Raw genomic sequence first — 72,089 nt, forward strand, 5'->3', positions numbered from 1 at the left:
CACTCCTCAAGAATTGATATCTCACATCAATATGCTTATTCCTCTCATGCTGGACTTGATCCTTGGCTAAGCATATTGCACTCAGACTGTCACAATACACAATTGATTGATCGTGATGTAAACCAAGATCACTAACTAGCCCCTGTAGTCATATCCCCACTTTAGCAGCTGTTGTCAACGCCATGTACTCTGCTTCAGTAGTAGATGAAATAAATGTAGCCTGCAAAGTTGCCTTTCAACTAACGATAGAACCACCAAGAGTAAAAACATAACCAGTCATTGGCCTCCTACTGTCAACATCTCCAGCATAATCAAAATTAGAATAACCAGTGACTAAACACTATTATTCCCTTAAATAAGACCAATGTCAGACGTACCTCTAAGGTAACGAAAAATCCTCTTGACTGCCTGCCAGTTCTCCTTACTAGGGTCACCCATGAACCTACTAATAACACTAACTGCATGTGCAAGATCCGGCCTAGTACAAACCATAACATACATCAAACTCTCTACTGCACTAGCATAAGGAAGCCGACTCATGTACTCCTTCTCCTCGGCAGTCTTGGGTGCAAAAGCAACGGACAAGTCATTATTGGAAGCACTTGGAGTGTCTATAGGCTTAGGTATTGTCATGCCAAACCTTGACAGAATCGTATGATTATAACCTTTCTATGACAAGAAAAGTTTCTTCTGACCTCTTTCCCTATAGATCTCCATCCCCAAAATCTTCTTCGCAGCACCCAAATCCTTCATCTCAAATTCAGCACTGATAAGACCCTTCAACCTCTGAATATCAGACTTAGTCTTTGCAGCTGTGAGCATATCATCTACATGCAGGACCAGATATATAAAAGACCCATCACTCAGCTTGCTGTGGTACACACAACAATCATACAAACTCCTGTTGTAGCCTAACTCAATCATTTAGCTGTTAAACCGCTTATACCACTGCCATGAGACTGCTTTAGTCCATAAAAGGACTTCTTCAATCTGCAAACATAATTTTCTTTTCCATGAACTTGAAACCCATCTGGTTGTGTCATATAAATCTCCTCTTCCAACTCCCCATGTAGGAAAGTTATTTTCACATCAAGTTGCTCAAGTTCAAGATCCTGATGTGCAACTATTGCTAGTAGCACCCTGATGGAAGTATACCTGACTACTGGTGAGAAAATCTCATTATAATCTACTCCTTCCCTTTGTGTGAACCCTCTTACAACAACCCGATCTTTATACTTGACCCCCTCAGAGGGTGAAGATCTTTCCTTCTTCTTGAAAACCCATTTGCATGTTATAATCTTCCACTCCTTAGGATGTTTGACTAGCTCCCAAGTCTGATTCTTATCTAAAGACTCCATCTCCTCTCCCATTGCAGTGAGCCATAGAGTAGACTCACTGCCAGTAACAATTTCTTTATAGGTGGATTACTCATGATTTTTGACCTCCACCTCCTCAGCAACCTATAGTGCATAAGCAACCATGTCTTCAAAATCATACCTCTTTGGAGGCCCCACACCAACTCTTGTAGCTCTATCAAGTGCTATGCTTGGTTGATGTACTTCAGATGTGGTTGACTGATAACTAGAAGACTCTTCAATAGCACCATGTTGATCTTCTCCACCTTGGTGCTGTAATTCACTCTCAGCCTGAGTGACTTGCAGCTCCACCTGTTTATCAACATTACTACTAACAGCCACCACAGTATACTTCACAGGAGAGTTAAGCGTAGAATTTTCATCAAATATTACACTTCTACTAAGGGTGCGTTCTCTTCAACTTATTGGCCCTGAACTTATCTGAATTGAACTTATTGAACCTGAACTGAACTTATTGGAACTTATTAAACCTGATTGGACCTGATTTAACTTATTGGACCTGATTGAAACTTATTGAAACTTATTGGACCTGATTGAAACTTATTGATCTTATTGAAACTTATTAGACCTTATTGGCCCTGATTGAAACTTATTAGACCTTATTGGACCTGATTGAAACTTATTAGACCTTATTGGACCTGATTGAAACTTATTTGACCTTATTAGACAAAAAAAATTGACCATTAATAGCATAAATATTACCCCTAACGTGAATACTACCCCTCAAAATTTATTATGAAGTAATAATTATTAATATTCATCCTTTAAAAAATAATAATTATTAATTATCTCTTATGATAATTAATTAAACAAAAAAATTTACTATTTATATATTTGCCTATACATAACTTTCACCACTAATATATCTAATAGTCTTGTTTTCATTTTATAAAGCACTAGTAGAATATCAAATTTTGATTAACATTTATTGCTAACAAGTTAAAATTGGCACATATGAAAAATTCTCACTCCATTTTCATTTACGTGAAGCTAATAGTAATATGAATAATCAAATAATAGACAATAATACAAGTATAATATTATACATTGTGGTACTTTAATAAAAAATTCTAATAATAACATAATCAGCTAATAGTAATATGAATAATAAAATAATAGACAATAATGTAAATATTTAATAAAATAATAGACATTAATACAAGTATAATACTATATAATCATTGTGGTACTTTAATTAAAATTCTAATAATAACATAATCAGCTAATAGTGATATGAAATTATGAATAATAAAATAATGGACAATAATACAATTATTTATTGAACATTGACTATTTCGACCTTATTGGACCTGATTAGACCTGATTGGAACTTATTGGACCTTATTAGAGCTGATTGGAACTTATTGCACCTGATTGGAACTTATTGGACCATTTAGACCTGATTGGAACTTATTGTTCTGATTGGACCTTATTGCAACTTATCTGAACTTATTGGACCTGAAACTTAATTTTTTAAGTTAAGGAGAACGCACCCTAAGGGTGCGTTCTGTTCAACTTAAAAAATTAAGTTTCAGGTCCAATAAGTTCAGATAAGTTCAGATAAGTTCAGATAAGTTGCAATAAGGTCTAATAAGTGCAATAAGTTCCAATAAGGTCTAATAAGGTCCAATAAGTTCCAATCAGGTGCAATAAGTTCCAATCAGGTGCAATAAGTTCCAATCAGGTCTAATGGTCCAATAAGTTCCAATCAGGTCTAATAAGGTCCAATAAGGTCCAAATAGTCAATGTTTAATAAACATTTGTATTATTGTCCACTATTTTGTTATTCATAATTTCATATCACTATTAGCGGATTATGTTATTATTAGAATTTTAATTAAAGTACCACAATGATTATATAGTATTATACTTGTATTAGTGTATTATTTTATTGTTTATTTGTATTATGTCTATTATTTTATTATTTATTTGTATTATACTCCCTCCGTTTCCTAAAGATCTTCCCACTTTCCGTTTAAGGGTGTTTCCAAAAGATCTTCCCACTTTTGCTTTATTCCTTATTTGGCAAAACAAATTTTCCTATTTACCCTCTCATGTCACTATCATATGGTCCACTATTACATTATTAATTCAATTTTACTCCCTTTCTCTCTCCTACTTTAACCCCTTTTTATTTGTTTATTTATCTTAACCCCTTTCTCTCTCCTACTTTACTCACACCATGCCCCACACAACTTGATTTTCCTTGGTATCTGTAGGAACAGTAAGTGGGAAGATCTTTAGGAAACGGAGGGAGTATCTATTATTTTATTATTTATTTGTATTATGTCTATTATTTTATTATTCATATTACTATTAGCTGATTATGTTATTATTAGAATTTTTTTATTAAAGTACCACAATGTATAGTATTATACTTGTATTATTGTCTATTATTTGATTATTCATATTGCTATTAATAATATTATAATCATGGTCAAATTAATTAAGGTTAACAATAATAATAATAATTAGAATTATAATTATAGTTATGTATAGGCAAATATATAAATAGTAATTTTTTTGTTAAATTAATTATCATAAGAGATAATTAATAATCATTATTTTTTAAAGGACGAATTATAATAAATATTATTCCATAAAAAATTTTGAGGGGTAGTATTTACGTTAGTGGTAATATTTATGTTATTCATGGTCAATGTTTTTGTCTAATAAGGTCAAATAAGTTTCAATCAGGTTCAATAAGGTCTAATAAGTTTCAATCAGGTCCAATAAGGTCTAATAAGTTTCAATCAGGGTCAATAAGTTCCAATAAGGTCCAATAAGGTCAATCAGGTTCAATCAGGTCCAATAAGTTCCAATCAGGTTCAATCAGGTCCAATAAGTTGAATCAGGTCCAATCAGGTTTAATAAGTTCCAATAAGTTCAGTTCAGGTTCAATAAGTTCAGTTCAGATAAGTTCCAATAAGTTCAGGTCCAATAAGTTGAATAGAACGCACCCTAAGTATAACACGATTCTCAGAAGGTGACCAGATCATATAGCCCTTAACTCCACTCCCAAAACCAACAAATACACCCTTGTTACCTCTAGGTTCTAATTTACCCTCATTTACATGATAATAAACAGTGAAACCACTCTAAATATAGAATAATCTGCAGGCTTACCATACCACACCTCATAAGGTGTTTTATAGTCAATACCTGTACGAGGTCCACGGTTGATCAGATAGCAAGCTGTACTCATAGCTTCTGCCCAAAATCTCCTAGCCAACCCAACATTTGAGAGCATATGTACCTCGCTCTCTCCAACAGTGTCTGATTCATGCGTTCTGCAACTCCATTTTATTGTGGCGTATTTCTAACAGTATGATGGCGAGCAATTCCTTCATTCTTGCAGAACTCATCGAACTCAGACCAACAGAACTCCAGACCATTATCAGTACGCAACCTTTTGACCTTCCTTTCAACTTAATTTTTCACTAAAACCTTCCACTGCTTGAAATTCTTGAAAGCCTAACTTTTATGCTTCATCATAATTACCCAAGTCATTCTTGAATAATCATTAATCATCAACGCAAAATACTTGTGACCTCCAATAGATGCAACTCGGGAAGGTCCCCAACAATCAGAATGGATATAATCAAGAGTACCTTTTGTTGTATGAACCGCCTTTGAAAACTTGATGCGATGAAGCTTCTCAAACACACAATGCTCACAAAACTCTAGATCCTGCACCTTGTGCCCACATAGAAGATCCTTTTTGACAGAATTGCATCCCCCTTTCACCCATGTGCCCAAGTCTCATATGCCACAACTTGGTCAACTCCTCCTTGTGAATCTCAGATGATGCAATAGTAGCAGAACCTATCATAGTAGAACCTTGAAGAATATATAAGGTACCAATTTTAATACCTTTCATAACCACCTTTGAACCTTTATAGACACTCATAACTCCACCTTCACCTTGAAAACTGAAACCCTTGCTATCAAGAAAACTCAAAGATATCAGATTCTTTGTCATTAATGGAACATGTCCAACTTCGTTCAAGGTACAGAATGTACCATCATGAGTCCTCACCCTGATAGAGCCTATTCCAACTACTTTGCAGGCAGCATTGTTGGCCATAGAAACATTGCCTCCATCTATCTACTTATAAGTTGAAAACCACTTCCTGCATGGACTAATATGATATGACGCACCAGAATCAAGAACCTACACATCCCTACAATGTGACTGGTTATTAACTACTAGGGCCAAATCTTCCTTGGAATTACCTCCAGTTTCTGCCAAAGCAGCAGAACCTTCATTCTTGTCCTGCTGCTTCTTTTGCTTAGGACATTCATTTTTCCAATGTCCCTTTTCCTTATAGTAATTACAGACATCAGTAGTTTTAGGACCCTTAGAATTCAGATTTTTAAAGTTCGTTTTCTTTTTACCAAATTTCTTTTGTCCCTTACCCCCAGTAGCTACTAATCTAGATGCCTGATTGTCTATACTAGAACCAGATGCCTGATGACGGACTTCTCTAGTATGAAGAGCAGATCTTACTCCTTCTAACGACAGACTATCTTTTAATCCACAAAATTTTCATATGATACAGGCAAAGATACTAACAATATTAAAGCAGCATCTTCGTCATCTACTTTAACATCAATATTTCGCAGATCTAGCAAGATAGTATTCAGTTTATCTAAGTGATCCCTTATAGACGTACCTTCATGCATACGTAGGCTGAGCAAACGTTGCTTCAAAAGCAACTTGTTGGTTAGAGATTTCGTCATGTATAAACTCTCTAACTTCAACCACATACCAGCAGCAGTTTCCTGCTCCGCAACTTCAGTAATTATGTCGTCAGAAAGATCCAACATAGTTGTTGAATGCGCCTTTTCCTCCAGAACTTCCATCTCAGCGGTGACTGAATCCATTGCCTTCTTTGCCAACGGTGCCCACAACTTTTGTTGCTTCAGTAAAGCCCGCATCTTGATTTGCCACAAACTAAAACTATTCCTCCCAATAAATTTATCAATTTTAACAGTCTGATGTATCGTATTTTTATATAGGTTTTAGTTGCATTTAGGTTGCATTCTAGGAGCATTTAGGTGCATTGTAGTTCATAATTGCGTGTTTTAACTTAATATGCAAAATATTACTCCTCTTGTGCGTTTTTGGTATTCTTTGATGAATTTCAGGTATCGAGAACATAATTGGAGTATTATTGGAGAAGCTTGAGCACTTAGGAGCAATTGGAAGCAAGCTATATTGATAAGGTTTATCGTGGATGTATTTGAATGCAAATTGGAGCTAAGTTGGAGTTGGAATTCATTGATAGAACTGTGGAGATAGAGTCATGTTCACTCTTTTATCCATAACTTCTGACTAGTTTCTGATATTGGGCTGATTCCAGTGGAGTTGGAAAGTAGGCTTGAAGAGCTTTCCAACGATAGGTCGCACGGCCCAAGGCGAGTTGTATTTTGAGAGATATGGGCTTCAAAAGTTGGCCCAGTCTGCCAGAAACTTCTTACGCGTACGCGATTTTAATGATTTCGGGCATTTAATGATTTATTTGGCTTCCTTATCTTGTAATTGGATTCCCCACTAGTTTTAGGAGTTAGAACTCTATATTAGAGGTTTTCTAATTAGAATAGGACATCGAATTACTCACTTTTCTTTTTTCTTTTTTTTTTTTTTTTGACAATGGGTAAAAATAAACGAAAAAAGATGGGTTATCTTTTCCTTGCTTGTGTAGCAAGTTCATGTGCTAACTTAACCTCTTCCCTACCTACCTTAATGCAAGAAATAAAATTGAAACTGTTCGCTATTCGTTTGATGTCTTTGATGATGTTATCAATATTCTTATTGTGATATTTGTTGTTCTTCAAAGCCTTAATCACTTCCGCATTATCCGTCTTGATTATAAGACCAGGGCTTCTCCACTCCATGTCTGTTAGAGCCTTTAAAATAGCATACGCTTCTGCTTGTTCAGCTGAGTTTGCAAAGATCTTCAACGCAGCTTCTTCCTTTGGGTCGTTATTCACATTCTTCCATGCTATTGCTGCTTGCCATTGATTATTTTTGGCGTTCTTCTTCCAAGCTCCGTCCACGACCAGAATTTGCACATTGGGAGTAGATTTATTTCCTATTGTCCATTCTTGAATTTTCTGCTCACTGAGGTCTGCGTGAGCCTCTTGCGATGAATTGGCTAGATGCCGATTCTGTCTCTCCTTCATGGCATATAACCTGACGGAGTGATCTATCCGAATCATCATAATTCGTTCAGGATTTGGACTAATCCTTCTGAAAATGACTTCATTTCGATGTACCCAAATCGCCCATATGGTTGCTATGAAATCAACCTCCATGATTAGGCACACCTCCTTCCTTCTTTTCTTGAAAAGATTGAGAAAATTCTTAATCCACTCATGAATTTTTAGATGCTTCCCATTTTCCGCCACAATTCCAAGGGAACCGCTCCAAATCCTTTGGGTGATTTGGCAGTCTCGAAGCATATGAGCTAAAGTTTCATCTTGTAACTTACAAAGACAACAAGTTGGGTTAATACCAGCTATGTTTCTTTTTATGAGATTGTCCGCCGTAGGTAATGAATTTTCCATAAAAAGAGTTTCCACTTTGGAAAATAATCAGCCTTCCAGAAATGTTTCCAGATGGTTTCTTTATTGTGCTGTTGCTGATTATCTCCGCTTAGGAACCAATATCCTGACTTGACTGTGTAATTCCCCGATTTTGTGTGACTCCAACCTATCTCATCGTCCATGTCTGCTTTTGGAATGTGGATGGCAAAAATCTCCTTTGCATCTTCCTTGGAATACTGATTCCAAATGATTGATGGTTTCCACGATTTGTTTTGATCCATTAGGTCTGAAACCCATATAAGACTGGAACCGGAATCATGATTTCGCACTTCTCGCGGTATTAGATTTTTTGACGGGTGCCATTTATCCGTCGCTAATCTAATCGACTTCCTATTTCCTAATTTTTTGTATAGACCATCCTTGAAGCTCCTACAGGCCCCTAGTAGGCTTCTGAAAGCATAGGAGCAGTTCTTCGGTCCCTCGTTATCTATGGCTAGCTGGATGGGATCTTTCTTATATTTAGCAACGTATAACTGGTGAATGAGTGAATCCTTGTTCTTATGAATACGCCAGGCCTGATTGAACAAGAGAGCTTTGTTTGCGTGAGAAATGTTTCTGAAACTGAGCCCCCCTTGTGACTTATGTCTCTCTATCAAAGCTCTCTTTCTCCAATAAATTGGGGTTTTATCCATTGAAGATCCCCACCAGAATTTTAGGAGCATCAAGGTGATTTTCCGGGTGATTTTTTGAGGCAACAAATAGGTGGAAATAATATTGGAGGCTAAGGAAATTAGAATGGTGTTTACTAGGATAAGTCTTCCTGACGGGGACAAGGTAGAGAACTTCCAAGACGAAATTTTTTCCCCTATTTTTGTAATGATACTGTTGAAGACTGACGTAGTTCTCCCATCGACTTCCATAGGGCATCCTAGATAAATACCAATTTTCTCCTTTTCTGCTACCCCCAAAGGTTTTCTCATGATTCTTCTGAATTTCAAGGGAGTATTGGGGCTGAAAATAACATGAGATTTGTCAAAGTTTATCATCTCCCCTGACTTCTCACAGAAGGTTGTTAGAATATTCTTGATGGCCCATCAGTTCTTTGGAACCGCTCTGAAGAAAAACAAGGCGTCGTCCTCAAAGAATAAGTGCGAGACTTGAGGGGCATTCCTTGCTATTTTGAGGCCCTGAAGTTCTTTGGAATCTTGAAGCTTCGTCAGATTTTTGGAGAGAACTTCCATACACAGAATGAAGATGTATAAAGATAAGGGATCTCCTTGTCTGAGACCCACTGTAGGGAGGAATGTTTCAGTGGGCTCTCCATTTACCAAGATAGAGTAGGATACAGTTGAAACGCATTGCATAAGCCAAGTGACCCAGGTATCAGGAACTTTCATTTTTTTCAGCATGGCCTCCACAAAATCCCATCTAATTCTATCGTATGCCTTGCTTAGATCAACCTTAAGAATACCTGCAAAGATATTCCCCTTCTTTCTTTTCCGGACCCAATTGGTAATTTCATGCGAGATGAGACAATTATCAGTCATTTGTCTTCCTTGTACAAAAGCATTAATTTTGATATTTATCAACCAAGTCTCCCATGATCGTTTTCAATCTGTTGGCAAGAAGTTTTGCAATGATCTTATATGAAGAATTGCACAAGCTTATCGGTCTGAAGTCTCTTGAATATTGGGGTCTATCTTTTTTGGGGATAAGGGTAATGAAAGTCTTATTTTGCTCTTTTAAGATAAAACCTGAGTGTAAGAAGGCATTGACACTCCTGATTACGCCGGCCCCGACCAAATCCCAATTATGTTGAAAGAAAATCGGTGGAGTGCCATCTGGGCCTGGGGATTTGAGAGGTTTAGAGCTGAAGCAGGCTTTCCTAATATCTTGGCTTATAAAGGGGGTGTTTAGGAGATCAATGTGGCTTTGGGAAAGAGTTGTAACTGGGAGGAGAAGAGGATCATCCTCTTGAATTCGATGTTCACCTCCTTGACTGCTGATATGTCTATTTTATACAGAGATTTTACCTCCGTCCCTCATTCATTATTGGTCTTAAATGCGCTCTTCTGAGCCATTTTTAGTACTAATGTGCTCCTTGTAGTGTGTTTGTATTTTCAGATTGATCATTGTAGGAATTTGCACGTTTTAGTGCATTTCCTACTCATTTATATCACTACAAGAGATGATGTACTTTCGAGAGCACGAGCATTGAGTTGGAAGAGTTTTGAAGCAAAGCGAATAATAAAGGAAGTAGGAAAATGACTTCAGTCTACTCTTTTTATTATATCTCAAGTTATACAAATCCAAATAGAGTGATTTAAATTCTGTTAGATTCTACATTTCAAGAGCTTTCCAACGAGTGGTCATTTGCCTAATTCCGACGAGTAACGAAGAAGTTATGGCGTTTTAAAGATTGACATTTTGTGCAGTCTGACGACCGCCCGACCGGGCGAAATCCGCCCGGGCGGTCGGGCGAATGCTACTTAGCCAATTTTCAGAAGATTAAAGCAGCCAAAAGAGTATTACCTGCGGGCCCGACCGGGCGAAATCCGCCCGGGCGGTCGGGCGAGACGGAAATTATCACGAGAATGCTGCTGAATGGCGCCCGGTCAGGCGCGACGAAGAAACCAAAATACCTGACAACCGCCCGACCGGGCGAAATCCGCCCGACCGGTCGGGCGGGACTATCTTTTGGCTGTTTTGAGCGCGTGTTGCGCCGGATTTGCAAGAAATATAAATACTATTTTATAAGAGTTAAAAACTACGCCTTTTTACTAGAGAATACATTTTATAACTTTTTAGAGAGCTTTTGAGTTTATTCCTTTGTTGAACATTGATTACTACGCTTTGATTCCTTCAAGTAAAGACTAAGTTTTCTTAATCTCTTCTTTCCTTTCAGTATAATTATGTCTCTTAATTTGTTTATTATTTGCTTTGTTATCTCAATTATGAGTGAGTAGTCTATTAATCTAGGGTTAAGTAAAACCCTAGCAATGATTTAATATGTGAATTCCTCCATTAATCCCAAGTTTATATGATCAATTGTTCTTGTTTGATTGGATTGTTCTTATGCTCATTATCATACTAGGGATAGGTGATTTTGATTTGACTCCGTATATCTTATTTTCAATGGGAATTGAATCTAGATGGTTTTGTTGATCCAATCAATGGCATGAAATGTCTTCTATGGGAATAGTTAGATAGGATTGCTAGGAATTTAATTGTGATGCTATGCTTAATGCCTCTTTCTTGCATGATTCTATGGGAATAGGTTTGATTGCTTGTTTAGAGTAGCCATTGGTACTCGGGAGAGATCTTTGGTAATTATAGGGTGCATTACTCCTCTTGAATTCTTGATTTATCATTTGGGATGGAAATTATTCATGTATTGGTCATGCTAGTGGTGATGCTTAATTCTAGATGTTTTAATTAATTGATTATATCTTGTGTGTTCTTAGTAATTATCGTAGTTTAGTGTTAGTCTTAGTCAACACCTTTTCATCATTGTTTGTCACTCGTTTAGTTAAATTGAGTCAAGATATCTAGTGTTTGATACGTTTGTCCCTGTGGATTCGACCCTGACTTGCTCTGCTACATAGTTAGGAAGTTAGTTAGGTAATTACTTTTGATAGGTGCGCGACACGCCTACCAACTGCTTTGGTAAATCTCCTTGAAACTTTTAAGGAAGAGATTTTTGATTTCTTTTGGATTCGAAGTCCAGTTTCCATCCTCATTTTTCAGAGCTTTGATCTCATTTCTTGAAGATCTCCCCTTGACACTTTTGTAGAAAAAAGCTGTCGTTTTATCACCAAATTCATCCCATCTTGACTTGGCTCGCTATTTCCAATAATCCGTTTTCTCTTCAATGGAATTTAGATAGGTGTTCCTAATGTTTTTGTCTTGGACAGCTTGAAGGGGATTCGAAATGCCTTTTTTGGTGATCTGTGAGATTGATGTTAATGTCCATCCAGTTTATGTTGTGGTGTTTCTTGTAATTCAGTACCCAACCTCGAATCTTTCGAAGACTATTCTGAATCTTCCTTTGAAGGATGAAGGCAGAAGAGCCTGAGTGAGTCTCCTTCCATTCCTCTTTAATTATCTTTTCAATTTCAATGTGCTTTAGACTCCATGCATCGAGTCTGTACGGCCTTTTCTTCTTCCTCGAGTTTTGGTTTTGAAGTTGAAGAACAATTGGGCTATGATCCGATAGGAGGATTGGTAAGTTCCAGGTTTCTGCGTTTGGAAATGAGGACTTCCACTCAGGATTACAAAAAGCTTTATCAATTCTCTCGTATATTGCTTCATGATTTGATCTGTTATGGTCCAGGTGAAATTGACTCCCTGATATGGCAAATCTAACAATTGATTCCTTAATTTCCAATCCAAAAATAAATTTGCCCCTATCAGCCTCTTTGTTCCACCTATTTTCTGCTGACTGTTTTCAACTTGATTAAAGTCCCCCATTAACAACCATTTTCCATTATTATTGTTGTCTAAGATGGCAGTTAAACTCGTCCAAACATCACTCCTATCGCAGAGATAAGGCGATCTACTCACTTTTCAATATCACGTTATTTTTTCTCTCTAGTTGTATAACCTAGTTTATTTTCTACTGCTACTTTGTAGATTCAAGATTCAAGCTTTCATATTCATCTTCAATTCAATCAAGTTTTATTCTCTCATCTCTTATTTTAATTATGCTTCCTATTATGTTTATTGTTATTTTTGCCATGATTAGTGAGTAGTCTTTTTATCTAAGGTTGAGTTGAGCCCTACTATGGATTGATCATGTAAATTCTTCTCTAATTCCCATGTTATTAAATTATATGTTTACGGTTTGATAAGATTGTTGTTGTTGTCAATTGTGCATCTTTATTTAGCCCTGGTTTTATATTATCAACGAAAGTTGGAGTTGGAATTAGGAATATTTGTTCGATGCTAAATTGTTATTTTATTAATTGAGTTTATCAACGAAAGTTGGGTCTTAATTTAGATAATCTTGTTATTGATTTGAATTCTCCCATGAAAATAGGTGAGAACTAGAATTGGGAATTATTTGACATTGGTTCTTAATGCTCCTAATTATGTGTGTAAGCCATGAAAATAGGAGACATGCATGTTAGTTAGGTTTGCTATCACGAAAGTGAGCTCTCGATATTGAGGAATGACCGAGTATTTAGTTTCAGTTCGCAGCTGTGCTTTATTATTGAGTCATAAGGGAATGTCAATCTCGCCTAAGCTATAATTGAATAACTGGGATGTGAGTTATGGTTTGATCAATTCATATTAGTGGTGATGCTTAATCTTAGTGCTTTAATTATCATATTCATATAGTTTGTCATATTTTGTCATTAGTTTAGCCTTTAGTTTATAGATTATTCCTGATCATTTTTGGATTGCGTAACTATTTTGTAATCTAAAATCAAGTAGTGACTAACCTTGCGCCTCCCTGAGTTCGACCTGTATGTGCTACGACATCGTACACTTGCGGTATTAAAATAAAACACTAACACATTCATCCCAGGCATCTTTCTCACACAGATCGAACACCAAAGCTCTTGATACCAATTTGTTATAACAGACGTGAGAAAGAAACAAATAACGAATGCAGAACAATGAAAATCAGACAACAGATTTACGTGGTTCACCAATTTGGCTACGTCCATGGCAGAGAGAGAGAATAATTTATTATGTGAGGAAAACATATTACAGAGAGAACTACACTAAAATTCGTAGTCTAAACAATTAGGTAAAATAACCTATTTATACTCCCGTAAAAAAAATGCGTTTCCGCGTTTACCGGGCACCCGCCCGATCGGGCCAGGCGACATCCGCCCGATCGGGCGGTAATTACTAACTCCCAAGTTTGTTGCGGGCCCGGTCGGGGAAGAATCGCCTTGTCGTAATTTGATGAGTCCGCCCGACCTGGCCCAATTGTATCGGGCGACTTCCCAAAAGCTGCATTCCTAAAAATCCGTCCCGGGCCTGATCGGGCGACTTTGCCCGACCCGGTCTGGCAATACTCCAAAAAACCCTTTTTATGCATTTTTACGAACACATTCAAGGCATTAATCTTACAAGCAGGCTTTTAGATTGATGCTAATTAATTAAAGCAAGTGGTGTTGTTTTACCATCAAATCCTCGATATTCAATTGAAAGAGTGGCCCGCAAAAATGTCAAAGGTCTATGCGTGGTTATTTAGTCTTTTGCTAGCATTTGAAAGTATATAGAAGCATTGTTGTTTCTCAAATACTAGATACCACTTCGAGGTAATTGAAGTTGCTAGGAAATAGTTTCAAACAGTGCAATTTTTTTTTCAGGAGTCTTTTGGTGCTATCCCCACAGTAAGGTCCTTTGCCCAATAAGGTATGAAATTCAGCGATACTGGGAGAAAGTTAGGACGTAAACTTGGGACTTACACAAGCTGTGAGTTTCTCCTGTGATTTTTTGATCTGCTTTTTGCACAAGCTAAGAGCATTGGCAATCATCAAATATGACTACAACTGGAGGTGGGGGTGGTGATGATGGGCAGTTGTGGGTGGTGGTGGTGGAGACTTGAGAGAAAAATGAAATAGGAGTAAAAATGTTGACAATCTTCGAATACCAAATTCTCACAAGCCACAAGGATAAATGGCTAAAAAAGTTTGTAACCGAATCTTAACCTCAAGGGCAATCCATGTATTTTTCAAAAAGCTTAGGAACACCAGGTGCATTGTTGAAAGCACGAGGATACTCTATGAATTTTTGTAAAACACAGGAGAACCTAGTAAAAAAACCGTATTAAAAAAATAATGATATTATGAGTTTTTAAATTAGGAGTACTCTAAAATTAAACTACAATTATATTTTTTAAATTATATATATGACATTGATAAAAGTCAAAAGGACTTCTTTTTTGCTAGTCAAGTTAGAGAAAAAAAAACTCGAAACATCGATCGATCCAAAATCTAGTATTAGGACATTAAGGGTATGTTTTCTTCAGCATAAAACAGCTGAACTGAACTTAACTGAATTGAACTGAACTGTATTGAACTAAACTGAGTTGAAATGAATAGTGATATGTGAGAGTAAAAGTATTGTCAAGAGCTGAACGGGAACTGATATGAACTGAACTGATCTGATCCGAACTGAACTGAACTGAATTGAATTGAATTGAACTGAACTAAACTGAACTGAACTGAAAATAAGCTGGGGAGAACAGGCCCTAAATAAAAAAAAGTTATCTTTGTAAATCCAACTAATATACCACAAGCTAAGTTATCAGGTATTCATGGGATTGTAATCATATGTACCATTTTATGTCGCATCTCAAGAAAATCTAGTTTTGCTTTTGCTGCTTTTGCCGAATTTTTCCTACACCTATAATCGACGTAACTTATACTCTTACTCTGGTCGTCTGGCTAGCTCATATCTACACCCACTAAACTTCTCCAATGTCCAAAAGTAACAATCACCAATCTAAGTACAATCAGTGGCGGATCTTAACTAACTATTCAACAGGGGCCAAGTTAATAAAATAAAAGTTTTAGTGTAAAATTTTAAATGATGAATAAAAACACTAATCCACAACAAAATATTAATATACTATTGTTTATGGCTACAAAGAGCTTGTAGCTAATGTAATAAATTAAAATCTCAAAGGTGCAATTTTCAAGAAATTGTTTCAATTTATTTGTTTGACTATTATGAAAAGTTAAAAAAATTGAGTAATTTTTTAAGAAATTGAAGGTATGGTTCATTAGCAAGTAAATAAATTACTCCTCTCAAAAAAAAAAAAAAGTAAATAAATTACACCAGTTTAAATAAATCAAATAAATTACCAAATTGGTTTTTTAAGTCACAAAAAAAAGAGATATACTTATATTTTATGATGGTTAGGAATGAGTTTGAGGAAATAAGAAGTACTATTATAGTTAAATAAAAAAAGAAAGTTTTTTAGAAAAGAAGAATAAAAGATAGTACAATCAATGGAATTTTTTTTTCTAAATTAGGCAAATTGATATAAGCCAAAGATAAAGGAGAAGAAGAAAGAAATAAGTAAAAAAGAAAGAAGGAAAAGAAAAAAGGAAAAAAAATAAGCATTTAAAATGAAGAAAAACAAAAAAAATCCAAATGTGTTGATGTAAGGTTTGAACTTGCAACCTCTAGAACTCACACTTCCTTTTACACCTTACTTCAAAGCCACTGTGCCATAATTTATTTAGTGACATAAATTACACGCACTTTACTTAATTTATCTTATACATTTATGGGGAGACAAGCCCCCACCCGCCCTAACCAAAATCCCCCCTGAGTACAACAACCTTTTGAACAAATTTGCCGGAAAATAAAGAGAGTAGCAAAATAAAGGCACCTAATTCAGATACTTTACCAACCGGTAGTTGCATGAACTACTTCTGAAAATGCTTAAATCTAAAGTTAAAACTAAGATAGCAAAACAAATGTTCAAAAAGATGTTAATAATGTACAAAAATAATCCTTGAAATTTTCCTGTCTTCTTTCCCTTGATCCTCCCAAAAATAGCACAAATTAGAAATGACAACGACTCAACAATCTCCAAATCGCAAATACCATTCCATATTACCAATTGCATTAGCCTCTTTACTTATCTTAGGGACTGCAAGGCTAGTTTTTGACAACTTGAAGAATAGTAGGGAAAGTATTTTTCGATGGCGATTTTGGTTAGAAGGAAATGGATTTCATAGGTATATTATCAAGTCTTCGTATGATAATGATGATAATAGTTATGAAGATATAGAAGATTGTAATGTTTTTGAAGGGAAATGGGTTTGGGATAATGTGTCTCGCCCTTTATATAGTGAAGAGAGCTGCCCTTTTTTGGTTAAGCAAGTTGCTTGTCAAAGGAATGGAAGACCAGATAATTTTTACCAGTTTTGGAGATGGCAGCCTAATGATTGCAATCTACCAAGGTAAGGATGTTTCAACTATGATTGTTAATTGTATGCCACAACTTTCATAGTTTTGCTCATTATAGTAGGTGGTTGTTTCACTAAGATAATTTGTCCTACTAATATAAGAGGATGGCCATTGGTTGATCTAAGTTATAAAATATGAGGAGAGAAGTTAAAAATAAAAGATATAAAATTAGGAGAGCAAAAAAAAGGGGAAAGAAAGTGACGATCGGATCATTGCAACGATCCAAAATCAAAAAAAAAAAAAAAAGTATAGATCAATTTAACGGCTGGTTGGAGGATGAGGAATCTGCTTTAGGTCCCACATTTGGTGAATGGCAGACATCTAACCATCCCCATTCCATCAATTTAACGGCTTATATTGTATTCAATTAGTTTCATTGCAAAAATTTGCAACAGGAATATCTAATGTTTAATGTTTTTTTAAATCACCAATGGCTATATTTTTGTTTATAAATAGAGATCAAAATTGAACTACTTATACACATCTTATTTTGGAGCTCATGTCTTATGACTTTCAACATTTATCCCCCCACAAAAATATATTCTCTCATAATAAATATTTGTGATAGATCCCAAAACCGGCAAGAAAAAAAAACGGTCCAAAACCCAAAAGACCTCAACAATCTCACATTAATCCAAAATTCCAATTGTTATTTAGTTCTCAAAATGATCTAAATTCTCAAATTGATCTCAATTGCACTTATTTATTTTTCCTAGAGCTTTGTGTTCAAAGTTAGTTAATTTGTAAATTTCTGTATTCCAATTAGGATTTTTCCTCTTACTTTTTCTTTTGTTATTTTTGCTATCCATAATTCCTATTGATAAAAGTCATAAAAGTAATTGAGGTTAGAGTTGCAGACTACAAAAATTAGTCATACTTTAACTTTTTACAAGATATTATGAATGTGCTTAGAAAAACAAATTTTGGTGTGTAGCTTAAAAAATGACAGATTATATGGAGTATGTGAATTTTTAGGCTAGAGAAGATGAGGTTTCTGCTTAAAAACATGTGATGATCCATGCAGGTTTAATGCACTAAAGCTATTGCGAATACTTAGAAACAAACGCTTAATGTTCATTGGAGACTCCATTCAAAGAAGTCAATTCGATTCAATGGTTTGCATGTTACAGTCAGCACTTCCTCAAGGACAAAAATCACTTCACAAGGTTCCTTCTAAGAAGATCTTCTATGCTCAGGTCATTATTTCTTACTACTACTAATTCAATTCTAAACGTAGCGTCAATCACACTAATTGACTTAGTCGGTAAACTAATCTTGAAGATGGTCAACGCAAGACTTGAGAATTAAGATCATTAGATGTATGGGAAAGCGAGGAAGTATTTGCCCATATCCGATATGAGGGAACTTTTCCCTTATCATTTACTTGATATGATTAGATGTAGCTCAGATATGATTTAATAGCTAATTGATATGATAAGATGAATGTCATAATATTGGCCCGTATCGAATATGGGAATATCATTGCTCATGGGAAAGCATATAAGGAGTGACCTTGTTGCAGAATTGGTGTCTAAATTGGATCGAGTCTCAATGGGCTACTAGAGTACTAGTAAGATTCCAATCATCATTCATGTCCTGTGATCCGATTCTTGATTGATAGCTTTTTAGCCAACCTGACATAACTTTTGGAGTGTATATATTAACTAATCAACAAATAACTAGTGATCAAGGTGCTAATGATCGAGTGAGTCAATCACGAGCTGGTGGGCAATTGACACTTCGATTCGTGCTAGCTAAGGCTTTGAATCAAGTTGAGCTGCTCATTTAAAGTTTTGGTCCCTCTTCAATGCAAGCCTCTATTTATTATATTATTTTTCTGTACATAATTTTTTTTTAAGTACTTCATTCATTTACTTTTGTTAAGTGTCAAGTAAGTTTTTCATTTCAAAATATTTAATAGATAATTTATTGAGTTGATCACACACTTATCAAGTTTTAAGTCGAGTCGAGTCAACTCGAGTCGAGTTTTGACCGAGTCAAGTTCGAGTTGATCTCGGGCTGTTCAACTCGTTTAGCACCCCTACTAGTGATTGTTCGGGGTAATGCCCCAGCTTGTTACCTTTTGTAATGTTTTGTATGGTGAGAAAAATTTGACATCATGACGTGTTAAGTTATTGCATGATATTTGAAAAAAAAACCCCTTAAAAGTTTGTGTTTGAAATAAATAGCGGAACTTTTTACAAGAATTTGAGGCTAGAGAATATATCTACAATAGTCTTTGTTAATATTTTACCATATAAAAGTGTTAGAGATCGGCATCAAACTACTTGTGTATTTTTAATCTCTATTATATAAGCCAAGGGAGGAGCAATGGTGTCCCCTTTTGAATTTACATATTCACTCACTACAAAAAAAAGCTTATATAGCGACGGATTTTTGGAGACGGATATATATCCGTTTCTAATTTAGAGACGGAATATTGATAATCCGTCTCTAAATTTATTTAGAGACGGATTTTTTAAATCCGTCTCTAAATTAGAGACAGATTTTTAAATCCGTCTCTAACTTTAGGGACGGATTTTAAAAATCCGTCCCTAAATTAGAGACGGATTTAAAAAATCCGTCTCGAAATAAATTTAGAGACGGATTTTGAAAATCCATCCCTAAAGTTAGAGACGGATTTAAAAATCCGTCTCTAAAGTTAGAGACGGAATTAAAAAATCCGTCTCTAAAGTTAGAGACGGATTTAAAAAATCCGTCTCTAAATTTACATATGAATATTTTATTCCACCTATTTAATTTAGAGACGGATTTTCAAAATCCGTCTCTAATTTAGAGACGGATTTTTAGAATCCGTCTCTAATTTAGGGACGGATTTTTAAAATCCGTCTCTAAATTTAGAGACGGATTCTAAAAATCCGTCTCTAAATTCAAATACGAATATTTTATTGCGCTTCTTTAATTTAGGGACGGATTTTAGAAATCCGTCTCTAATTTAGAGACGGATTTGAAAATCCGTCTCTAAATTAGAGACGGATTTTAAAAATCCGTCTCTAATATATCTTCTACATATTACCAATATTATGTAGAGAAGTATACAAGTTGTATTTGGTGTAGTTGGTTGGAGCTTCTTCTCGTTTCTTTGAGGTTACAAGTTCGATTCCTACGAACAGCGATTCTTGCCTAATGATAATATTAGGAACTATCGCGTTGTTAATTTCGTTTATATATTTTATATTTTCAGCGAATTTAGAGACGGATTTTGAAAATCCGTCTCTAGTTTAGAGACGGGTTTGCAAAATCCGTCTCTAAGCTTAGAGACGGATTTTAAAAATCCGTCTCTAAGTTTAGAGACGGATTTCCTAAATCCGTCTCTAAGCTTAGAGACGGATTTCCAAAATCCGTCTCTAAACTTTAGAGACGGATTTTTAAAATCCGTCTCTAACTCGAATTAGCGACAAGGGTTTTAGAGAGGGACAATATCCGTCTCTAAATCCGTCTCTAAGCCCATATAGCGACGGATTTGACTTATTTAGGGACGGATTTTGTCCGTCTCTAAATGGACTTTTTTTTGTAGTGACTCCTCCATAACATAAAACCATTTTACATACATAAACTTACCAAAAAAAATTCAACCAAATCTCTATTGAACTCAATCAACTCATATAATTGTCAATCACATAAACTTGCTAATTAAAAAGATTCAATCAAATTAAATTTAGATCCAATCAACTAAAAAACTTCGTAATCAAGATCTTACCAAAAGTTAATACCACGGACAATATAAAAAAAAAAAAGTGGCATTCTCATTACAAAAACAACTCATATACAAAATTAATCACAAATACAAACTCCAAAAAGAATGCGGTTTCTGCATTACATGGATATGCAATTTCATCCCTTATAATTACTTTAAAATATTTTTAGATACTAGCTATTTGTAAGTATTTAAATACTTCTTACTCACCAAATGAAAGTGAACGTATATACATACTCTCATAATTTTGTTTTCAATTCTTTTACTACCGAGCAATAGTTATGCCTAAAATGTCACCGCACGCATAGCGTGCAGAAAAAACTAGTGAGATATAATAATAAGACGTTATTATATGTTATTTTGATATTACTAAATAGTAATATTAGATTCGTGCTTAAATTCTCAATTTTCATTTCAAAAGTCACGTTTTCAATGCCTTGTAAAGTTGTAACCACATTCATGCCCTTAATTTATATATAGTTCTCTAACTTACTAACTACACACCCAAAGAACAAAAATTATTATAATAGATGGTCGAATTTTAACATAAAACTAGTTATTAGGCCCGGGCTATTCCCCGGGTAAGAAAATTTTCATTTATTAATATTGTACTTTGATATGATAGCACTAAATACTACTCGGTCTAGTGGTTAAAACTTTAGTACATGAACTTGAGGTCACAGGATCAAAACCTATACTATACCATTTCCAATTTTTTTATAGTACATGGATTACATGATCTAAAACTCCCTAGGGAGAGCGCCACGTGGCACCGTTCCTGGTTTACGCACGCCTTTTAATATATTAGTATAGATTTAGACGAACCAATCCTACATTCTCCTAACAAGCCCATCCATCTCACTCTAACCCAACACTATCCCTATTCCCTAGACATCTCGCACCAAGTTAGTCGTCCCTTCTCTTCTCCTTCCTTTATTTTCCTTTGATTCTCGAACTACCATGAATAATTTTATAAACTAACTGACAGTCTACTGAATTGATTAAACTAGTCACCAAAATGAATAAACTAGTCACTAAATGGATTAAAGAATGTGAGACTAAATGAATTAAATTGATCACTAAATAAATAGTTAAACTAATCGTTATATTCAGTATGATGGTATGTTTTCTTCATAATATTGAGGTCAGGGTGTTGCTTAATTCAAATTAATAGTAGACGGTCTCTAACAAAGCCAACTGCCCAAAAGAATCCAATCCAAATTCAACTACCATATTATATAATTACAATTTGTGAAATTTAAATGATTTACATAATAATCTGGCAGGAATATAATGCAACGATTGAGTTTTACTGGGCTCCATTCATAGTCGAGTCGAATTCAGACCATTCAACTAATCATACAGTGCTCAAAAGGCTGGTTAAGCTTGATCGTATCGCGAATCACAGCAAAAACTGGGAAGGAGTAGACATTCTAGTATTTGAAAGCTATGTTTGGTGGATGTACAAGCCTATAATTAATGCAACGTAAGTCTTACGTAATCGATCTTTATGTCTTACTTCACGTATAATACAATCAAGCTAAGACGCTGAATAATTATTAATAGACTAAGTGATTTCCCTGTAATAAATTTCTTTCTTTTGTTTTTTTATTGAAAATCATGTGTTATAGGTACGGAAATCTCAATGACATAAAAGAGTATAATGTTACTACAGCTTACAAGATGGCATTGCAAACATGGGCAAACTGGTTGGAATCTAGCATCAATTCTCAGACTCAGAGAGTCTACTTCATGAGTTTGTCTCCTACACATTTGTGGTAATAAGCTCATTTTCCTTTACTCATAAGCAACATGATAGTAAACGGGTTACTTGGATGGAGCTTGATTTGAGCTAATTTGAAATTGGGACATATTCGAGTGCAAGAATCTAGTTTGGTTCAGGTTTGTTAATCAGTTCAAGGTCTAGACTGAAACCTTGAGAGAGGGTCGGCCTAGATATTTCGCCAGAGGCGGCTAAGGTTATGGGTAGGGTGAGCAACTGCACATGGCTTCCAAAATATAAATGCCTAATTCTACTTGTCCGCATAAAAAAAAAAAAACCTAAATCTAAGTAGAGACTATTCTTTTCCAATTTCATAAAGTGTAATATTGGATGCAATAAATTTAAAGAGATCAATTTCTTTTTTTTTTTTGCTAAGCAAGTGAGAATATTATATATTGACCAACAATTTACAACCAAACCTATCAAAGGGAAGGCAAACCAACTAGGTTGGACTCCCTCTCCCTTAGAAAGGCACTATTTTAATACAATCATTAAAGGAACCATTCCCCATCTTTTCTAGTAATTTTTTTAGGTAATACTACCCTTACTCTAGCTTTAACAATACTCATCACTTGCTTGCAAACTGAACTAATACTTGGAGCACATAAAAAACCTCCTATTCTATTTCTATTTGGTATTTTCTTCTTCTCCTCCTATTCTACAAAAAAAAACCTCATTAATAACTCTTCCGCCTCTTTCTATTCACTAAAAATTAATTATTTTTTATAATTTATTTTAGCATAGGGCCCCTAATTTTATGAGACCGTCCTGTATTTCATGTACCAAATGCCCAATAAAAGAAAATCTAACTTAGAAATTTGCTTGTTGATAAGTAGAATATTGATGATATTCTTTTGAAATAACAGGAGCTCGGAATGGAATCCTGGAAGTGAAGGCAACTGCTTCAATGAAAAGGAACCGATCCATGGACCATACTGGGGGATGGGTACGAACCTCGAAATCATGAAAATAGTGCAAGAAACAATACAAGATCTAAAGATAGATGTAACATTTTTAAACATTACCCAGTTATCAGACTTCAGGAAAGATGCACATACCACAATTTATACAGAAAGAAAAGGCAAACTCTTGACAAAAGAACAAAAAGCTGACCCCAAAAACTTTGCAGATTGTATTCATTGGTGTTTGCCAGGAGTTCCTGATACATGGAATGAGATCTTGTATGCACATTTGTTACAAGAGTTCTATAATTAATTACTTTGTTATCCCTCTTTTGGAGGGACCAAATTTTGATACTTTTTATGATGTGTAAAGAAAATACATATTATTATTATATCTCAGTTCAAAAGAATTAAGAACGTGTACTCAAAATTTAGGAGATTTTATCTGCTTAATTGCAGTGATTTTTTTGATGATTATGAAATTAAACAGAATTGTCCTAAGATTAGCTACACCATGATGTAATCTACAAAGTGACCTAATAAAAAATATGGTCTTTACCAAAAAAAAAATATGGTTTGTCTAATGTGTCTAAAGGCACATGTTAACAAGTTAACATTATTATCTGTTTCTAGCAGCAACCAGCACAATTAAAAGGAAAACATTATAGAAAATGATGTAAATATGAGAATTGCAATTGGTAAACCCTAAAGGTAAATGTATTTTTTTATTTTTTTTTTTGAAACTGGTGACGAGAGGAAACCGGTGGCTACTGTATGTTAGCTCATTAGTTAGGGTATAATGATGTGAGTTTGGGAAGGGATGTTTTGGTGGTCATCAATGCTATTAGCATATTACTAGGAGGCAATAATCCAAAATTTGGGTACCACTTGTATGCCAACTTCTTTTTATTGGTTGATTATTATGTACTTACTCTGTTCTTTAGTAATTGCAACGTGTAGAGGTTGCACATTTTTTATGGAGATGGGAGAGATAGAGAGACGAAAAAAGGAACCTATGTAATAAGAAGAAAGAGAGGAAACATAGTTAAATTTAGTAATATTGCAATTATATGAAACTTCCAAATAAGAAAATATTGCAATAATAAAAGAACAGATTATCATACAAGTGGTACATGATTTATGGAACAAAATATTTGGATTCATTAGGCAAAGGCATGATAGGGTTGCACATAATTTTACTTTTTCTCAATGAAATCAATGGGGCTTGCTGTGGGCTTTACTCCTTTCTTTTCCTTATGTCAAATTCGTTGGATAGGGAATATGGATAGGAAGTTTTGGAGAAAATTGTGGCCTATGGAGATTTGTCCAAAGTGGAAGATGTTTATCTGAAAGACCCTAAACAATGCTTTGGCTTTGAGTCTGAATCTCGAGAAAAGAAACATTCTAGTTCCTGATCATTGATATCTTTGTAAAATGAAGAGGAATTTGAGACTCATGTCTTCAGAGATTGCCAAATCACTTCAAGGGTATGGAGAGTTTCCTGGCTTGGCATCCAGGTTCATGCCTCAAATTTTGTTCCCATAGATTGTTGGATCTCCAATTTCGTACATAAGTTCTGGAAAGATGATGTCTACACATAGCTAGTAATCGTGTGAAGCGTGGTTTTGTGCAATTTTGTGGGCTTTTTGGATTCATCGAGATAATATCTCTTTTCGTAATTGTCATCCTAATCCTATGGACATTTTGTGTATGGAAGAGAGCTTTGTTAAGGGTGAAGAGGAGAGATTTAGAACCAGAGATGAAGATCAAAAGAAAAGAATCTAATAAAGAGATGATGCAAAAACATAAGCAATTTAGCTTTGGCACCCCCACTTGATCACGCTTGCTCTCTAAAGGCGGGTGGAGCTTGGAAGAGGGATGTTAGGCGTGTTTGTCCATCTGCAAGGATTGGGTGACAGAAGGAGGTCAAGCATTTAGGGAAAATGTTAGGACTCTAGATTGGATATGTATTATAAATATGATTGTTATTCCTAATCTATGATGAAGTACGTAGAGGTGGGCATGGGCCATGCCAGGACGGCCCACGTGCCAAGCCCGCGTGCCTCGTGCCAAAACGGGCCAAGAAATGCTCGTGTCGTGCCGGGCTCGTGCCAAATTTTAAAATCTAAGGCCCATGCACAACCCGGCCCACATGTCGTGCCGTGCCATCGTACCTTATACAAATTTTAAATATTATGAAATTTTAACTAAAATAAGCATGCCAACTTGTGGGCCGACCCGTCATGCTCGTGTCGGGTTCGTACCAAACTTTTAGAATGTTGTTCATGCATGGCCCACGGCCCACCACTCGTGCCGGCGTGCCGTGTCGTGCTCATAGTGGGCTCGTGTTGGGCCCGGGCTCAAATCGTGTCGTGTCGTGTCGTGTCGGCCCGGACCATGCCCAGCTCTAGAAGTAGGACTCTCTACTTAGGTTGTATAAATATAACCTGTTGATTAATGAGAAAGATGACTGAAATTGAACCAAACTTAACATGGTATCAAGAGCCCAAACCTAGAAATTCCCTCTACCAAAATTCTGAAAATACTAAAACACCTTGATCCTCGACCAAGACTCGATTTTTTCGAGTTCCTCCTTGAGTCCTTTGAGCCCAACTCGGATGCAAGACTCGATTTTTCGTTTCTTGTTTTCTCTCCTTTATTGATTCATCATAGATTCACCACTTTGAACATACTCTCGCCGCACACGCAGACACCATGACATAAACTTCCGAAACCCTACCCCTGAAACCTGATCCAATCATTTTTTTAGGCTAGAATGATAATCCTGGCAACTTAATCACTCTGATTCAGTTGAAAGATGATAACCTTGACGAATGGGCACGCGCGATTTGCATGTCTTTGAACGCATAACGTAAACTTGGATTCTTGGATGGGACTATACCAAAACCGACCACCACGGCAGGTCTAGTAAATTGGAGTAATGTACACTCCATGCTTATTTTGTGGCTCCTTAATACTATCTCCCATAACCTACGTTCGTCGGTCTCATTTTTTGACAACGCTCATGATTTGTGGAAGCATCTTAAAGAACGTTATTGTGTTTCTAATGGAACATGGATTTGCCAAATCAAATATGACATAAGTGATTGTAAACAACAAAAGGGTGAGTCTTTGGCCGATTGGTGATGCTCTTTCTTGAAGAAACTCGAAATCAAGATCGTCTTCATCGTTTCTTGATTGGTCTTGATGATGGATATTCCCCGCTTCGCTCCCACCTTCTTGCGCAAGACCCATTACCTTTCGTCACTCGTGCATACCAAATCATAGCCCAAGAGGAGCGTCTACGGGGCCCACGGCTTCATCGTTGCTAGCGCCAGGCAACGCCTTGCCGTTCAAGGTTGATAGCTGCCCTAAAACTCAAAGCTTAGGTGATACGGTGGTCTGCACCCACAGTAATTTTGAAGGCCACGAGGCCTCTAGTTGTTTTCAACTCATCGGATACCCCGAGTGGTGGAGTGACCGTCCTCGGGGTCCACTCGGCTCTAGCAGTTCGTGGCAACAAGTTTGGTTGCGGTCGGGGAGGACGAAGTGCACCACCAGCACGCGCGCATAAGGTTGTGGTTGGTGGTTCGTGTGATAAGCCGAATGAAGGGGGAGGGTCGAATTCTCAACATCTTGATCCTGTGAGCGTGGGTCTTGCAGGCATAACCACTGAACAGTGGCAAAATGTTCTTGATTTACTAAACTTACCCAAACCTAAAGATCCTCTGAACGGTGAGTATTGATGGATATTAGATACTGGAGCTAGACATCAATCATGTGACAGGCACGTTCTCCCAGTTCACGACAGTGCGGAAAATTAATGGGTGTTCGATTGGCTTGCCGGATGGAAGTTCTGCATAAGCTACTCATGAGGGAGATGTGGTTCTTCCTGGAAATCTAAAAATTCATAATGTTTTATTTGTCCCTAATCTTGATTGTAATTTGATTTATATCCCGCAATTATTAGATTTCGCAAATTGTATTGTTTAGTTCATTAAAATGTTATGTGTATTACAGGACTGCACGATGAGGACACTGATTGGAGCGAGTGAGCGGGAAGATAGACTTTTCTTTTTCCGGGGCGTTCCCAAGGTGAAGATCAATGTTGTGGGTGGTACCTCATCTATTGATATTTCGCAAAAACGTTTTGATCACCCTTTGAAGAAAGTTTTATGGAATTTACCTTGTGTGAATCCTTCTAGTGTTAGTAGTTGCAATAATGATGGGTGCGATGTCTGTTTTCCTGCTCATCAACCTAGAACTAGTTTTCCTAAGAGTAATAGTAGAGCTAGTAGGGTGTTTGAGTTAATTTATTATGATTTATCGAGGTCATATCGAACTAAGTCAAGTTTTGGTGCTTCATATTTTTTTAAACTATAGTAGATAATTTTTCTCGCACTGTTTGGACGTATTTATTATATAATAAATTGGAAGTTGAGACTATATTTATGCATTTTGTGACTTTGATTGATTGCCAATTTGACCAAAAAATCAAATGTATGCGCAGTAATAATGGAACTGAATTTAATTGCCTGAAACCATACTTCGTGCAACAGAGAATTATTTTTGAAACTTATTGTACTAAAACTCCACAACATAATGGGAGTTTGAAAGGAAACACCAACATATTTTAGATGTGGCATGTGCTTTGAGATTTTAGGCACATCTACCTTTGAATTTTGGGGGAACAATAGGCAGGTAGCTTGTCATTTAATAAACCGCACTCCATATGTTGTTCTTGATTATAAAACTCTCTATGAATGTTTTTTTGGTAAGCCCCCTACAATAACTGATATATGGATTTTTGGGTGTTTGTGTTATGCCTACAATATTTCTCATGGAGGTGATAAGTTTGCCAATACGAGTCGTCGATGTATTTTTGTTGGTTATTCTTATACCCGGAAAAGGATGGAAGTTATATGACTTAGAAACCGAGACATATTTAGTTTCCTAGGATGTAAAGTTCATTGGACATAAATTTCCTTTTAGTATGTCAAACCCATTGCCTAACCAGAAAGATGCCACTAATTTGGTGGAATTAGAGTATTCTGAGGAGGAGATGCATATTCCCCTTGTTGACGTTCCCGTGTTGGTTGAAGGTGGAATTGATAGGGGCGCATGATATGGAGGTTAGTATGGGTCTCGAGGCGGATCCGCAGCACAAGGAAGCAGGGGACACCGAGGCTAGGGAGCGGCCCTGGATCATAGGGTGTCGCATAGTGAGGCGCCACGTGGGGCGCAGATGCAGGAAGGAGTAGAGAGGAGAATGTTGAGGTATTAGGAAGGGGAAAATGTACCAAAATCCCTACCAAAAAACTGCTAGACTATGTGACTCATACTATCGTGAAAAACAAAAGTTCATTAGCTCAAGCACCTGTTTCAGCATCGTCCTTAGATAGTCCATATCCTATTACACTTTATGTTAGTCGTGGAAAGTTTTATGACAAACAACACAAATTTCTAGTTGTCATTTAAGTAAGTTATAAAGCACGAAGGATGGCGGATCAAGACACCTGAGAATTGCAACCACTGCCTCCATGCAAGAAGGCTTTGGGAGTAAGTGGGTGTCTACAGAAAAATATGATGAGCGGGGACAATTGTAGCGTTTGAAGGCCAGATTGGTTATATTTGGCCATTATCAGATAGAAGAAATTGACTATATAATGAAACTTTTACCCCTCTAGCAAATATGACAACATTTCAGACTTTCCTAGCGATTGCGGTCGTGAAAAAAATGGGATACTCATCAGATGGATGTGCATAATGCATATTTGCATGGTGATTTGTAGGAGGTGTATATGAAAATTCCTCTCGGTGTTCAAAAAGGAAATACTAATCTCGTGTACAAAATGAGAAAATCATTGTATGGCTTGAAGCAGACGCCTCGATGTTGGTTTGCAAAATTAGCCACTACTTTGAAAGCCTATGGTTTTAAGTAGTCTTAGTCTGATTATTCCCTGTTTAGTTTGACTAGGAGAAACATTCAGCTTAATTTTCTCATCTATGTGAATGATGTGTCCAAGTTATCCGCCAATCTTAGGCGGATTTTTGGTCGGTTTTGGTGTTGGTTCGAGCTTAGCATCGGGATTTAGGAGAGTTTTGACGTTAGGAGATCTTGTTAGAGGATGGTGTGTTTTGAGGAGTCCAGAGAACGGTTTGCATGGTGGCGTAGTCGAGGGGCGATCTTGGCCCTCTGATCACATTTTGTGCCTCGGGGTCCTTGTCCTTGGTCCCTTTATGGTGCATCTTCCGAGGCTTCTGGGTTTTGTTTGAGATCTTTCGAGTTTCAAGTCCGAGTCCCGAGGTCCGTGGTTCAAGCTTCTTGGTTTACTTGTCGCCCGAGGATCGTCTTCACTTTGGTTCTGCAGCTTCATGGCTTACTCAAAAGCCAAGTTTTGCCTCTTTTTCCCTCTTTGTGGTTTGCTTTGGTGGATTTAAGGCGGGAGCTACGTCGCAACCCGTGATCACATTCGCGAGGGTTGTCGCGAGTCGCGACCCTTGTGTCAGCCGCCCACTTTATTTTCTTTTCCTCCCTTCGAGGCTTATGTTGTTAAGTTAGTTTTTAGTTTTTGTTCTAGCTACGAGAGAAGAGTCGAAAGAACATTGCTTTCCAGGGTTTCTTCTTCTCTACTTTTGTAGATTTGTAATGGATTCTATGGCTTTGCTAGCTTATACATCTATCTTTGATTTGGTTGTTGAAGCTCTAATCTATTTGTGAGAAGTTCTTATCCTCTACTTTCTCTATGGTCATCGTGATGCTTGTTGTATATACTTTCATGATTCTTGCATAATCTTTGCTAGGAACGTTACTAAGATCGAGATTTGGAATTAACTCTTTTTAGCTTAAGAAGAGAACGGCGTGAAAACTTCAAGGAGCTTCCTTTTGCTATCAAAATAGAAGAAGAGATGCCTCCGAGTGTCGAGCCACGCACATTGAAAGAGCTCACAACTTCTAACCTTGATCAGCAGGCCTTATACATTACATTCCCACAAGATAGTGAATGGGAGACTTTTGAGCTGAAATCAGGGTTAATACATTTGCTTCCGACATTCTATGGGTTTAATGGTGAGGATCCGAATAAGCATCTTTCAGAGTTCCATGTGGTGTGTAGCAGCATGAAACCAAGCGGAGTGTCGGAAGAGAAGGTGAAACTCAAAGCCTTCTCGTTCTCATTAAAAGGTGCGACAAATGATTGGTTGTATTACTTTCCACCGGGTAGCATTTCCACATGGCGGGCTGATTTGAAAAAGGCTTTCTCGAGCAATATTACCCGACTTCAATGTGTTATGTGTTGAAGAAGGAGATAAGCAACATCGAGCAAAAGAGTGATGAGACTTTTTATGAGTACTAGGCCAGATTTAGGAAGTTGTGCGCTAGTTGTCTTTATCATGGGTATGCAGGTGAAGACTTAGTGCTCTACTTCTACAATGGGCTTTGTGGTGAATGCAACTACTGGAGGTTCAATTGTAAATAAAACCGCACAAGCGGCTAAAGATTTGATAAACGAGCTGGCTGAGGGCTCAAGACAATTCACTAGAAGATCAGGAGCTCGTCGTGTGGCTGTCGAGAGTTCTGGAACTTCTAAGTTAGAGGATCAAGTGCAAGCTTTGACATCTATGGTGCGGGAATTCATGACAAAGGAGAAGAATACTCGCCATGTGAAAGCTTATGGCATTTGCTCTTCAAACATTCCACAAATTTTAGATCTTGTTTGGTTAACTTTCAAATGCATGTGAAATTAGAATTCCTATGAAGTAAATATATGTAAAAGTAGAACTTCCTAGGAAGTTTTATTTCCTACAAAATGGAGAAAATAACTTACCAATGGGGCCTTGGTTAGTGAAAATTCTGATCAGATTTAAAATTTTTCATATTCAACCAAACAAAAAAATATACTTCCTAAAAAAATAAAATTTCATAAATAATGCAAACTCATGAAAAATCTCTATTCTATATGGGAAGAGAGGGGGGACACCAAAATAAGAGAAATCCCATTTTACCCTCACTAAATACAACAAATTATATCTAATAAAATAAGTCACAATAACTATTCATTACAAAACACATCACACAAATAACCGTAATACACTCTCAAATACAAAACCACCCCAACTCTCCTAACGGCTAACACAGTTGCCAAATCACAACCATACGTGGGGAAACAAAAAAAAAGAGAAAAGAAAAATCAAACAAATTGAACGGTAGTTTTTCTACCGATGAAAAAAAAAACGCAAAATGGCAGTTATTCTTCATGTAACTCCTACTTCCATTCAACTATCTTCCATTTCAACTGCTTGAAAAGAATTCTGCAAACAATAATACAAGACTCTTAACTAAAATTCCCCTTCACTATAAGTCTAATGTCCTTTATTATTTGTGATTTTACTTATGGACGCAAAGATAACTAAAGCAGAACCACCATAAACATTCAAGAACAGCAAGCGAAGTAGTTGCAGGCCAGGTTCAATCAAGAAAGGAAGAAAAGGTATGTTTTTACATAAATTGAAATGCAAACAGTTTGTATGAACAATAAGAAATAACCCAAAATTTGCAAACAAAACTCTTACCTTGCACTACAAAAATCCGAAAATTCTAACAAATTTTAAAATTCTTCCCAACCAAAACTACGAAAAAAAATAAAACAAGCACCCTAGCAACTCTACCAACCACTTGAAGCAATTAAACTCAACACACCCCGTCAGAGAAGGGAGTCAAAATACCCAGAAATTTGGCACATACACATTCATTCACCATTCATAACCACAAGGCTCAATTCTCCCATCCTTCTATCTTATTTTCCCCTTCTTCAATCAAATGACCAGTAACATAAAATACCAAATGCTGATTTAATATCCCAAATCCCAACTTTAAATTAATTTCAAACACGAAAAAAATAAAAAAAGATGGCATTCAACTATTCAAGAGATGTAGAAGAATTCAAGGGAAAAAAGTACAAGTCTTCGGCGAGGACGGGAGACAGAATGATTCGACTTTGAGTTTCGAAATCAATTATACATATTTCAGTTTGAAAAATTCGACCTTTGGCTTCAAAACTTGCTGATTTGTTCCAAAAGATTCAACCTTGGCTTCAAAACTTTGAAAAGTTCGACTTTGGCTTCAAAACTGATGTTGTTACTTCATTATTAGCCCTAGAAACTAAAATCAATTTGGGGGAAATTTAACATAAGAAGGTTTAATTAAGTTGGTGCCTTTTTTAGTGTTTTTGTTTGGGAAGGACCTTGGGTTGAAGTTTGGATATGCTCGAAGCTTTACCAGCCCAACTTAGTCATTGTATAGACTTTTAAAGATAAGTAAGGCCATTGCATATAACTTTGTAGTTGGAAGTTTTTACGGAGCCTAGGTTTTTGTTAATTGGTCTATTACTAAGGGATCTTTTAGAAGTTCCAAATACCAACTACAGAAAATCATGCATTGGATGAGAACTTTTTATAAATGTTCATTGAATTCATCAAGGGTATATCACATTATCTAAAAATAATCAAATTCCCCTTAATTAATAAATAATAATTAATCAAAATTATTGAATGTAATTGCTAAAAATAATCAAAATCATTGATTATTTATCAATATCAAATGAATCGCATAAACAAAGATAGAGATATGAAGTATAGTAATAAATTGAATCAAATAAATTGCAGCAAGGAGAACTTTTTGTTAACTATGTTTGTGCACTTTGTTATCTCTCATATTATTTGTTGTTAACTCTAATTGATTAGTATATTTATTTTACTTTCATATGGTCTTATAAGACTTAGATAATGACTTTGTATGCGTAGCGTGCATATTAGGCTAGGCTAATTGGTAAATTATTAAAAGGATTAAAAAGTTGTACCTTATGAATTTCTTGTGTGTAAACTTTGTAATTGATTTTTCTATAAATTAATAGAGATTTTGCACGCATCGCGTGCATATAAGACTAGTATATTATTACTTCCCAACTTCAGCTAAAATAGCCCTTATATGGCAGCCAAACAATATGTCGAGTCTCGTCAAAAAAAAAAAAAAAAAAAAACACAATATGTCGAGTCTATGAGACTATGACCCTCAATGGCCTCAAAGTTGGGGAAGTGAGGGATAATATTACTATTAGAAACTGGAAAAATGAGTGCAGTTGGCGGAGGTCTACGTCCATGGAGGCTACGCCTCCACTTTCCATACACTTGTTCTTCCACCACTCGCATTTCACGTCATCTTTATTACTCCCCCTTCTGCACTTCTTCTTCTTCTTCTTCCTCCTCTTCGAAGAGAGAGAAAAAAGAGAAAGTCATTGTCATCTCCGGGCCCACTGGCGCCGGCAAATCACGTCTAGCCCTCGAGCTCGCTAAACGTCTTAATGGTGAAATTATCAGTGCTGACTCTGTTCAGGTTTCTTTCCTTACCTCATTTTTCACTATTATAGTGTATCTCTTCTATCTCTTAATACTTGCAACATGTTGGGATATTTCACAATACTTGTAACATTTCTCCTTTGTTGCAAGTATAAGTATTAAGAAAAGGAGGAAGTACTATTATTAATATACCCACTTTAGTTTCTGTGAAAGATTATGGCTTTTACAGGATTTTTATTTCTGGGTTTTCTTTGATTTGTAGTTGAGGCAAAAGGTATTGCCCAGATATGAATTTGTTTGGATTTTCTTAGCTGAAATTTCTAGGCTTTTATTGATTGTAGTGGAATTATAGTGTTGTTGAATCCTTATATTGTTGTTTTTTATTTAGTGCTGTATCTTAGCAAGTTTGAAGAGATTTTAATCTATAATCTAAGTTATCTTGCTCTTGGAAGAAAGTTGAAATGCAAGTGAATATGATTGGTGGGAAGGTTTTTCTTTTTCTCTAGTGTGATGAAGCTGAGGTAAGTGAAATTGTTGAAGTAGGTTGTTTTTATATGAATGAAATAAGCTCGAACGAATTGGCTTATATTTTAATGGGTGAATATGGTATTTTAGCTAGTGTTTGGATAGGTTTTAGCTTTATACTAACTTCGTTTAGGGTGATTAAACGATATTTCAACTATGGCGATTAAAGCTTTCTAAGTTTGGCTTAATGTATCAAAATGTGGTCTGAGTTACTATGTGAAAATATTTGATAAATTTCATCTTAAGAACCATTTCGTGCTATTATTGTAGTATTACTGTGATGTTGTAATAGAAAATGATGGTCAAATTAGTTCTAAGATTTTGATCTGCTGATGATGTTCTTTCATCCTGTGATGCAGGTCTATCGAGGTCTTGATGTTGGGTCTGCAAAGCCTTCACCTAGTGACAGAAAGGTGTAACTAATATACAAAGGACATTGTTGTTGGCTGTATTTATATGCTATCATAACATTTTTCTGTGTTTAAACATTCACATGAAATTCTTGTCTGTCTCCCGTCAGTTGTAGGGATTCTTTGACAAGAAGTTGAAAGCAACTTCTCTGCAGTTGTCTTGCTTCTAACAGCCAGTTTTAACATTACCTTTTTGTTTTCAGGAGATACCTCATCATTTATTGGACATATTGCACCCATCTGAAGGTAGAAGTAGAAGTAGAAGTTTGAGCTTCATACTATATCTGTTTGCTGAGTGACTGCTGCCTAAACTAGAAGACAATTTATGTCTGAAACCTGTAAAACTAACCAATATTGCCTAATTCTGTCTTGTTATACAACAAATAGACTATTACATGATCATGTTCCTGGATCCCTTACATCAAGCAACTCTTATTCTTTTCTTCTCGTCTTTTTTAAACAGATGGAGCAATTGAGGGAACAGTTTGCAACTAAATCAACAATTCTTTATATTTGAAAAAATACAATTACGTTATTGTAATGATTTATAAGATAGGATGATACATCTAAGTCATACATATGTGTTTATGGCTTTACGCTGCATAACAATGAGGTAGAAGTAGTTTAAGGTACTAATCAAGCATATGCAAATGATTGATCCTTCTAAATGTTAAATGTTTTTGTTGGTTGCTCTGTTTATTTTATTGTATCTTTTCTAAACTATCTGAATCTCACGTGATCGTAGAGTATTCTGTTGGTCAATTTTATGAGGATGCAAGACAAGCAACAAGAGATGTCCTTAACAAGGGCCATGTTCCCATAATTACTGGTGGAACTGGCTTGTATTTGCGTTGGTATGTTTCAAGAACTTCTCTTCTTGTCTGTTTGGATGAGCCCTTATAGTTCAATGTGCATCATATATAGTTTTCTATGGACTTTGGCTCATGTTATTATGTCTTTTTTTCTATATTGATTAAATATATGCATCTGTAGGACCTTAAACTTGAACTTTAATATACCTCTAGTCTTTGCATTCTCTTATAAAAGGCAACTGGCGCTGGCTTCACGAGTGCAGCGTTTTGTTTTATTTTTTTCTTTTGTGGCTCTACGTTTCGGATCTTGGCATTGCCTTGTGTTATTCAGTTTGGTTGAGCATACCCTGGGTAAATATAAGGATGGGTTCATACAGAGATGTTACGAATTATTTGTCAAATGCTAGGTTCATATATGGGAAGCCTGATGTTCCAAAAGCATCTCGTGATGTTGCTTCTCAAGTGTATGCAGAGCTTGAAAATTATCAATTTAATGGGGATTGGGATGCAGCTGTAAAGATGGTGGTTGAATCAGGGGACCCAAACGCCTCGTCTTTCCCAACAAACAATTGGTATCGCCTGCGGCGTAGCCTTGAGATTATCAAGGTTTATTTTCTTTCGTTGTTATCTTAATGTGTCTCCGGCTGAAAATTAAAGAACTTTTGCACCCTCCTTATTTTATTGCCACTAATATTGTGATGTCAGATTGTTGTTTGCCAAAATATTTTGGGTCAGATATAAGAATAATTCACTAAGTTAGTTGTATCGCATTTTCCCTGATATAGGAAAATAGTTAAGAGTGCATAATATGTTACTGACTGTAGCTTTTTTTCTACTGCAGACCTCATGGTGATTTGTACCTCCCTAGATTCTTTCTTAAACCTTGAGAAAGTTTTATTCACTGACTTAACTTTTTGATGGGCACAAAGCAATGAAGCATTTCACAGTGACAACTCCAATAACTTGGCTTGATTAGCGAGGTCATGGGCTAATTTACTGAAGTTCTGGAAACATAGGAAATTATACATACCTCAAATTGAGATTTTACATTCTTCATATCCTCTATAATGTTACTAACTCTGAAGGAGATACCTCCATTTTATCAATGTGTTTGATCAGTATATTGATATCTGATATTATTGATTCTACTAGAGATTGGCAGCCTTCTAAAGTAATTTGAGGATCACGTTTGATTCACGTTGACGTGCAAACTTAGCATATATCGGCCTGCCTATTTGCTACAAGATTTCTACTGTTTCTCTTCTTTAATCTCCCATCCTATGCCTGCTTTGCTGTACACAGTCTCTTGTTTGCTTTTCTTCCAAGAGCCATCTGCCACAATCATGAAGTCATAACATTTCTTCCGGTTCTTTGCCAGCTCTGATTCTATATCACTTTCTTTGTAACTTTGTATGGTAAAAGCATTTTTCCATGTCTAAGAAAAAGTAAATAGGTCCACTAAAAGAAGGTAACCAAGTCCCTTGTGATTAGCAAGTTCCTAATCTGCTGTAAATGGATATGAGCTGTAGAACCCACGAGTTCATCACTTTCCCATGTATGATTTTTTTTCTAGTAAGGTAGCTCTACACCAACAAATCGCTCAAAAAGAAATACTTCGTATTATTTACAAATATTCTTTTTACGTTGCAGTCTAGCGGATCACCTCCATCAGCCTTCCGATTACCATATGATTCCTTTAAAGAGAAACTAGATTTAGCTGCACCAGATGATTGTCACAACAAGGATGGAATGCAAGGGAGCCAATTAGAAGATTTGGATTATGATTTCCTTTGCTTTTTCCTCTCAAGCCCCCGACTGGATTTGTATAGATCAATTGATTTACGATGTGAAGATATGCTTTCAGGTAAGTATCTTCTTGCTGTTTTGTTTATTCTCTTCGTTATAAAAACACATAACAATAAGTTCAGTCATAACTTATTGGCTTGAGAGCATCCCCTCAGTCCCTACCAACCCCTCTCTCCTTTCTTCCAACCAAAGAAATGAAAACATAAAGAATTGGAGGCTCAGAGCTCAATAAACTTTAGGCTGTTCAGGCATCTCGCCATCATTTTAGTTGCATAGAAAATTTACTTCCACCACTGTCTTAATGGTCTAAATGTGGCTCAGGCTGGGGTGTATGTCAGGAAGGACAAATGATGTGGACTGAAATAGGCTATTCTTGGGGTGTTACTTGTTTAAGATGAAGTAGGGCTGTAATAGGCTATACATCAAAGATGTTTCGTAAATGATAATAAGAACTAAATGTGATGCTTGTGATTAGTATGCACCATTTCAGCCTTTGTATATGATGTTCTCTGATGATATGACAATACTGACTAGTCTCACTTATAAGCTGTATTCTGCACAGGTAGTGGTGGGATTTTGGCTGAGGCCAAATGGCTTCTAGACATAGGTCTTCTTCCCAATTCAAATTCTGCTACTCGAGCTATTGGTTATCGACAGGTGTGCTTTGAATCAGCTCTACCTACCAATATTTTCCTGCATTTGTTTTTTCTATCTTTGGAATAATTACTTCTTCTACAAATATGGAAGCTCAGGGTGATCTTGTTTATTTTTGCATTCATATATTAATGATGGAGCTCATTTATATGCATTAACAATATAGTATCAACTATCAACAACCTCCTCTGCTTGTTTATGCTTATCTTATCCAAGATATACACTTAATCTAGTGCTTTTTAATGTAAGTTTCAATTTGGGATGACAATCCAGTCCGAATCTGACCCTGGTCCTCCCCGATATGAAGGAAAAAATCCGAGCCGACTCGGACAAAAAAATAGTCCGACTCCGAGTCGGAGGAGGGTCGGAGTTGAATCCCATAAATAGATCCGACATTTGAATCCGACTACGATTTCAAGGCAATTAGTCTTTTTTTATTTATATTAATGTTTTATGTATGTATAGTCTGACTCCGAATTTGAGGTATTTGTATTATATGAGATTTTTCCATTGAAGAAATGATTGTTTAAAAAATTAGTAATGATTAGATTATTTGTATTATATAAGATTCCCATATGATTGCTAAAAAAAATAGTAATGATTAGATTATTTGTATTATAGAAGATTTTTCTATTAGAAAATGGGGTGCAAATAAAAGTCGGATCAGGTCGGAGTAGGATGTTCGGTTTTTTAGTCAGATCAAATTCGGATTTTCGGGGTCGGATCAGATTCGGATTTCTGTAGTCGGAGTCAAATTTAAAATCCGACTTCTTGTAGAAGGAGTCGGATTATGCATAATGCGATCTAAGTCCGACCCGTTGCCATCACGATCTTTCTTGATCTTTATGAGGAATAACATGTACATCTGGGAAGTTGCATCAGTATGTCCAATTGTTTTCCATACATCTGTGTAAAACTTAATTTCAAATATAAGTCTACACACAGTTTGTCCTCAACTCCTCCCCCTTCCTTAGAAGGCAGGGGGTGTCAATTTTAAGGCACAATGGCAGGAAATACTCTTCAACCAGTTGAAGAAGTGTTGAACAAATACAGCTCAAATTCGGGGTTGAAGAAATGGATATGTAACTAATTTATATGAACAAGGATTAAATGAATATAGTTGTTTGCTTTTTGCGCAATGTTTAGCTTTTCTATGTATTGTTGAGACTTGTCCTGTCAATCTATATTCAGGGCATGGAGTATCTCTTGAGATGTGGGGAACAAGAAGGTCACAGTTCTGCAAAGGAATTCTTTTTCTTCCTAACAGAATTTCAAAAGGCATCCAGGTTTGTGCAGATCCAAAGGACATAACACTGCTTCATGCTTGTTTTATATATTAAAAATTATTTGATGCTAAACCTCAAAGAATCAAGGTGACAATATCCACCACTGAGTGAGGTTCCCATCAAACTGTGGGGTTGTGGAGAAGGTAAGATTGTGTCAGACTAAGAATCAGAATATCTTGTTAGTGATCAGAGCAGAAACAATGAGGTAACAAGACTAAATTAATGCAGGGAAGAAAAATTATAGCAAAATGCAGAAGTAGAAGCAGCATTAGTAAGAAATTATCAAAAAGGATGACAAATTCTATAGAGATTAATTATAGTGATATGATTAGTAGCATTAAGAAAGAAAGGAAAAAAAGGAGCAGATGCCCATACACAACAAGAGTAACAAAGGAGCTAGAAGTATAAGTATAACAAAGCAAACGGCGAATGATGATAGCAAACTATTGTTGATCACGAGCATTTTATTAAGTCATCGCTGTGAGGCTCAATCTAGGATCATGTACCAATGTACGTATAGCGATTACTAGAATACTTTTCCTTTTTTCCAAAAAAAAAAGAAAAAGAATACTTTTCCTCAACATAATTGCTCCTATGAAAAGGATATACTTCCTCTGTTTTTTTTTTAATGCACCACTTTCCTCTTATGGTTGTTTCTTTTTAATTGCACTATTTCCTTTTATGGTAAACTTTTTGCCCAATTTACCTTTATACCCTCTCTTGACTTACCCATCCAACATTTAATCATCCAACCTACCATAGTAAGTAAGGGCATTTATGTCCATTTTCACTCTATCTCCTCTTGTTTTTTGTGCCCAAACCAAATGGTGCAATTAAAAAATTGAGGAAGTATTACAATCAATTATTGAAGGAGCATATCTATGAATATCTATAGCTTTACTACCTTGAAGAAGAATATGGTTTATGAACAAGTCTCGGAATTAATGAGGAATGATATTTTGGTATGGTTGGAGTGACTACTTGTGGTAGATAAGTCCTTTTTTAGCTTCTCACCATGGCACGCAAGACTCTGAGCCTCTGAGGCGACCCCTCTTTTGTCCTCAACGGCTATTGCTTTCTTTCCTGATGAACTTCTATCCTATCAACTTCCTTTTTTGGTTATCTTTTGTCTAATGCTAACAAGCTACCTGCTGAAGCATTTGCATCTCTGCTGTATGTTGTTTGGGATCTGTTGGACAAGACACGTGAAACAATGTAGACACAGTAATACCTCTCCATAAAGTCAAGCTGAATCTTGCTGTCGTAGAGAAAATTGGGGGGAGTCCTCCCATCCTGTCATCCATTAAGTGCAGTATGCCAGTATATAATATCCTCTTCATGAATGATTATAATAAGCAATCTTTTTCAATTTGCTCCGTGCTCACAGCCTGATGTGGTTCTGCTCATAAATACTGGGACATCCTGAGCTCAATGCCTCAATCACAATCATTGCAGAAAGGAATTAAGCCAAACCAACCCCAAGCTGATTGTTTTAAAAAGTGTCCTGTTTAGGCATCATAATGTGCTTGAAGCCTGGAAAAGTTGAGCGGCTGCTGGCCAGCACCTTCCTTGAGTATACATCTGTTTTAGAAGTAGATCCAAATATATCATAATCCCCATTTTTTCTATTGACATTTTTTTTTTTTTTGATTGGGAAATTAATTCAGCCCAAGGGCTAACCCCTACCAAAGCTACTAGCCTTGTAGGAACTACCAGCACATTGGCTGGTAAAGCATGCAAAGCATGCTAAGGAAATACCCCAACATAATGTTGGGGGTAAGGATCGAACCCCTGACCTCAAGGATCAGAGGGGAGTGCTCTACCACATGAGCTAGCTCCTCATCCCACCATTTTCTCTATTGACATATTTGTTATACATATCTGTTATAGATCCAAATGTACCATCTAATGAAATGAGCAACATTAATATTGTGTGAATTGGCCTTTTCATATATTAATGTATTCTTCTGATGGCCTCCCAAAAAATTTAATATCATTGATCTACTTTCAACTAAATTGCTAAGAGGGATAGACAATTCGAACTTGTTGGCTAGAGTTGTAGCTAAGTTTTGACTGAATCCCTCTTCCCTGATATTGTGACATTTCTGTTACTTCAAGTTCCTGTGTCCCATCCCCTCAAAAAAAAAAAAAAAAGTTCCTGTGTCCCATATTGAACTTCCCACTTTTATTTTCTTATTGGCACAGAGAAGAAGACAAAAAATGTTAAAAAGTCTATGGAAACAGTGATAGTGGATAGACAGAGAGAAAAGTAGTAAGAGAGTATTGGAATTGAAAGAGCAAAAAAAGCTGATGTGATGGAGGGATAATGTAACTTCGACTCACAAAAGAAATGAGAAGTTTTTTGGGTACATCCCAAGAAGGAATGTGGGAAGTCACATGTGGTGTAGGTAGTATGTTGAGGAATTATAGCGATGAAATAAGGCTTCTTTTTTTCTGTGGCTTAGCTACATCTCTCGAATTAATGGTTAAGATGATTTGGTTATGTACTTTGTAAATCATCTACTAATGATTTCGGAATCCATCCTGGCTCCACCTGTATGTGATATATAAATGACCTCATTGTTTTAAGTACCAAGATATGGCATTTGCATCTCGATGTAGACACCTTGATATGTGAATGCTTCATTTATAGATCTCTACATTTTACACATCATGTAAATCTGTACAGACTGCAGAGGCTACATATAATCTTATGTGAGTGCGACATTTCAACTTACAGTTTATGTCTTCTGTATTTCAATTCACTGAGCTGAATTGAAAACTGTGTATCTTGGTGTCTATACTGCAATACATCCTTAGTAAAATATTATTTCAAGATCTAACCAATAAATGCCACAAAAATGTTCAGGAATTTCGCAAAACGGCAAATGACGTGGTATCGCAATGAGCCGATTTATCATTGGCTCGATGCTTCTAAACCCTTGGTATGTAATTTATTACATGTGCATCTAAATGTCTGATTAGACCACGAGAGTGAGCTTATTAAGCTTCCATTACAATATTCACCCGCAGGAGAAGGTTCTGAATTTCATTCATGATGCATACCATGATCAAGACACAACTTTGACAGTACCAGAATCTCTAAGAATGAAGAAAGATGTGTCAAACCGTCGGGAAACTGCTGAACTAAAGGCTTATAGGACGAAAAATAGGTTAATATAATTAACGCGAAAAAAGATTTTGTATTTCATTCTGACAGCTCTAAAGCTGACTATCGTTTTTTCGTCTGAAGGAATTTTGTCACACGCGAAGATTGTGCTGATATTCTGACATGGATAAGAACTGGAGGTTAGTTTGGAAGGCACATTACCACTTGCCGCAGCATGCACCATAGAGGAATTAGCATTCAGGAAGAATCTCAAGGTCTTGCAAGAATTAGCACCAGGTTCTTGCTCCTCCTTACATGCTTGTGCCTCCTGATTCATTTCCCATGCATAACATTCTTGCTAACATCTGTTGGTGCTGCGTAAAAGCTCTGGGGAAGACAAAGTGGCAGACTTCGAAGAATACTTATCTGTTTTCCCCTTAACCTTGTTTTTGGAGTGAAATTAGTGATAACTGCAATAAAAAAATTCATGTACCCTTATAGCGTGATGGAAAAAATGATCATGTAGCTACCAGTGTAATGAAATAGGTTTTGCAGAATGCTTTACATTTGGAGAGGAAGATCGATGGCTGAAAATAAATTAGTTCCTCTTATACGAGAATTTTCTAATCTGTACCTGTGATGTGCCAATTTTATCACAGTTCCATTATTCGTAAAATCGTAATGTTGGGGGAAGTGACAAGCGATTACTTGAAATGATATTTTTTAGCTTGGGAGAGTGCGCCTTTCAAGAGATTGGCGAGGGCTGTAATTGGTGATTTATCACCTTGATTAGCATTAATTCAGTCATGTCTTGCTTGTTTTTTTTTTTTATCTTAGTTCTTTCCTACCTGAATCTCTCTCCAAAATCTCTGTTTTGGTCACTAGTTTGAGCTGATTCATTCATTACACACACACTGCCTTCCTTCAGTTCCATGTTGACAAAATTTCTTTTGGAACTAAGATTGTAATTGCTGGAGTTTTTGTTAGTTGGCTTTTTGTTAATTCAAAGGGCACTATCACCAACAAACTTTCAGCCTTTCAGTAACTTTTGCATTAACCCATCTATGTTAATTTAGAGCTGATAAACATAGATGGGTTAATGCAAAAGTTCCTATCTTTCGAGACAACGTTCCACTCCGCCAAGTAGCAAACACAATCGTTGATTCTCTCCTCTTACCACAAAATCGAAGCTGGAATATCCAGCGCCTTCACCAACTCTTCACTGTCGAGAGTGTTCGCCAAATAAAAGGTATTGATCCACCCAGCTTCTCTCCGAGGTATCCAACAAGCTCTTATTACAGGCATGCAAGCACATTGAACCTTTAACCAACAAAACTTCACCTACCACCAGCAAATCTATGATCCCCTCTCTCACCTGGATGTAAAGTTGCAAATATAGGCTTAACTACCAACGCCACGCCTGATGTTATTATTCAAATCGTGGTTCATGAGACCACACTATTCCGCAGCATTGCCTGAGTTGGTTTTCGCCCTTCCTTTCCTAACCATGCTAGGCAAGGGATGTATCTATACACTAGTTCTGCGTTCCATACAGAAGTTCAAGCATTTCTTCATGCCTTGATTTGGGCTCAACAATATGGGTATATGTGCGTCTCTATAAACACATACTTAGAGACCCTATTTAACTACCTCCAAACTCCCCGTATTTGTGAAATCTCCATCAACTGGATGATCCATGACATCAAAATCATAGATGATTACATGGTTAGCTAATACAGTTAATAACATATTGTGTACCTAAAATAAAAGATTAAATCTCATTTACTTTATTATTATGGTTCTTTATCCACTTCTTTCACCTCAAAAAAATAAGATCATTATTGTTATTTTTGGTTTGGATACGAGTAGTATCATTGTGAATTGTCTATATATATTGCAATACATTAGTAGGACGTCATTTCAACTTAAACTAGTATTTGGGCCCGGACGATGCCCCGAGTTTTCTTTCTACTACGGTATAGTACTTAGTAGTAGTTAAATAAGTCATCTTATACTCATTTAAAAAATTCACCTCATTCATTATATGGATTTCAAAAGTTTTCCATTCATATATTATCATTAATTTTGATTGAAAAAGCAATAATTGGTATGGTGGATTAATGGTTGGATCTCTTACTTTCATACTTGAGGTTGTGGGTTCAAATCTTCATGTCAACTATTTTTTTTTTTTACTATATGAGAAAGAGATGGCTAAATAATATATTAGTATAGATTATGATATGTGCATAATATTGAATTGCATTACAAGAGATGATAACGACCATTGCCGTCCAAGTCCGATGCACAATTGACATCAATATAAGTCATTAATTCAAAGGCAATCCAACACACATGACACACCCAATAGGGCCCCAAAGATCTAGAGACATATCATCTCATAAAAGATAGAACCTCCAATCAGATGCGAAATAAAGGTTCTATTTGGCAACACATCAAACACTCAAATTAAAAGAGCGACTAATTAAATTCTTTAACATGAGTCGAAATCTTTAATTATGCCGCGAACCTCACTTTACCAGACAACCCAAAGTGTATTGCCACATAAGTAGAAAATATTGTGGCTCTCATTGTAAGATGGCTAAACTTACTCTATTGGACACTGACCATCATAGAAAATACGTCCTTTGTGGTTAATACTTGCAAGTTACAACTCTGTGACTTTTACACTATTCATCCATTAACTTTGATTGTATTTTTTTTTTTACAATGCATACATAAAATAAAAAATTATATTATTAAGATATGTTAGATAAGTATTAATATGAAAGGCTTTTATTTGGAGAAGCATTTTAATTACCTTAAATGATAAGATGTTATCATATTTTAGGTGCTAAAATGATTAGTAGTGTTTGTGGAATACCTAAAATAAAATTTCAGATGGTTGAAATGACTTAAATGATAAGTTAAAAATTTTACCTTTTCAAAATCCGAAAACAGAAATTTTGGAATTTTAAAACTAGTTTTGCCAAAACAATTTATTAACTTAAGCAATTGATTTTGCCAAATAATTAAGCTAATCAGCTACCTTATCTATTCCAGCACCTTAGCTTTATTTTATCATTTTCAGTTAACTTATCAGTTGCAGTTTATTTTCAACTAGTATTGCCAAAAAGGGCCAACGTATTTTCCAAATATCAACCTTTTGTATTTTTTTCTAATTGATAATTAGAAATACTAATAGTATAATAGTAAAAGATGTACATTGGTAGGTGTGAAAGTTAAAAAACGATAAGCATTGTAAAACAAAGGATGTATAATACTCCTTTAGTTTGTAGATCAATATTCCACTCTTTATCGACATGTATTTTGAGTGTAAGCATAAACTCATGTAATGTTAAAAAGTAAGTTGACAAATAGTCAAATAGATATAAGACCGTCTTTATTTGGAATATATCAAAAGCTTTGCAAAGACTTTGTGGAACTTTTGGATAGCGTTGCAGCAGTATTATGAGTCTTGATACTTGATAGTGTTGCAAAGACTTTGTGGAACTTTTGGATAGCGTTGGATAGTGTTGTTCTCAGCAGTATTATCAAAAGCTTTGCAAAGACTTTATAATAGTCATGCAATAATGTGGGTTATGGTCATTATGAAACACAAACGAACATACTCCCTTTGTTTTATATAAATAGTTTATACATTTTGATTGGATAATTTAGACAACATACAACTTTTACCATTAATAACTTTGATTAACCATTACCAAAAGCATAAATAGTAGAAAAAAATCACAATGATCGAGAAGAAAAAACTAATGTTTTAAAATTATCCATGAAGAGTAATCCAACTACATTTTCATAATAACATTTTTGACTTTATATATTATTAATAAAATGGACAAATTAAATTCATGAGTGCAAAAGTCAAAAGGTACAAACTATTATGGAACATAAGGAGTATATGTTTCTTGGCCAACCAAATAGCACCCATCAGGCCATCACTAACCATATAATATAAAACAGTATCAAATACTTTTTAAGGAGTCTAGAGAGAGTATAAGAGGTAAAGTGCAAAACTGAAAAAGATTATTATGTAATAAGTTTGAACAATAAGTAGGTTAAAGTTAGTGATGTCGGCAACTATTTCAAGAAGAAAGAACAATGATGAGTCTACCTTTTATAGTAAGTGGCATATCTGATTAATATATCCAAAAATGAAAATGAAACATCTATTTGCAATTAAAGGAATTATGAGCATATTGGAATGGAGAATAAAATTAACTAGTTTTTAGGCCCGAACTACGTCTCGGATGATTATATCTTTCATTTATTAATATTTTACTTTGAAATAATAACATCAAGTATCACTTGATTTAATGGTTAAGACATTAGTATACATGCTTGTGATCTCGAGATCGAATCTTACATTCTGCCTTGTTTTTAACACTTGATTGCTTTTTATATCTACACGTAGATTATTTCTTTTACAATAGTACTAATTTTTTTTAATATATTAGTATAGATATAAATTCCCTCATTCACTTCTGCTTTTTTTTTTTACACTTAATTGCTTTTATACACGCAATTACAATAGTACTATAATTAGGAAAGGAAGAACAAGTATGATAAAAAAAAAAATCAATAATGTTAGTCGACAAACTCTAAATGACTAGGTTGTTACCATGATACCATCTTTTTTTTTTTTTTTTAAAGGAACCATGATACCATCTTAGCAATGATAGAACCACTGAATTGTAAAATGTCATTAAAACATCTAATTTTGTAAAATGTCATTAAAACATCTAATTTATACTCCCTTTGTTCCATGGAGTTGTTTATGTTTTGTTTTCATTCGTTTCATAAGATTTTCATATTTTTACCTTACTTCTTACTAGTATTCAGTAACTACTTTTTTCATTATATCATCCCTCAATTTATGTTGCTACCATTAGTAAGAAGTATATTTCATGATATGAAAGGCCAAAGGGGAATCTTAGAGTTAGGTCATATGTGACCGAAATACCAACACTGATGTCGACACCAGTAGCTCTCAAACAACCATGGACCACGCAATTCCACCCCCACTGATGTATTACTATGTGAATTTTTCTCTCTTCTTCCCACTTAAAATTAAGAAAGTCTACAATTGTGTCATGCTATATTGGGTCCAAGTCCAACAATGGAGAAAGAACTGGGGGAAATTTCCTCTTTACTTTCCTAAAACATAATTGAAATTTCACTTTTGTGTCCTTTTGTATCACTAAATTTCATTTTCATGTCTCAAGGTTTTATAATATTTCTGTTTTATGCCCTAACGTATAAACAAAAATTTCACTCTAGTACCATGTAAGTTGACTAACTCCATTTTAGTGCGCTACAATTTGAATAATCTTTACCGAATAATACTTGATCTAATCGTAAGATTTAAAGTTGTGGGATCAAACTCCCGAATAGTACTAAAAACTACCCTACCAGACTACTCTATCAAGCACGAGTTCACTCATGGTACACCCGGGTGTACCATGAGCATGGTACACCCAGGGGTATTTTTGTAATAATTTAGAACTTCAGGTGCTCATTTGACACCAAATTTGCTTATATGGGCTTTTCTCATTTACTCATTTGTTCATTTTGTTCATTTTGTAATAAAAGTGGATGCTCATTTTCTTAAATGAGTAGAAATGTTTGTTCATTTGCTCATTCGTTCATTTTGCTCATTTGGAAAAAATAGTCTTGGGTGTAACATGAGCATGGTACACCCAGGTGTACTATAAATATTCTCATCAAGCACTTCTCTTTATCATTAGTGGAGTCAAATAAATCTAAACTTCAAGAACCATTTGAAAAGCAATTTACAATTAAGAGGGTGGGTGTATAGCAAAACATATGAAGTACAATATGAATAGATTGCCTTGGGTGTACGGTACTACGGTACACCTGGTGTAAGTCAATTGAAGGTGTAAAGAGGCACAAAGTTCACGCAGAAATTGATTGCTATAAGGCGTATAGTGATCGCAATACAACGTTTGTTTTTCCTTTAGTTTCTTGTCTGATCCGCAATCAAGAAAGATTACATACATTCACAATGAGATTAAAAACTCAGATGAGAAGTGCCAGTAAATACAATCAAGTTTAATCATTCTTTCGACTGTCCAGTTCAGCTGGTTTTGAATTTAAATCCTTCATTGAAGATTCAGCCTCTACATTCCCCTGAAAAGTCGAAAGTGTTCAAATAAACCAGAGTTCAATGAAATAGACTCAAAAATAGCATATAAGGTGCATCTGGGAGCATGTGCACTCAGGCGCAAGACAATCCAAGTTCATCTATGAGATAAACAAACTAAACACTTCACAGCTTTTCAGATTCTATATTTTAACAAATTTTGACTGTATATTAAATCACATTGACTGTATATTGAAATCAAAGTCTCATCATCATCAAATTTGAAAGTCCACAATGGTGAGAATTTGATTTCAATGTCATTTGACATACAATCAAGAGTTGAAGAATTTACAGTCTAAACTCTAAAGAGAAATCGAGCAAGCCCTTCTCATGTGATGTGGCAGCATGCTCTGAAGTCCAAATGCATCAAAGAATTTGCAGAGTGAAAGAGTTAGTACTACACAATTTTTAGCTCTGCAATACAATGAAACTAAATCAAAAAGTACTTCACCAAAAATATCCTCTATTTATTTGTTGTGATCTAGCACTTCAGTACATTGGTATTAGAACACCATAATCCCGAATCTAATCAATGACAATGTTTATTCTTCTCTCTAAACACAAAAACTAGGAAATTTCAGCTCAAAAATAGTCATCCAAGCACATATAATGTAGATAGAATTACTAGACACTCTTATCATGCCTTTACATCATCGTGTGTCAATATATAGGGTCGTGATTCTGGCTACAGTTGCTCAACATGACTGATGTGATGGTTGAAGAAACATGAAGTCTTCCTTTTATCATTTAATTCAAAAGATGTGCTAAGAGTGATACAATGATTTCAAACTATGCTTAATTTTGAGTCAAATTTCACTTTCAAGCTGTCCTAACAATTTCTTGAGTCTACTAAATAGTACATGATCTTCATAAATGCAAAATCATTACAGAAATATAGACAAGTTATGAACATGATCAGTGATCACAGAGTCCCAGACACAGCAGAGCAATGTTTGATCCCTAATATCCTTTCTACTTCTATTTTCTGAAAAAGATTCTCTATAGAGTGGCTGTATCAGTGTTGTTCGATACCTACCAGCTATTGCAACTAAGTATTGCAAAAACAATACACACATGTAAAGGAGACGAAAAGAGAGAAGCAATTTGAGCTTGCAATTAATTCTTATCTTCTTAGAATGCACATGCACTCATATATATATTAGAGTGTTCTGCCCGTATGAACATAAGCCAAAATTGAAATAACCAAATACCAAACATAAAGAAAAATTTACAAGCCATATAAAGCTAAACACCATCACCAAACTAGGACAGAACATAGCAAACTTTGTGACAGTCTCATTGTCCCTAGAATAGATTTGGGCTGCTGCGCAACTTCTGAAGTTAGACAAAAAAGTATTACGCAATGTCTCTCATGGAGGACTAAATCTCACTTGCTGATAGTAAAGGCGCTAATCTAATACCTCATATACAAAAAAGAGGAGCATCCTGCATGAACTCACGACTGCTAGTGAGTTGTAACAGAGGAGTTCCCAGCATTGACAAGGACACTAGCATATGCTGCCATTAGAAGGGTGTGAATTGTTTAAGAAAAAAACGTATGCAAATCGACTAAAAATAACAAAAACTTACGACTACAATGGACCAGTTTTCTAATTAATGAATGTGTATTCGAAAGAAATTACCTATTATAGAAGATATTTAGACCACAACTATAGAAAGTAATACTTCCTCCGTTCTGTTTTAAATGAAACGTTTGCTTTTTCACGCAACCCAACACGCTTCTTTAATCATTAATATCTTTAGTTGTGCACACGTAAAAATATAAAAAAAGTTATAATTTGATAGTATGCATTGAGACGAATCTAACAGGATCCCACTTGACTATGTTTTTCTTTATATAATGGCGATAAATTGGAGTCAAAATTGATCAAGGAATAGTGTCATTTTGCACGATGTTTCATTTAAAACAGAACAGAGGAAGTATTAAAATAACTTCAACTTATACTTAGAAGAGATATGACAGCCACACAGCCGAACACAAAAATCCACCTCTGCTAAGTAGGATAAGAGACATCAAATATATATGACTCCTAAAACTTCCGGTTGGACATCTGAGCTGACCCTTTCCTTACACACTTAAGCAAGGATCTCCCACTCACTCTTCCATATACTTTGCCTAACCACGTGGATCTATGTACAATTTCATGCCTCAGATCATAGTAAGTGGCACAGGCTAATGACATCATTTTTCACGGCTAAAACTTCCGGTTGGACATCTGAGGTGACCCTCATCTGAGGTGACCCTTTCCTTACACACTTAAGCAAGGATCTCCCACTCACTCTTCCATATACTTTGCCTAACCACGTGGATCTATGTACAATATCATGCCTCAGATCATAGTAAGTGGCACAGGCTAATGACATCATTTTTCACAGCTAACACCAACCAAATGTCATAGGCGTAAATCAATATGCCATCACAACAAACTAATATTAGTGTAAGCTATAATATTGACATCACATAACCATTAAAGAAATTCATCTGCGTTAATGTCCTCACAAATTTCACGATCTATCCAAGCAAATGAGCACAACTTCTAAGTAACAAGTGGCTTCATGCTCCATTAATGTCACGATGATAATAGAATGTAACAGACAGCCTAAAATTATGGATTATGAGATTATCCATGTTTCATAATCCAATAACTGGTGTCACATGCAAAGTACATGCATCAGAACAGACACTGAAACAGTATCATTGTGGCAAACGAGTTGCTCATAAGCCACATGGCATTTGAAACAAAATTCACGATCATACAAGCCAGTAACTTTTAAGCACAAGTGACACTCAATATGCTCTATCAAATGTTCATATACAAGTCAAACTTTCTGTTAGATAATCCCATTCAATTGAATGTTCGTATTTACAAGTTACTTTCATCTCATCAAGGTTTTTCACCAATCATAAAAAGTAATTAGACAAAGTCTCATTACTTGCATCCATGATAAGGCTTCAAACAAAAATTCCCATCCTATATCATTGATTATATAGTGTTCAATTACAATAATCTACTTTATTTTCTTGACTAGAAATAATAAAAACAAAAGGCATTGAATTCTTCCTTTGAAAATAAGTCTTAAGTCAGGCAAACATACAATACTTATTCCAAGACGTTAAAAGTCGATATAGGAATTGCAAGAGCTAAGAAACTCCCTAACCCTCCCCCACCCCCCACCCCCCCACCCCCCCCCCCCACCCCCACCCTTCCAACCCAGCCCAAAACAAGCAAGAGGCTAAGTATTTCCAAATAACTCTACACCATACATGCCGAGATCCTAACAATAAACTTCAACATTACTAACATCTACAGCCTACATATCAAGAATTCACACCAAAAGATCACAATTTCAACTGGCAACAATCGTCAAACAAATTGGTTCAATCACACAGTAGATATTTACAACAACAACGAAACTTAATATTAACTGATCATACAAATCAAAAAGAAGAAACTTTTGACTACTCACCTCAGAACTATTACTTTTGGTGACCATCCCTGGTTTGTAAGGGCATGCTGGAGGAACCCTTTCAGGTTTCCTATACTCCCATCCAAGTAATCGATAAACTCTCGCCTAAAACCCATAAACAATTTCCATTAAAAAAACCAAATTACATAGAATTAAATTCATGAAAATCAAAAAAAAAAAAGAGAAAACCAACAAAAAAAAGACGAGATGGGTTTACCATGAGTATATGAAACAACAGAGGAAGAGCGTTAACAACCGGGATCAGGAAAAGAGGCAACAAACATGCCAAACAAACCTACAAATTGAAAATTGAAAATTGAAAATTGAAAAATTAAATTGGCAATTAGCAAATCTAAAAGAAGATGCTAAATTGAATTGGAATAGGAATAAAAAGGGGATGAAAGTTAAGAATTTTACCATCTTTGCTAATTGTGAAGCTGATACGAGTGACTCTGTTGTTGATTGTTTTAGGTTAAGCAAGAAGTAATAAACGAGAAGAAAGAAGGTGATAGATGGGGGTGGATTTCTCTTTATGATTCACGCCTGTTGAATTATATTGCTGTCGTTGGATATTTCATATTTGGACTTTGACAAACTCGATCTTTGTTTTTTCATTTATTTAGACACTTTTTACGTATATTAATGCAAAACTTTAATGATATATATCTTTAGTTTTGTATTTATAAAAATTATAAAAAGTACATATTAATAAAATACATATTATGATGAATCTAACAAAATTCCAAATAACTATTTTCATCCACTTATAAATCACAAATTATGGTCAAAGTGAAATGTATGAATAGTGTAAAATATCAAAGTATAACAATTAAAATGAAACGGAGGAGTGGTTTTGAAGCCCGTGCGCACGGGTTATTGTCTATTTTACTTTTTGTAAATTTTTTTGTTAATATTGTTGATTTTTTGGTTGATGTGAAATGAGATTTTTCAACACCATTGTATTTATATACTTCCTCCATTCTTTTTCTATTTTAACAATTACTACTTTGGGAAGTTTCATCTATTGAAATCATACCACTTTTGGCAAAAATAAGCAACTATAATTGACAATATCGCCTTAACTTTATATTAATAAAATCATTATTTGCCTCTTAAAATTAAGTTTACTTTATTAAGGATTTACTTATCTCCTACTCTAGTTAATCTATGCTAAACTATCCTTTTTTATTTTCTTTAAAATCATGTTCGTACTCATTGTTGCAGTAGAAAAAGATAGAGAAAATATTTGTTATTATACTTTAATTTCACAATTTGTTATTGTAATATATAAATTTTTCTATTTTTAATGTTCAATTGAATATTGTAGCTAAGTTTATTATTAAATAAAATCACAATATCTGGTATGACTAACATAATTTTAACATGAAAAATACCCGAATAATACTTTAAGAAAGTAGAGGGTAATAATTTAATACATATAGAGAAAAAATATGAGTGACAGTTACAACTTCAACTTTTTTTTTTTTTTGAGGTACTTACAACTTCAACTTTTAATATAGCACATAAACCCTAACGCTGATTTTGAAAGACATAATTGCTATTATTACTTATAAATACGCTAATTTTTTTACTTGTATATGTATTTAAAATAAAGAATAAATAATGTATTATTGTTCATTTAAATAAATATATTTTCATAAGTTGTAAAACTATATTGTATATAAAACTTATTCAGGTTGTTTATAATATTGCAAATTATGTAGCAAAAGTTATATTTTATCTACATAACTAAATAATTAAGTTGTTTATTTAAAATTACTAGTGTAATATTCACTTATTAAAAATAACTTATATGTATTTATATCTATGTTAAGCACTACTTTAAAAAAATAAAAAGAATGACATGTCATGCTTAGGTAGAGATTTCTATTACTCTCTCCGTTTCTTTTTAATCTACACACTTTTCTTTTTACTCCGTTTCTTTTTAATCTATATATTGTTGCTTTTTCTATGGTAACATATCACATCTACTTTCTCCTCTTTTTTCACCCATGTCATTCACATTTTAATATTTTAAGGGTTTTTTGTCCCAAACTACCTTTAACTTTTATGTTTTTGCGAGAAACTACCTTATAAAAAAATTGTTGTCCCAAACTACCTTACTTTACCATTTTGTTGTTGACAACTACCTTAGGCCGATTCCGACGTTGACTTTTGTTTTTTCCGCTTTTTTATTGTCACATTATATCACTTGACCTTTTCAAACCCTTTTTTTAGTTTTCCCCACCCTAATTTCCTCATTTTCCGGTGTGCGCGCGCTCTCTCCCTCATATCTATGTGACACTTTGTACCACCAATCCACCATTAAATTCCTCTTCTACTTAAACTAAAATTGAAACAATCACCCTTCTCAATTTCCACAAGGGTAATTTTGTTCTTCCCACAATTTTGAACTGAAAAAACAAATGTCAATGCCGGAAACCGACATAAGGTAGTTGTCAACAACAAAATTGTAAAATAAGGTAGTTTAGGACAACAATTTTTTTATAAGGTAGTTTCTCGCAAAAACTTAAAAGTTAAAGGTAGTTTGGGACAAAAAACCCATATTTTAACCCACTCTTTTGTTTCTCTCTCTCACTTTTCAGTTTCTCTCTCCACTTTTTCAATTTCTCTCTCATACTTTTGCACTTCCTTCTTGGTTCTCCCCCAAAGTGAAGTGGATAAATTAAAAAGAAACGAATGGAGTATATGCTAAGGTTATTTTTTAAAATCATACTCTAATTTTGATCATCCAAAACTCTAACATATATATATATATATATATATGCATGTGTGTGTGCGTGTGTCTGCGCGCGCACGCGCGTGTGTGTGTATGTGTGTCTGCGCGCGCGTGTGTGTGTGGTTAATGACTCTTATATTATTTTTCCAAAAACCCCTCTATTTTCTCTCATCAAAATCCACTCCCTTATTTCTCCTTCCATCAGTATGAGCTCTTGATTTTAACATGCATGTATGGTTCATATAACTCTACCTTGTAGAATTTTATTGAAACTTTAGAGGATCTGGACTCGTAAGGTTGATGTTTTGAAAGATAATATATTTAATCCTATATATTGGACCTATGATAGAATGCTATAGTCACATATAGTACACTATAATTATAGCTATTATATTATCTAAAAGAAAGACTAAATAATGCCTTACCATTCATATAATCAAATATACTTTCATGAGTTGCAAAACTATATTATAAATGGATCTTATTTAATGATATTTCAAACACTCTCAAATAGTGCAAAAAATAATAATATTTTGAATTAGGTAGCAAAAGTTATATTCTATTTACCCAATATAATAATTTAGGTTGCTTATTCAAAACGAAAGTCTAATTTCTCGTTATCCAAAACTCCTTTTATGTATTTAAATTGTAGAACTCTATTTTTTAAAAGATTTAAAATAAAAATTAATGACATGACAATCCTATGTGTCGCTCTCTATTTCATAAGTTGTCGAATTATATTGTACATGGATTTTATTTCAGAGCATATTTCGAGCACTATCTAATGAAACAAAAATTATAATATTCCGAATTACGTAGCAAAAGTTATACACAATTTACATTATATAATAATATAGGTTTATTCAAAACCAAACTCTGATTTTAGCTTATCTAGAACTCATATGTATTTAAATCTATGTAGAATTCTATTTTTTAAAAAACAAAAATAAAATTTGATGACATGCATGACAATTCTATGTGGCACACTATGTAATCCCCCATATTTTTAAGATATTAAATTAAATAGTTTTAATCATTGTTAATTATTAAAGCTATTTAATTTCGGTATTTAAGAGCAGAAGGGATTTTGGTCATTTTTACCAAAATAGTATTTGAGTATTTCCACAAAGAAGTATTTTAGTATTTTTCAAGAAAGTATTTTATTAATATTAGTAGGAAATTATTTTGGAATTTGATCATCAAATGTATTTTGACAATTTGATGATAAGGGCATTTTCGTCTTTTACCCAAATTGACTACTACTATAAAAAGGGGGAAAACCTAAAGTTCCCCATCTTTTTTTTCACTAGCCACTTTCTTCAAAAAGGAGTAAGAAGTTTCCTTTTCTCTCTCAAACTCTCTCTTCCTCAAGTAAGTTTTCTTCAAGTAATTTCTTCAAAGATTCAAGTTCTAATCTAGTTTTGTTTTAAAAATTGTAGGAAGATCTTGCAAATATCAAAGGGAAGCAAAGAGGTAATGATTTTTCTGAAATTTTGGGGTTTTTCTTCCTTATTTTCTCTCTCCTCTTTGTTCACGATTTCCGGCCACCACAAGGGTGGTTCGCCGGCGAATCGACAGGTCCGACGAGACCATGTCGGGACAGCAGTGGTGGCATCCGACTAGGCACGAGCGCCGCCTGCCACTGCCGCGCAGCTGGTGGTGGTGGTGGTGCTCATGGTGGTGGCGCCGTGGTTGTGGTTTTTCAGATTTGTGGTTTTGAACCACTTGTAAAAAAAAAAAATTTTTGTTATTATTATTTTAATAATTTACAGCAGTAATTTATTAAGTAAATTAGTAGTTTTTATGAAGTTTTAAGTATTAGTTTGTAGTGGGTTTTGCCTACTAGTAAAGGTTTTCAAGTTATGACTTTAAAATAGTTTTTAAAGCTTTTTAAGAAAAATCAGCTTTATTATTATTTAAAATGCTGATTTTTATTTATTAGTAGCTTTGAATTGTTGTTGGAAGTACTAATTGATAGTACTTTATTGTTGGTAGGTTTCAAGAATAATTAAAGCAGTCAAACTTTTGACTGTTGATTTTTGTGTAATCAAGGTACATACACTTTGACCTTGACTTTAGTAGTTTCAAAGGATATATATATTTTATTGAGCATGAGGAGTAAGGAGAGGCTTATGCCTTGAAATTGTTTGAGTATATGTTGAGAACTTAGAAAGGAGATTAGGAATGGAACTTTTGAGTTATTCCTATATTTGAAAAGCATGTGATTGATGATTATTGCTTTTGAGCATGATTAAAGTTATTAAAGTTACTCTTGAAGTTATGGCTTGCCTATGAATATTTTATTGAGCATGGTCTCATTGAGGTTATATATTTTATTGAGCATGGTCTCATTGAGGTTATTATTTATTGAGCATGGTCTCATTGAGGTTATATATTTATTGAGCATGGTCTCATTAGAAGTTTAATTATTATTGAGCAAGGTCTCACAAATTATCAAGTTATTTGAGCAAGGTCTCAAAAGTTATCAAGTTATTGAGCAAGGTCTCATAAGTTAAAGTTATTGAGCAAGGTCTCACAAGTAGTTTAATCATTGAGCAAGGACTCAATTGATTGGATCATGGATCCTTAAGAAAGTAAGAAAAAGGACTCATGGAGTCATTAAAGTAATAAGATGAGCAAGGTCTCAAAGAATTTAGAATTGAGTTAATTATGGTGTTTGTTGCATTCACTTGTTAAAGAAAGATAAGAAATTAATTTATTTGCTAGATGTATTATTGTGATGTGTCTCACATAATGGGCTTTGGCAATAAAACTCTTGGGATGGATCCCCCATGAGTATTGAACATAAGGGGGGAGTTAGTGTGAAACTATACTCCTGCATATAGCTTAGCATGACGATGTTAATGCTTTTATTTTATCAAGCAAGTTTATGGAATTCCAATTATCAAGATTTATGAGTGGACTAGGTGTCACTCGTATTCTTTATCTCTGAGATGTTGAGTCTAGAGGCTCACTCTCACCCTCTTCATTACTAACAAGCTTAAAATTCTCGAGTCAAGTTATTTAAAGTTCATGGAACTTTAGTAAGAGGTGTGGGATCTCTTACACAAGAATAGTAGCCCGTATGACTCCAAGAGGAGGACGGTGCCCGTTCATTGCCAAATAATATAAAAGAAAGTATTTAGTAAGTTCAGTTATATGCTTGTGCATGTAGAGTCTAAGAAGAGCAAGCCGAAGTGATTGAGGATTGCATGCATTATTATTCGCATTAGTTGTTGTGTTATGTACTCAGCGTTGCTGATGTATGTGTTTCTTGTTTTCTTTTGGTTGTTGTTTTTCCTCAACAACCCTGTGATGATCCATTTGGTGAGCAGAGTTTAGAGAAGAAGTTGCAGGTACAAGTTCTTGATGTGCATGGAAATCATAAGCATCCGGATGGGAGTTTTCAGTCACGAGTACTTTATTATTTAAGTTATCTTAATTTTATATTTGACTTTACTTGACCAATGGGGTCAAGGTTTGACTTTTGAAGATGGGACTAGTATGGGATAGTCTCGGAGTTTGTAATTCATTTACATACTTTCTTATTTCTATTGTATTAAAGTATTTTCAGTTTATTTTAAAAGACTTCCGCTGTATTATCTGATTAGCCTTACGTATTATCATGCGTGGCATAACAACTCCCGCAATTTCTCCTAGTTTATAAAAGGAGGAGTCGTGGGGGTGTTACACACTATATGGCCTCGAAATCTTGAGGAGCTCCCTGTGCTCCCGGAAAGTTCCTCTTTTATGTATATATTGATTCGTAGGGTTGAAAGTTATTCGGATAAAACCAAAAATCCAATTTAATCCAATCCAAATTAGCAATTCCAATCGGATTCGGACTACGTTCGGATTGAGATATTTTTGAAAAATTGGATTTTCAGATGGGATTGGATTGAGGGTAATTTTTGATATGAAAATTCAATATAACCGAATAGCAATATGCCTTGTAGTATGTATCTGGATTGGGCTTAAGTACTTAATTAATTTTTTTAAAAGAAAAGCCTAGTCCATAGTTCAATAGGCGTATCACTTCAACCCTTCTCCTAAAAACCTAACAACCCTTAATTCCTCATTTTCTAAATCTACTAGGCTATTGATTTACTTAATTTATTTCATCGAAGAACTAGAGTTTTAAAAAGTCGGATTTTCGAGTCGGATACAATCTAGATTCTAGAGTATGAAAATTCGGATTAGATTGGATCGGATTCAATCTCTAATCGGTTTGGATTAGGATTGGAAAATTGAAATCCAAATTTTGTTCGGATCGGATTTGATTAGGCCTTAATCCAAATCGTATATCGAACTTTCACCCCTAATTATTCGGATCAAAGACTTGCGCTTTATTTGGTAAAGAAAGGTTTGGGCAAATTTAGAGGTTTGAGCTTATATTAGAGAATTTGACTAATCAATGTTTTAATTTTTCAATTCTCTAATTTGAGTGTTTTGTAAAAAGCGGTTTCAATTAGCTTATTGAGCTCAAAAAGCTCTTTTGAAAAACTTGGGTGGTGAACTTTTTGACATTAGAGGTTTGGAAATGAGTGGATTAATTACGTTTATGTCCTAAAGTTGTGAAAAATTACATTAATAATAATAGTAAAAGGTACAACAATAAATTATGCACATGTCATTATTAGTCCTTTTACACAATAATATAGCAATCAACTATCATCTACTTACCAAATACCTATATACAAATTGCTAATACAACTAGCTAGTCAAATTAGCTAATAGCTAACAACTATATTCTTTTAGGTGTGCACGGTACAAAATGGTACTGTTTTGTTATGTTTTGAGGGACCTAACTGAATTTCTCTTTTTTCAACTTTTCACCTTTGTGCGCGACAAACGAAGGAACATCTACTTCCTTCGTTTTTTTTTACTTGCAACAGTTTCTTAAAACAGAAATAACCTATTACTTGCAACACTTTTTTTCTTTTAGTAAGTTTTGAGATGTGAAATGACCAAAATACCCTTAATAAAAACTTGAACCAGCCTAATAATTTCCATTATGAATTAATTTAAACACCATTAGAGTTAATGGATCCCACCAAAATATCACACCTCTCCAACTACCTGATTCAATTCATCAGACCTAGTTTTCAATTAAACCCCCAACCCCTCATCTAAATTCATCATCTACTCTTCTCTCAAAAAAACCCGAAATTAAACCCACAAAAAATCCCCAGAAAAATTGAGTCCCAGCTCTTTATGTTGCAACCATGCATGTCCCAAATCTTTCTACTTTGACTGATGCTTTTTTTGAAACTGATGATCCTGCTGAGTCCGACTTCATTTGCCATACGATTGAGTCCTTCCAGCATCAATCAACATGGCTTAAGTGGTTCTTGAAAAGCGGGGAAGTTGCGACGATTCTAAAACCCTACATTTTGAATGCTTTACTAAAAGTTGTTGAGGATTGTGATGATTTTGAGGATACGGAACGCCAAATGATTCGTCAGGCTTTGCAATTTCATGATCAACAACCACACCTGGAAATGAAGAGGTGGATTTGGATTTTGATGTTCAGGAAGTTTATGTTGATTCTCTTGAGACTCTTGTTGTTGATTTGATAAGTGAATCTGGGGATAGTGTTGATGGATTTGAAAGGGATGGAGATGTTTAGGTGGTTCAAGAAATGGTTCATGCTTCGATGATGAAGGGTGGGAAGAAAAGGGGTGTTGGATTTGAATCTAGAGTTCCTAAACTTGGAACAAGACAAGTAATTGTGTGTGCCCTGAGAAGTCATTAATCATAGCCTGAAAGGAAGAAAAAGGGGAAGGAGAAAGTTGGCACCAAAAAGGCGAAGGAGAAAGTTGTGGAGGGGTTGTTGCTACTTAAACACCTTCTGTTGCTGTGACTATTGGGAAGGAGAAAGAGCATGACATCTTTGTTGAGGATGAGTCTAACAACTTCAGGTTGTTCAAAGTTTTGGAGGCATCTGATGACGGGATGGAATCTAGATCAGACATACCAATGAGTCCTTGTGTATATGGAGAGTGGGATCCTGAATTTCATGCTTTCCTCCTTATTCGCAAAGAAAACCCTCCTACTCGCTGAGGTTTTGTTTACTATACACCTTGTGTTTGGACTATGATTATGATCTTTGACTATGCTTTATGTTTATGATTATGTTATTTCATATCCCTGATTATGATTTGTGATGATGCTTGGTTTGTTGTCATGATTCTATGGTGTGGATCTTGATCATGATGATAGTTGGATTGTCATTATGCCCTTGTTTTGTTGGTTTGTTGTGGCCTGTTGATTATGTGGTGTGGAAATTGATTATGATGATAGTTGGCATGTGATGATGGCCCTATTTTGTTGGTTTATTGTGGCATGTTAAATTTGTGGTGTGGAAATTGATTATGATGATAGTTGGCATGTTATGATGGCCCTATTTTGTTGGTTTGTTGTAGGGTGTTGATTATGTGGTGTGGATATTGAGTATGATGATTGTTGTCTTCTTATTATGCCCCTATTTTGTTGGTTTTGTCATGACCATATTGGCAATTGAGTCCCATGTCCCATGAGTAAACAGAGGAGTAGGCTTATGATATTCAGCACAATTTTGATTTTGATGATCTGTGATTATGTTCCTCCCCTCCACTGTCACTTAGGAGTCTCGCCCCTTAATGATTTATCACCCAAACATCCAAATGTTAAAGGGACTCATAACCTTGAAATAAGAAACAATTGCTCCATACTTTACAAGTATGTTGAGGTGTCAATGTTTTTGTATTTCTTTGTAAGTTACACTAAAATCCCTAATGGATGTAATGAAGTTAAATGATGAGTATGTTTAAAGAAACAGGTGACTATGCATGTTTACTTTTGTTTCCCTTCATAGAGTCCCCTTAATGATTTGTTACTCAAATATCCAAATGATGAAGGGACTCATAACTCCTTGAAATAAGAAACAATTGCTCCATACTTTACTAGTATGTTGAGGTGTCAATGTTTTTCTATTTCTTTATGAGTTACAATGAAATCCCTGATGAATGTATGAAGTTAAATCATCAGTATGTTTATAGAAACAGGTGATTATGCATGTTTGCCTCTGTTGCCCTTCAAAACTGATATGCCACAAAGCTCAATTTGAAACGAAAAAATGGACATTCACCAAAATAAGACATTGAATAAAATCTGATTTCCATTCACCAAAAGCATGCATATTTAAACTGAAATAAGACTTTGAACACATAGCCCTAGTGCTATTACAAAATATATTTTTTACCAAAAGTATATTTAGTTAACTGCTTTAACAAAAACTATGCATGTTGAATATATACCCCAAAAGAAATGTTGCATATATTAACTGCTTTACCAAAAACTATACATGTTGTATATGTAAAGTATATTGAGTTAGTTGACCACCTCGCTTGCCCATATTAACTGTTGCCTTCATTAAGGTACTCATAAGCTTCACCCACATATTAAATGCTTTACCAAAAAACTAGACATGTTGTATATCTACCAATAGTATACTTAGTTAGTTGACCACCTCTCTTGCCCATATTAACTACTGCCTTCATTAAGGTACTCAAAAGCTTCACCCACAGTTATGAAATTCTCATTTAAATATTGCACTGCTTCATCAATAAGTTGTTGATCCACTGTAACATTTTTAGGTAAAAGTCCTTTCCTTTCAAGTTCTCTTTTTCCATGATGAGGGTTCTTGAAATTATTTCCTCCTTTCACTCTTAGCACTTCCACCATGACATATTGAAGTTGCAACCATGTGTATTTTAACACCTCAAGGTCAAAAAAATCTTGCACCTTAGTAATGAGATCATTTAGGTTTTTAGGGAATGATTGGTATTGGAATGATTAAATGCCTCTAAAAAAACCTAAATCTAACCATTAAGATTAGGACTTTGACCTGGTTGGCATATTAGTTTGATGTTGAAGCCATTTTGTGTAGCAGCAACAACAAATGCAGGGCATCTGAATGTAGATGAGGTCTTACATTATCTTGTTGGATGAATATATCCTTTGATACCCCTTCTGGCCAAGTCCTCGTTATACATGAAATAACTTTATTATTGAGTATGTTTCTGATAACTTCTTGGGTTATGCTTCCAATGGCCTTTGTTTCTATTGTGCCTACTAGTCTATTTATACTATTATTCTTGGCTGCAAAAACTCTATTAATAAATGGAAATATCCCAAATTTTCCATCATGGATCATTTTCCCTCATTGTCAAAAATTGGCCTAGAAGTAACTCTGGTGAACATTGCTTTTATCTTATATCTATTTGACTAGCAACACCTATATGGATTATCCTCCTCTGGTAGGAGGTAGAACCTCCTCATGTATTGGATTTAAGTAGAACCACTTCTCATCCATGTGTATGACATTCTCCATGTCCACAAAAGTAGGTGGTTGGTCACCTGTTGCTGGCATTATATATGTTTCAAAACCCATTTCATCCTCTCAATCTTGTAATTTGGTGTAAAAGATGGGTGGTTGTTGCTTCTGCGTTTCCCCTTTTTTTTAGCAACCTGTAGATAGTGGAGGGAGGAAATTTAAGGGCTCCTGCAAAATCCCTCACACCTATCCTTAGATGCAGAGGGACTGAGTGAAGTCACTCCTCTGAATACTCAATTGATTTTCTTCCACATTTGCCAATTTTTTTTGGATCTAACATCAATTACTGACCCCATTGACCTCTGTTTTTTAACATCTTTCCATATTCAATGTATTGATGATCTGTTAATACCAAATCTAAGTGCCATTTTTTTTTGCTCCCAAGGTAACTTCCTTTTATGTTCTAATGTGAGAATTTCATCAACTAACTGCTTTTTTTTCTTTAATTAATTCCCATTTTGTGGTTAGATTACCTGGTCTATTTGGATGCTGAGGTTCTTCATGTTGTTGCTCCTGGGTTTGTTGTGCTTCACTGTCCATGTTTTTGTTATTGTTGTTGTTGTTGTTGTTGTGAACTTGTGTTACATCATTGCCATCTTCATCCTCACTGTCACTGTCTGAAGAACTTTCATAGTTGATTCACATTTGATACAACATCAAGTCATCCTCCAACCCCTCAACTTCAAGCAACTGTTGAATGGAAAAAAATCCAACATCAAACTGCTAAAGATCATCAACCAAAGGCATTCCAAGAGCTATTGTGTGCTGTTCATTTTGTTGTTGTTGGATGATAAGTTGTCGTAGTTTTTTTGGTTTTTTTCTTTGAAAATTTAGTAGCTAATTACATGTGTTGTGTGTTCAGTGCATAATATGTTGTAACTAAGTGAAGAACTTCTTTCAATAAATTTTTTGGTCAACATTAAATGGTCTTTCTCTCTCCTTAGTTGTTGTTTATATAGAGGAGAGGAAAGGATCACTAGTAGAATAATTGTTTATTGCTGCGGTTTTACCCATACGCAGCAATATATCACGTAAAAAAAAGAAAAATATAAAGTAATCATATTGCTACGGTTTCCACCGAAAACCGCAGCAATATGATTTTAGAGGAAAAATTTTGACTATTTGACCAAATATATTGCTGCGGTTTCTGGCAAAAACCGCAGCAATATACTAAAATAATATTAAAAAAATTATTTGGACCTAATGCTGCGGTTCCTACATAAACCGCAGCAATAGACTTTTAAATTAATATAAAAGGGTCCATTTAGGGTTTCCTTATTTCACTCCTCTCCTTCTCGAATTTCACGCCTCTCCCTTTCCCTCTCACTCTCAGTTCCACGCCTCTCCTTCTCAGTTCCACGCTGCCTCATGTTCCTCTCCTCCCTTATCTTCTCTCTTCCTCTGAACCCTCTCATCCTCTCAATCATTCTGCCGGTCGACAACTTTTCATTCGCAGCGCTTTTTTCGAACTCCACGCGCAACGAAGTCTCGGTTGGTGGTTGGCGACAACGACGACGTGCGGATGGTGGCCGACGATTTAGATTTATGTTGTTTTCTTTATTTTTTGTAGTTAAATTTTATAGTTAAATTTTGGACGACTTGGATGGTTGATATTTTAGTTTTTTTTATTTTTTTTATATTTGTTTGTTAAGAATCAATACAATGTTAGGGTTTCTGACTTTTTGTTATTTTTTAATTTCTGTATTTTATTTTCAGCTTATATTTCAGTTTATTGATTTTTTAGTTTCTGATCTTTTAGTTTTAATTTGTTTTTTTGTCTTTTCATATCAGTTTTTTAATTTTTTACTTTATTTTTCTCAGATTTGTAATAGTGGATTGTTGTAACTATATTTATATTACGGTTTTTTCACCAGGTACCCATGTACTTTATCAAAATTCATGAGGTACCCCTAGTTTTTAAAAAATGCACCAGGTACCCCTAAGGTTTGTAAACAATGTATAAAATGCCCTTAATGACTTAGGGTTATTAACCCTCTAACTCTAACTAAACCCTAATTAACTAACTAAACCCTAATTTCTAACCTAACCTAACCCCATTAATCTAACCCCAACCCCATTAATCTAACCCCAACATTAATCATCACCCAACACCCCAACCACCCAGCCTTCAACCACCAAGCCACCTCCCACTACCTACACCAGCCAGCCAACATGCACCACCTATAACCACCGAGGAGACCACCCACCACCATCAAATGCACCACTACAACCACTGAGATCCACCTACAACCATCGAAATTCACCTACTACCACCAAAAATCCATCCACAACCACTGAAATCCACCCACAACCACCAAATACACCACTTAAAACTGCCGAAATCCACCCACAACCACCAAATGCACCACTTAAAACTGCTAAAATCCACCCATCAGCAGCCACATTAAACCAAAAAGAGCTAAATTGAGACCCAAACGAAACCAAAAACCCAGTTCGAAGGAAATCGAGACCCATAATGAAGATGTGATGCCATTTGCAGGTGGTTCGAAGATGTTCGAATATTAGTTCTGGTGGTTAGGGGTTCGACGGTGATGAGTCGAGTTGGGTGGGTCGATTTGGGGGCTTCGATTGGGTCCAGTTGGGTGGGTCGATTTGGGGCTTCAAGGTAGATGGGTCTTTCGGTGCTTTAATCTAGGTGGGGTGACTTGGTGGGGGTTCGACGGTGGAGGTTCCATTTGGGTCGAATTTGGTGGCCTTCGACAGTGGGGCTTCGATCTATGTGGGTGGGGGCTTCGATCGGTGGTTTGAGGGTTAGGTCGGCAAGGTTGCGGTGGGAGTGGTGCAAGCAGGCGCAGTGGTGGGTCACTATTGGAAATCCGACGGGGGTTGTGGGGGTGGGGAGGGGGAATTCGTGGGGGTGGTGGGGGAAGGGTGGGGGGAGGAGGGGTGGGGGCTGCGTGGGTGGGGGGGGGTGGTTGGATGGTTAAGGTAGGGGTGAGGTGTTAGGAGGTTAGGATTAGGGTTCAAGGGTTAGGCTTAGATGGTTAATTAGGATTAAAGGGTTAATTAGGGTTAATGTGTAATATCCTTAAAATCTTAAACATATTTAAGTGAGTAATTAACGTAATAATGTAGTTAGAATATATTTTATTTTATTCGTTTCACTAATTAAGCAATGTATAATAAAATGTCTATAGAATTTTTTTTTAACATAAAAATTTACTAACTTAAATTATGACGATAATTTATAATCTACGATTTTATGAGTTAAACAAGAAGGTTAATAAAGTTGATAATTCACTTGAAGTACAAAATGTCAACATTTCACCCAAAATGTCATCAAGCCACGTTTGAAGGTTAGTGTGGAAAATTTTCTGATTTTTGGTTGGAAAAAAAAAGGGCAAAAGAAAGAGAAGCCATGGTCAACTCCCCCATTAATTTGCTTCTTCCACCTTTTCATGGCCATTTGGCACTCATGCAATCATCACTCTCTTCTTCTTCTTCAGTCAAATCTATTACCAATCCTCACAATTGCTTCTTCAAGTTAACAAAATCAATTACTTACTTCACCATCTTCCTCCCAACCACTGATTTTAACTCCCAATTTCCACTATAATAGCCATGGAAATTCAACATCAAGAACACACCAACAATCTTCATCCCTCTTCTCTCTCTAATCAGAAATTCAGTCAATAATCGCCGGAAATTGTAACTAAAAGAATTAAAAAAAAAAAAAAAAAAAGGAGAAAAACCCCAAATTCATAATCTCTCTCCTCTGGTTTCGCCCCACAACCGGCCACCTGCGCCGCAGTCTCGGCCCATCTCGTCGTCAGTCACCGTCACAGCCGCCGTCGGAGCTTCGCCAAACCGCCAGCACTCCTCCTCCTCGCGCGCTCTCTCTCTCCTCGCGCTGTCTCTCTCGTCCCTCTTCTTCTTCGCGCGACGCCGCTGCACGCGCAGCACCGCCGAGACCCAACCACCGCGCCACGCTGCCGTCGCTTCTCGCTGACCACCGCTGCTGCTCGCCGTTCACCGGAGCCGACGTCCCACCTCTACCGGAATTTTCGTCCTCCCTGCTCCTAGTAGCAGAGGTGATGCTCATCTTTCTTTTAATTTCTGATTTATTAATACCAAGCCCAAGTCTAAATTCTTTTGTTAATTAATTAGTTTTGGGCCAAGAATAGTTCAATTAGAACTTAAACTAAGTAGCTTAAAACTGAATCCTTGTTGTTGGGCTTAGATGTAGCTTGAACTTGTTCCATGGACTTACTAAGTTATATTAGTGGACTGATTTATATTAGTTGAAGCAACTCAATTTAATTGTTGCATGTTTATTAATTGGGCTCAATCTGATTTTTTGATGGTGTTAGTCAAACTACTTACTAATGGTTAGGCTAATGGAGTTAAATGAAACTGATTTAGTGTTTTATTAAGCCATGTTAGTTTAATTTATTAAGTTAATCATAATAATGGGCTTATAATCTGATTTACTTAGTTAAATCATTTAAGTTAATCTTATTGCTTTAATATATTGAGCTTTAGTGGACTGATTTAGTTAGTTTCATTAAACCACCTAGCTTATTTACTAAAACTATGTTTGGGCTATGATTCCTAATAACTAAGTGGCTTGAGGTAACTAAAACTAATTAAAACTAATCCATTAAGCTTGTTGTTATAATTGAGTTTAAGTTATGAGTACTCCACCAATACTTAAGTTCACTTATAATAATTAGTTACTTAACTTGTTAGTTTTTAAATGACTAAATAATGTTAATGGATCTATTATAACTTTGAACTTAATTAATTTAATAATGGATGACTAATTAGTTATTAACTATGAACTAGAATAATGTTATGCTTTCGAAAGGTTATATATAATATGTAGTAGTATAACTTTAATACTTCGATAATATAGCTAAATGAGTTATTTTATTAAATAGTTGTTAAGAGTCACCTTAATTAAAAAGTTATTAGCAATTAAGAAATAATGACCTTTAAGGAGACCTTTACGACGTTGTAATAACCGCTATGACCTTAATAAACGCTAAACTAATACTTAGGCTTAAAAACTAAAATAACGAAACGTTCATTAATAAAATTATTCTTGAATAGATTAAGGAAGATAAAGGATATTACAAGCCTCCCCAGGCTATCAAGGTTATTAAGCAGGAATTCAGGTAACGTCTACTGCTAACACCCGCATTCCCCTTCAAAGTATGTTTTATGATCATGATTAATATTATGTTTTATATATGGATTGCGGGAAATGAAATGTTTTATGATGGTTATTATGATATGATGCTATGAGATGATGATGATGACGTTATGATGAAATGAAAGAATATAATTATTCACGATGATGATGTTACTTAAAACCAATGAAACATGATAAATTCAAGTGAAAGACGGTTCTTGGCAGTATGATACGGGCACCGCAAGTGTCACCTATGTTGTGACCGCCTGACGATTTTATGATACGGGCACCGCAAGTGTCACCTATGTTGTGACCGCCTGACGATTTTATGATACGGGCACCGCAAGTGTCACCTATGTTGTGACCGCCTGACGGTTTAAATGATATGGGCACCGCAAGTGTCACCTATGATGTGACCGCCTGATGGTTATGTAGTGGGAGACGTCCCCTATGTTATGATGTACTAGCCAAGTTACCAAAGTAAAAGATATATGATGATGAACATGATAAAGAAAATAATGTAACCTACTATGATATGTTTATGAAATGTTTTACTTATTCTCTCCTTCCTGTTTTTAACTAAAATGATGTGAAATGAATTTACGATGTTAGAGTAGTATGTTACTGAGCCTCGGCTCACGACGTTTTGTTTTATGTTTTAGGTACCGATGGTGATAACGGGATGGCGTAGCAGTGAGGATTTAATTAATATCTAGATTATCTAGACTCTCATGGTTTTAATTTAAGTTTATGTCAAAACTCTGATTAGTAACTAAGTTTCTATTAATCAAGACTAATGTTTGACCTATATTATGCTTCATGTTATAAGATGTTTAAGAATATGATTTATGTCGCCTTGTATTTTCCTTATGGAAAGTACGGCGGTAACGCACCGACTATCTAGGTTCCGCTGCTAATAATTGATTAATTAACTCAACAACGATGATATGAGGTCGGGGCGTTACATAATGACTAACGGAAATTTAACACCGTTAGTCATTAAGGGCTTTTCGTGAATTTTATTGAAACCTTAGCGGTACCTGGTGCATTTTTTTAAAATTAGGGGTACCCCATGAATTTTGAAAAACTACAGGGGTACCTAGTGAAAAAACCCTTTATTTTATAATTGTGTTATAACTATCAAAAATTTACGTCCAGAGAAATGAAAAAAAAAAAAAAAATTTACCTGCCTTGGGTCTATTGCTGCGGTTTTGGGAAGAAATCGCGGCAATAGACCAATATTTTTAATATTAAAAAAATACATATCGCCGCGGTTTTGGGTAGATTCCGCAGCAATAGCTTGATCTATTGTTGCGGTTAAAAACTGCAGCAACAGGTTGATTACATATTGCTACCCCCTTAAGTGATGCGCGGCTAAAACCGCCACAATAGGCCACTTAATGACCGCAACAATAAGCATTTATTCTACTAGTGGATGTAAAAATCAGAATTATGAATTTGAAATTGGGGGAAATTTTAAAATCTAGGTGGAAAACATGTCTCTATTGTTCAATTACTCATTCTGGTGGAAAATTTTGGTTGGCTGTCAAATTAGGTGAATGGGACAATTTCCCTCCATGAGCGTGGGAAATTATGGGGGTGTCAGAAGGTGGTCCCTCCTTTCTCTCTCATACTTCCATATAAAGTACCACATGAAAATGTCTCCACTTTATCTAATTACATACCCTTGTACCCACCTAATACTCTAATCAAAAAAGTGTATTGAGAACAATAAAAAAGTATTGCAAGTAAAAAAAACGGAGGAAGTAGTTTATTTCAATGAACATTATAGTATAATGAGCACACGCTTTTATTTATTGAACATTTTCGATTTCGCAATGAACATTTATGAATTATATATTCAAATTTTAAAATGTTTAAAAATAGAACATCAAGTTGATTCCAATAAAAAAGAGTTTAAAGAACAAATTGTATTTGTTGAATGAACATTTGCAATTTCAGAATGAACATTTTCGAAATATTGCGAAATTCAATATATTTATTAATTTTGCAAAATTCAAATTACCACTGATTTTCAATATTCATGATTCAAAATCCATAACATTCGCAAATTATTCTAAATCCATAACATTTACAAATCTTTTCAAATTGACTATTATTCATTTGATTTATTTTTAAGTTCATTTAGCCAACTGCTGATTCAAATTGTTAGTTTGTTCATTCGAGTTATTCAAAATGTTCTTTCAAATTAGTTATATGTTCATTGTGGTGAACATTTATGTTGTCGTTATTATTCTTTGTGATAAATAAATACAATTTTGCGATGAACATACTATATGTAATGAAAAATATATATAAATATGTTCCCAGACAAACAATGAATATATGACCAAATATAATGGCATTTGACTAAAATGATTTTAATAAACATATGTTACTCACTAGTGGAAAAAAACGCAAGGGTTGCGGTTTATTACGAAACGCAACCCTTAATAGTGAAGGGCTGCGGTTAGCCCAAAAATTGCAGCCCTTTAGTAATAAAAGGTTGCGGTTCTGGGCTTAATCGCGGCCCTTTAATGAAGGGTTGCGGTTCATATTAAAACCGCAGGCCTTAGTTCTTGTTAACTTACACGCGAAAGTTTCTTGCAAATACTATTATTCACACCAAAACCTTAACTTCCCCCCCTTTCTCTTCCCAATCCCCGATTTTCCCTCTTTCACCTCATTAATGGCGTCAGGCGAGTAAATGGTACTTCAGTTTGGAGGTTTAACGTCTCTGAATGTGAAAGTTCATCCATTAGTCATATTTAACATATGTGATTGTTATGTTCGACGACCCAACCAAGCGGAACGAGTCATTGGAACTCTTCTCGGAAATGTTTTCACTGACGGTACTATTAATGTTCGCAACTCTTACGTTGTTCCTCATGATGAATTTTCCGATCAGGTTTTTTATTCTCTCTCCTCTTTAATTGTTATTTTCAGGTTTTTATTGCATTTATGAAATTTATGTTTTTTTGGTTTAGTTTGTTTATTGTTAGTTGTAGTTTTGGTTAATTTGATTATGTTTGATACTTTTGTGAAATCTTTTATTTTGGATGATTTCGGTACATTGATTGTTACTTTGTTAGTAATTTAATGTAATTATGAAATTGCGGAGAAATTGTAGTGTGCTTTGGTTTGTTGCAGTTTTTTAATGAACTTGTAAGTTCTGAAGCTGTAAATTGTGTGAATTCGGTGTATATTTGTGAAAATTTCATGTTTGTTGGTGTCGCTTTGGTTGTGTTTAGCTTTGTGATAAGTATTGAGGTTAAAATTGGTGAGTTTATTTGTTGTGAGATCGCACGCATCTCCTGATCTTGTCTATAGAGTGCGTACTTAGCTACTTGATCTTCTCTAGTTTTCTTATGTTTATATTTGAATGGTCAAGGTTGGGAAATCATGGTTTGGACCCTAATGTTGAAGTTGTTCCCATGTAAGTAGTTTTAACTGTATTTACTTATATTTTCTGATTTATCATTTCTCTGCTCTCATGCTTTAATTTCAAGTTTAAGCAACAAGTCTCACGGAGCTTTATCAGCTACAAAAATACAAGGATACTCTCAGTTGTTGGAGTCGGCCATCATCAGCTGGATCAAATGCATGGGCTACTTCAGCATTGTCACCAAACTGATTGAAATTTCTAGTGACAATAAGGCCATTAAAAATGAGTCAATAGCACGCCAAAAACGTGGTAGACCACCTGGGTCTAAAGACTCAAAACCGAGAAAAATGAAAAAGCAAAGCGAAACAACAAACGAAATTGATATGGATCCTCCAACGGAGCATGATGAAAACAAAGATAAGTGTGTTCTAGAGAAAAGGAACATGAAATCATAGACAACAACGAAACTTGATATAATTGTGTTTCTACAAAGAAACAATGAAATAAAAAAGATGTTGTCTTGATTGAAATCT

At 35.3% G+C, this 72,089-nt stretch overlaps 3 protein-coding genes and 1 long non-coding RNA gene across 5 annotated transcripts; 3 read left to right on the forward strand and 1 right to left on the reverse strand.

Annotated features, from left to right (window-relative positions):
* Positions 1–16,342: 16,342 nt before the first annotated feature.
* On the forward strand, positions 16,343–23,651 carry LOC104891414 (protein trichome birefringence-like 31). Of its 2 annotated transcripts, none has more exons than XM_010677104.4 (5): positions 16,343–16,864; positions 17,896–18,037; positions 21,876–22,075; positions 22,221–22,367; positions 23,239–23,651. In XM_010677104.4, exons 1-5 carry the CDS (start codon positions 16,470–16,472, stop codon positions 23,585–23,587), a joined length of 1,233 nt encoding a protein of 410 aa, XP_010675406.2. In that variant the 5' UTR covers positions 16,343–16,469; the 3' UTR covers positions 23,588–23,651. The 2 variants fall into 2 exon arrangements, with proteins under 2 accessions (XP_010675406.2, XP_010675405.2); XM_010677103.4 differs by having other exon boundaries at positions 16,345–16,864; positions 17,896–18,067.
* A 9,708-nt stretch (positions 23,652–33,359) lies between these two features.
* Positions 33,360–42,848, forward strand: LOC104891413 (tRNA dimethylallyltransferase 9). Its single transcript, XM_010677102.4, has 11 exons — positions 33,360–33,664; positions 34,512–34,565; positions 34,766–34,808; positions 35,308–35,416; positions 35,782–35,980; positions 37,025–37,238; positions 37,743–37,837; positions 39,026–39,120; positions 41,990–42,065; positions 42,154–42,293; positions 42,374–42,848. Exons 1-11 carry the CDS (start codon positions 33,401–33,403, stop codon positions 42,432–42,434), a joined length of 1,350 nt encoding a protein of 449 aa, XP_010675404.2. The 5' UTR covers positions 33,360–33,400; the 3' UTR covers positions 42,435–42,848.
* A 5,314-nt stretch (positions 42,849–48,162) lies between these two features.
* On the reverse strand, positions 48,163–52,460 carry LOC104891412 (hypothetical protein). Its single transcript, XM_010677101.4, has 4 exons — positions 52,317–52,460; positions 52,117–52,194; positions 51,900–52,004; positions 48,163–48,397 (listed from the first exon to the last, which is right to left on the reverse strand). The coding sequence occupies exons 1-4, from the start codon at positions 52,317–52,319 to the stop codon at positions 48,320–48,322; spliced, it is 264 nt and encodes an 87-aa protein (XP_010675403.1). The 5' UTR covers positions 52,320–52,460; the 3' UTR covers positions 48,163–48,319.
* A 4,172-nt stretch (positions 52,461–56,632) lies between these two features.
* On the forward strand, positions 56,633–58,249 carry LOC130590951 (uncharacterized). The gene is made up of 2 exons (XR_008968844.1): positions 56,633–56,691; positions 57,975–58,249. It is a non-coding gene; the product is annotated as an uncharacterized LOC130590951 (long non-coding RNA).
* Positions 58,250–72,089: the final 13,840 nt, after the last annotated feature.

Source organism: Beta vulgaris, chromosome 4, assembly GCF_026745355.1.
Source record: "Beta vulgaris subsp. vulgaris cultivar EL10 chromosome 4, EL10.2, whole genome shotgun sequence".
NCBI classification, from domain to species: domain Eukaryota; kingdom Viridiplantae; phylum Streptophyta; class Magnoliopsida; order Caryophyllales; family Amaranthaceae; genus Beta; species Beta vulgaris.

Bases quoted from the DNA above. Each gene is read 5' to 3' on its own strand.
- LOC104891414 (XM_010677103.4), top strand. From the start codon at position 16,470: ATGACAACGACTCAACAATCTCCAAATCGCAAATACCATTCCATATTA. The intron at 18,068-21,875 runs GTCATTATTTCT...ATAATCTGGCAG, and splicing joins AGAAGATCTTCTATGCTCAG to GAATATAATGCAACGATTGA. The intron at 22,076-22,220 runs GTAAGTCTTACG...CATGTGTTATAG, and splicing joins AAGCCTATAATTAATGCAAC to GTACGGAAATCTCAATGACA.
- LOC104891413 (XM_010677102.4), top strand. From the start codon at position 33,401: ATGAGTGCAGTTGGCGGAGGTCTACGTCCATGGAGGCTACGCCTCCAC. The intron at 35,417-35,781 runs GTATGTTTCAAG...GTCAAATGCTAG, and splicing joins ACTGGCTTGTATTTGCGTTG to GTTCATATATGGGAAGCCTG. The intron at 42,294-42,373 runs GTTAATATAATT...TTTCGTCTGAAG, and splicing joins GCTTATAGGACGAAAAATAG to GAATTTTGTCACACGCGAAG.
- LOC104891412 (XM_010677101.4), bottom strand. The intron at 52,005-52,116 runs GTAAACCCATCT...TATGGGTTTTAG, and splicing joins TGTTGTTTCATATACTCATG to GCGAGAGTTTATCGATTACT. The intron at 48,398-51,899 runs GTGAGTAGTCAA...TCGACTTTTCAG, and splicing joins CCAAAAGTAATAGTTCTGAG to GGGAATGTAGAGGCTGAATC.